Source organism: Helianthus annuus, chromosome 3, assembly GCF_002127325.2.
Source record: "Helianthus annuus cultivar XRQ/B chromosome 3, HanXRQr2.0-SUNRISE, whole genome shotgun sequence".
NCBI classification, from domain to species: Eukaryota; Viridiplantae; Streptophyta; class Magnoliopsida; order Asterales; family Asteraceae; genus Helianthus; species Helianthus annuus.
Window position 1 is genome coordinate 173,201,852 of NC_035435.2, and position 63,186 is coordinate 173,265,037.

The 63,186-nt window shown below is 36.9% G+C and overlaps 3 protein-coding genes across 5 annotated transcripts; 1 reads left to right on the forward strand and 2 right to left on the reverse strand.

Moving 5' to 3' along the window:
• Nucleotides 1-16,942: 16,942 nt before the first annotated feature.
• Nucleotides 16,943-24,248, reverse strand: LOC110930950 (1-aminocyclopropane-1-carboxylate oxidase homolog 3). Of its 2 annotated transcripts, XM_022174337.2 has the most exons (4): nucleotides 23,824-24,240; nucleotides 19,793-20,346; nucleotides 17,511-17,832; nucleotides 16,943-17,315 (listed from the first exon to the last, which is right to left on the reverse strand). In XM_022174337.2, the coding sequence occupies exons 2-4, from the start codon at nucleotides 20,320-20,322 to the stop codon at nucleotides 17,064-17,066; spliced, it is 1,104 nt and encodes a 367-aa protein (XP_022030029.1). In that variant the 5' UTR covers nucleotides 20,323-20,346; nucleotides 23,824-24,240; the 3' UTR covers nucleotides 16,943-17,063. The 2 variants fall into 2 exon arrangements, 1 of the variants encoding a protein (XP_022030029.1); XR_004888967.1 differs by lacking the exons at nucleotides 16,943-17,315; nucleotides 17,511-17,832; nucleotides 19,793-20,346 and adding an exon at nucleotides 21,871-22,614 and having other exon boundaries at nucleotides 23,824-24,248.
• A 9,202-nt stretch (nucleotides 24,249-33,450) lies between these two features.
• On the reverse strand, nucleotides 33,451-38,089 carry LOC110930952. 2 transcript variants are annotated; one of them, XM_022174338.2, is made up of 5 exons: nucleotides 37,835-38,089; nucleotides 35,978-36,092; nucleotides 34,888-34,977; nucleotides 34,194-34,292; nucleotides 33,451-33,715 (listed from the first exon to the last, which is right to left on the reverse strand). In XM_022174338.2, exons 1-5 carry the CDS (start codon nucleotides 37,900-37,902, stop codon nucleotides 33,614-33,616), a joined length of 474 nt encoding a protein of 157 aa, XP_022030030.1. In that variant the 5' UTR covers nucleotides 37,903-38,089; the 3' UTR covers nucleotides 33,451-33,613. The 2 variants fall into 2 exon arrangements, with proteins under 2 accessions (XP_022030030.1, XP_022030031.1); XM_022174339.2 differs by having other exon boundaries at nucleotides 33,581-33,757.
• A 3,883-nt stretch (nucleotides 38,090-41,972) lies between these two features.
• On the forward strand, nucleotides 41,973-43,034 carry LOC110930953 (enoyl-CoA delta isomerase 2, peroxisomal). The gene has a single exon (XM_022174340.2). It carries the CDS (start codon nucleotides 42,105-42,107, stop codon nucleotides 42,828-42,830), a length of 726 nt encoding a protein of 241 aa, XP_022030032.1. The 5' UTR covers nucleotides 41,973-42,104; the 3' UTR covers nucleotides 42,831-43,034.
• Nucleotides 43,035-63,186: the final 20,152 nt, after the last annotated feature.

Genomic DNA, 63,186 nt, shown 5'->3' on the forward strand with positions numbered 1-63,186 from the left:
AAGTATATAACATGGCAGATTTTTTTTCTTCTAAATGTATATTAAGTCTAAGTGGGGCTCTTTGGTGCCCCTTTAACTCCAAATGAACTGTATTGATTGGTTTATGGGCTGACACATGTAACTCGTATCTTTTCTTCCCTTTCACGCTCACCATTCTACTTATGAGAGTTCCTTTAGCACCCTCGGGGTGGTGTTAGGGGTGCTAACTAAACATATTCGTTAGTTAAATACAAAATTGACCAAAAAAGTTTAAAACGGTCCGTATTATATGTAAAATTTACATATAAGTACAAGTTAGAATGCATAGAGTATAACTTAAAAGAGCATGTAAAAAGAAAGTATATCAAATAATGACACCACACCACTAACCACTTTGCCTTGTGAATTATATGAAAGTGACAAATGTGTCAATATAATGGAATGATTAATTCGGGAGTAATTGACAGAAATCATTCCTTATTTTCTTTGTAATGAAGCTTAGATTAGGAAATGATCAGATATGATATGCCTACTCTCCATGACTTATTCATTACTCCTTTATGTCATCATCACCTACTCGTCGTCACTAGAATGGAATGATTACAAGCCTAATTCAGTATGAGCATTCAAATTTCTTCCATCAAATTACGTGAGAGTCTTCTTTACGTTATAAAAGGTGATTGTGACTGAAGTAGAGAAAATGTTACCACTCATCTGTATATTTGAGGGGACATTGTTCTCCCTCTATAATTTTTAATATATTTTGAAAGTGGTTGTAAGTGTATAGAAGTGAGAAAATGTAATAATAAATGTATAAAAATATTATTTAATTAAAACGAGAAAGAAAATATTGTTATTTTAATGTAATTATAGGGTAGAAATGGTCCACGTAGACCACTACACATTCTAATGAAAAAGCAAAATAATAAAAATTAAAGGAGTTAAATGCCTGGATAGTCCCTGTGTTTGCTATTTTTCACTTTTAGTCCTTAACTTTCTAAAATTACAGCTATAGTCCCAACTTTTCAATTTTCTTTCCCGAATAATCCCTAGGCCTAACATCAGTTAGTTTTCTCGGTTAAGAGGGTGTGAAATGACAAAAATACCATTTCCTTAAAACATTAAAAGAAATATATTATTTATTTATTTAATCAAGTGGGCCCACCATCCTTATTTTCATCAACCCACCCCACTCATTTCATCTTCCCCACTCTTCACCATCACCACCACCATCTCCACCTTTCACCACCATACCACGACCACTGATTAAATAAATAAATAATATATTTACAATTACCGGATCCAGCACTAAATGTTGACAAGTGTTACAAATGGTGGAAATTAGCAACCGAAGAACAGTTCGAAGAGTTCAGATGCAACCTAACTAACAATCCGTTTGTTTGTAACAAACTCCCAGGGACCACATGTGAAAAGCCTGCTGATATCAGCGTTGACTCGTCTCGAGTTTGGGTCTTGGACATGCCAAACATCCCCAAAATCCCAAAGGGTTTCAAGAGAATTGCTAGTCTTAGAAGTGACTACTATGGAATGGATGTGAACTATATGACACCTCAAAGGGAACAAGATACGCACTACTCCAGGATAGGGTTGTCCAAACTGCTCGATGATCGAGGATCGCTCGACGATCGCTCGAAAAATGCCCGAAAAATGCTCGTTCGATTCCCGCTCAATTTGTAAATGAGCCGCTCGGATCGATTCAATTCAAATTCAATCCACGCATGAGCAAAGGTCCGCTCGCTCGTCGATCGCTTGGTTTCGCTCGAATTATTTTTATTAAATAATTAATATCTATACAGGGTAGGGATCCTGTACATTAATCCAGAGGTCTGAGAAGTGTATTATAACACTATATAACACCATATAAACACCGTATAACATTATGTGACACCATATAACACTATGTAACACTATATAACAATATATAACACTATACATCTATCATAGACATGCTATCAGACAAAATATATTGTTATATTTGTTATATAGTATTATATAGTGTTACATAGTGTTATATGGTGTTATATGGTGTTACATAGTGTTACCCGGTGTTTATATGGTGTTATATAGTGTTATATATAGTGTTATAATACACTTCTCACACTTTTAGATTAATGTACATGATCCTCTATCTATATATATATATACATATTATAGATTTTAAAGATTTATATATATATATATATATATATATATATATATATATATATATATATATATATATATATATATAGGGTAGGGATCCTAAGAGAAGTCCACCCTATTTGAGAAACTTGAGAAGCAATCTGGACCACACATTTTCCATAAGCAAAAAATACAAAAAAAAGTGAAAAAAATACAATTTTTTTTTGGAAAAATTGCAGCTTTTTCTTTAAGGATTATTTTTTTTTTTGGGATTTATACATATGTGTATATTGTTAATTTTTAACTATACATATACGTATATTGACAATTATACATATATGTATATACATGTTTAAAATTGAAACAATATGTGTTATAAATCCTAAACCTTATACCATAAACACTAAAGCTAAACCTTAATGCTAAACCCTAAACCCTAAAGCTAAACCCTAATTCTAAACCCTAATGCTAAACCCTAAAGCTAAACCCTAATGCTAAACCCTAAAGCTAAAACTAAACCCTAAAGCTAAACTTTTAATGCTAAACCCTGATGCAAACCCTAAAGTTAAAGCTAAACCCTAATGCTAAACCCAAAAGCTAAACCCTAATGCTAAACCGTAATGCTAAACCCTAAATACTATTACTAAACCCTAATGCTAAACCCTAAAGCTAAACCCTAAACCATAAAGCTAAACCCTAAACCCTAATGCTAAACCCTAAATACTAATGCTAAACCCTAAATAACACTTATTTTTCAATTTTAAACATGTATATACATATATGTATAATTGACAATATACATATATGTATAGTTAAAAAGATTAACAATATACACATGTGTATAAATTCCAATTTTTTTTAAATAAAAAATTAAATTCTTAAAGAAAAACCTGCGATTTTTCAATAAAAAAAAATTGCATTTTTTTTACATTTTTTTTTGCATTTTTTTGCTTAAGGAAAATGTGTGGTCTAGAATGCTTCTCAAGTTTCTCAAATAGCCTACTACTTCTCACATGAACCTTATCCTATATATATATATATATTAAATGCCTAGCCCAACTTAATACCAAAATTAAAAGCTTAGCCCAACTTAATAACAAAATCTAACCATAAATCCGTAATTCCTAAAACAATCACATAAACTGATTGTTCGAATGTTCGATCTACATATCGCCGCCGCTGCCACACACCAAAATCTAACCCTAAATTCCTAATTCCTAAAACCATCACATAATCTGATTGTTCGATCTGCATATCGTCGCTGCCACATAACACAATCACATATCGCTGCCACGTTCATTCTCATATCGATCTGTTCCTGCCACGTTCTGGCTTAAAGAAGAAGTTTATGGCTTTGAGCTAAATGACAATTTGTATTTCGCACTTTATTTTGTGCTTCTAATATTGTTAAGAACATTTTTAGAATCATGATTTTAGTTATGTATTGCTTTTGTTAGTAAGGTGTTGGACATGTTCTAATTAAGTTAAGATTTGTTTTTGTTGAATGCAGCTTTATAAAAGTCTTGATTTCAGTTTTTTTTTTGTTTTACTACACATGTTTTAATTTCGGTGCTGAGAAAAACCGAGCGAAAATGATCCGCTCGATTCAAATTCAATCCGAGCATGAGCATCACTTTTGTAACACCCCGTGTTTTCCCAAAGGTCAAAGTCAAAGTCAAGAGTTGACTGTTATTGGAATTAAAGATCAATAAAGATTAATTTTATTTTAGTTTCATTTTGATTTTCATATTATGTGGAGCAAGTGTTGTATAATCAAACTAATCGGCCGATAATCGAACTGTGAATCAACGACCGACTGTGAATGATAGGAAGTAACAATGCAATAAAGCTAGTCAATCAATAATCAAGCTAATCAAATCAATCATCGAACTCAAGTGTGGATAATTTTAATGCTTTTATACGTGTGTGTGTGCCTTACGTGTTACTTGTGCATGTTACTTTTATGTTAAAGAGTGTGGTGAATCAATCAAATCAATCGAGACTCGAAGGATAATCAAACACAATCGAAACCGACTTTGAAAATAGGTGGTAAGGATGCTTGTATGTTAGATATAGTAGTTGGGACTGAAAGTAATTTGAATAGAAACTCTATCCTACTCTACTCCTCAATCTATCGAAATCGAAATATCAAAAATCGTCGCGAAACACTCAAAACCAGGCAAGCCGATCGGACAGGGCAATCTGATCGAACAGGCTAGCCGATCGAACAGGCTGTTCGATCGGGCAGCCGCTCGATCAGGGATGCTGTTCGATCAGCTAACCCCTTTCCACTTTTGGAAGCCTATAAATAGGGCTGTCCTTGTCAAGCTTTCCACTTTTGGAAAAGCTCTGACCGACCAGCCTTCTATTCTCGCCATTTCTCAGATTTCTCTCAAACCTGTAAGTATTTCACTCCAATCTTTGTACGTTTTTGATCCTTGATCGATTCTCCATCTTTCTATCTTTCAAAATCTGAATTCCAACCGTGAAATCACAAAGATCTAAGCATTCTTGGGTGATGTCATCATGGTGTTCTTGAAGAACACTAAGATTGACATCAATCCGACATGAATAGCTTGAATCTAACCGATTTCCACATAAACAACTTAAAATCTTCCAAAGATCTTAACATTTCACGGTGGAAAAGGATTGAAAGACGGGTTTTCACCAATCTTTCAACTCTTTTACACTCAAACCGGCGAAAACGAAGCTTGAACCGACCCATAAATCATTCTAAACAAACACATGGTTCAAGATTCGGACTTTACCCCGAGATTACCGATTACAAGTTAAACGTTAAACTTAGGTCCTTGAACGCTCCCTGACCGAGCTTGGGTGATTCCAGCCGAGTCAGTGAGTAAAGTAAAGGCTGAGGTTTTTGTGGTTCAACTTGTGGTCAAACTATCTTTAAAACATCAATAAAATAACGGGAAATAACCAAGTGCTAGGTGATGGACTAACCAGGTCAGGGGCTGGCCGAACGGTTAGGCTATTCGAACGAACAGCCCAACCGAACGACTACGCCAGCCGATCGACTAGGCTAATCGATCGACTAGCATCTGGGCCCACAAACTCATGAGGTGTAATATTGACAGGGTTCTGTTCGATCGATCGAGCCACTCGATTGTAAACATTACTCATCGAATCATGAGATACTACACTTCAACGCTAAACCTCTTCGAAACATTGGGATGTCACCCGATCGAGCATGCCACCCGATCGAGTGACAATTTACCAAGTGTGCAAAACTAACCGATCGGTTGGACCAACCGATCGAACGGACTGTTCGATCGGCCAACTTGAAAGGTAATGCTGCAAAAACTTCAAAAGTACAAACCATCATACACAAACACATCCTTCACATCAAAGGAAGAAACAATCCACTTGAAAGAACCAGCCGATCGAGCCAGCCGGCCGATCGAACGGGACGTTCGAACGGACTTTAACCCAATCGAACAGCCCACTCGATCGAACAGCCGTCCGATCGAATGGTCTATCCGATCCAGTTTCCACTGTTCACTTTTTCCGCATTACTCATTGTATTGTTATCGAACTATTCAGGCTAACCTATTCTCAGTGCTCCCTTCAACCCACAACCAACCACTGTGAGTATACTCGATCCCTTTTTGCTTTCAGCACTTTTGGGTGTTACATACGTAATCTATCAAATTCACAAACAACACAAACTATTTGAACGCTAACCTACTTGCATGTATTACTTGACTAAATGATTGCTGTTTATTATGTTTACACGTGGAGTGCTATCTGCCTGCTTTAGCAACGTAGTACTATAGTTTGGACTCAGCACCCGTTCACACGGGGGTTGCTAAGGACAATTACTCGCATGGATTACAGTGGTAATCATGTATTGCGAACTGTCTCGGACAGTCAACTCGAAGTCGTTGGTATCGATGGTCCCATGTTGATAATTTACATGCATCGTTTGCCCTTGTGTACGTGCTTGGTTATGCGTAAACTTTTCGAACTTTATATGCTATATCAAACTTGTGTACTCACCTTTACATTATATGTATTGACTTTTATTTTAACGTATGTGACAGGTGTTTAAGCTACTAGCGTGCTAGGGAAGCGAGGCAGTAATAAGCTTCTAGGAACCTGTGACCTTAGGACAGTGTCCACATACCTGCTCCAGGGCCATAGTTCTCTGTAGATCTTGTACTGGCACCTGTAGTCAGTAAGATCTACAGTTAGCCGTCTAGAAGTCTTAAAACAATATTTAATTCGGTCTGTAATAATTAAGAATCTGAGTTGTCGGAACAGTTCCCATATTGTTTAGTTGATTTCTATGATAACTTGTTATTATTTGGGACACGGTATGGGACGTGTTATATAACTGAATTGTATGATAGTTGTTGTGGAAACTTCTGAACAATCTGTTTCGCTCAGTGTCGCGCCCCGATGATTCCGCCATCGGTTGGGGTGTGACAGATTGGTATCAGAGCCATAACTATAGGGAATTAGGTTAGACACGATCTAGTCCGGATCGCTGTCTTAGAGACCTAGACTATAGCTAGGAACCAAGAGACCAAGTTTATGTGCTTATTTTATGTTGTTTCCTTCTATTCTATCATTACATCCGAACTCCGAGCCAAATTTCGTAATTTGGACAGGATTAGGAGTGAAACCCGCGAATTCCTGCCTAAATTACAAATTTTGCCAATTACTTTGTGCAAATTTCTATCAACAAACGGGGGAGAATTATACCAAATCAGGGCTGAAACCCGTAATTTGATGAAAACTTTCCTCTAAATATTCTTAAAAACAAGGAAGAAATTGCTGAGCTAGGGGTGAAACCCTAACCTTGGCAGTTATTCCAACTTTATTTTATCTCGCCAAGGCAATTGACGGACTCCAACGACCTGAACTCACGAGTATGGCCTAGAATGCGCATGCATAATGCCCAAGAATCGAGGCAGAAACATGTCCCCTAGAGTCGAAAGTGACGACAAGTCAACTGTGAATAGTTAAATTGCCATGGTTAGTCAAAGTCTAGTAGCCGCAGACAATCCATTTTCCGATTTTGAGTGTTGCTTCGTTGATTTTATATGATTTACCTGTTTACGTGTTTTAAGATTCGTTGATTACTCCATTTGTTATCAATCTGCGTGACTTTTGTTGCTATCCTATCTCGATTCAAATCCCTGTTGATGTGATCTAAACGAAACCAGTGTGCTATGCTACGCTATACGACTAAGTTAGACGATACAATGTGATGCTATCCGATATGCAAAACGAACGACACTCGACTTGTGGTTATAGGTTTCTGTTTTCTGACAGCCTCTGAGATAAAAGTGCGTACGTGTTTAGGAAATTAAGTGCTCTATTTGCTTAATTGCTTATGTGCTCTAATTGCTTCTGTGTTTATGTGCTTATGTGTTTATATGTGTTACGTGACGTGAGATGCGACGTGATTCTAAGCTTTAGTAAACTAAGACGAGTGAAATTCGAATTCGTTGTGTTGAGCCCTATGGCGATGTCTATTGCAGACCATGTCGTCATCATCAAGAACTCGCCAAAACCTTTCCCGTCAGGAAAAGAGAGACCGACGTCTCGCCAAGCTCATCTCAAGGTCTGTAGCGAAAGCTGTCAGTGAGGTGTACGAAAACACAAGCAAGTCGTCGGAAGAATCCCGAACCCTCACTGAGTCCAGCAAAGCCCCGTTCAGTTTCAAGCAATTTAAGGCGTGTGGACCGAAGGAGTTCACCGGTGAAGAGGGCCCTACAGGCTTATTTCACTGGTTTGACTCTGTGGAAGTTACCCTTCGTCAAAGCGGATGCCCGGATCATCTTCGAACTCTCAATGCTACCGGTGTCTTCCAGTCGCGGGCATTGGACTGGTGGACAGCCGAAAGGAATAAGCGCGGGAACGACGCTGCCTACGAGCTGACGTGGGAGGAACTGAAGGCTATCATGCTGGACGAGTTCTGTCCTCCCCACGAACGCCAAAAGTTGGAGGATGAGTTCTGGACCATCAAGCAGAAGGAGGGCGACAACGCTGGTCTCACCGCCCGTTTCAAACAACTAAGCATTATCTGTCCAGACCAGGTCAAGACTCCCGAGATGACCATCAAGAAATACATCCGTGCTCTTCCGGATTGTGTTGCAGACTTTGTGTTCGCCGCCAAACCCGCATCAATCGAGGAAACCTACCTACTCGCTGCCGAGATTAACGACAAGCGAGTTAAGGCTGGTGTCTGGGATAAGCCATCCAAGTCGTTGCATCAAGTTACTGCCGCATCAACCGACAACCCTACTGCTCAAGCCTCCAAGTCCTCGAGAAGAAGAAAGAAGAACAAGAGTTGCGCCGCCGCAACCAATGCTGCTCCTCTTCAGTCAGTACCGCCACAACAGCAACAACCACAGCGCACTGCGCCAGTGATCAATGCGCCGCCGGCTAAGCGTGCGTACACCGGCCCCCACCCACTCTGTGCTACATGTTCTTATCATCACCCGGTGGGTGTGGCCTGCCGTTTCTGTGCCCACTGCAACGTTTACGGGCATTTCACTGCGAGTTGCCGCTATGGTCCTCGTCAAACGCAAGCTCAAGCCGCTGTTAACCAAGCCCTGCTACCTGCTCCTCAAGCTCCTCAAGCTGCACAGGCCCCGGCAAACAATGTTCGGACCTGCTTTGCATGTGGTGACCCTAACCACTTCGCAAACCGGTGCCCGAACAGAGTGGTGAAACAAGAAGCCCAACAACCCCAGCAACAACAACAGCAGCCTCAACAACAAGCCGCTCACGCCAGAACTTTCAACATCAACGCACGCCAGGCTCAAGCTGACAACAACGTGGTCAATGGTACGTTCCTTGTGAATGGTATATATGCATCATGTTTGTTTGATACTGGAGCCGATAACTGCTTTGTGTCATTTGAATTTGAGAAGCTTCTTAGACGTAAGCGCTCTTATCTTTCGTCACCCTTCGAAGTAGAAGTCGCTACCGGAAGAACCATTGCTGTCAATTCTGTGCTCCGTGATTGTACTCTCGAGCTCAACAATCATATATTCCCGATTAATCTCATTCCAATGCAGCTCGGAAGTTTCGATGTCATAGTAGGCATGGACTTTCTTCGTGAAAACCATGCTGAAGTTGTGTGTTCCGATAAGATGATTCGTTTTGTGCTAGCTAGTGGTGATATTCTATGTGTTTATGGTGAAACTACTGCAAAAGATCTCAAGCTCATGTCATGTCTTCAAGCTCGCAAATATCTCCGCAAGGAATATCGAGCCTTCTTGGCCAACATTGTTGTAACAGAGACGGACAAGAAAAGGAAAGTTGAAGTCAAGGATGTTCCCGTTGTCCGAGAATTTCCTCAGGTGTTCCCTGATGATCTTCCTGGATTACCTCCAAGACGTGATATCGATTTTCGAATCGACCTTATTCCAGGAGCCAACCCAGTGGCCAAAGCTCCGTATCGACTCGCTCCATCTGAGATGCGAGAACTCTCAAACCAACTCCAAGAGTTACTTGAAAAAGGCTTCATTCGCCCGAGCACTTCTCCATGGGGCGCACCAGTCCTTTTCGTCAAAAAGAAGGACGGGTCGTTCCGAATGTGCATCGATTACCGGGAATTGAACAAGCTGACCATCAAGAACCGATACCCCTTACCAAGAATCGATGATCTGTTTGACCAATTACAAGGTGCTCAGTATTTCTCCAAGATTGATCTACGTTCAGGCTACCATCAGTTGCGGATTCAAGAGGAAGACATACCCAAAACCGCTTTTCGACCCGATACGGCCACTACGAATTTGTTGTCATGCCTTTTGGTTTGACCAACGCACCCGCGGTCTTCATGGATCTGATGAATCGCGTGTGTAAACCGTTCTTAGACCGTTTCGTCATTGTATTTATCGACGATGTCCTGGTCTATTCCAGATCGAGGGCCGAACATGCGCAGCATTTGCGATTGGTTCTCGAGTTGCTTCAGGGAAACCAACTCTACGCCAAGTTCTCCAAGTGTGAGTTCTGGTTGGAGGAGGTTCAATTTCTGGGTCACATTGTGAATAGTCGGGGTATACACGTTGATCCTGCAAAGATTGAGGCAGTCAAGGGATGGGTTACGCCAAAGAATCCGTCAGAAGTTCGCTCTTTTCTCGGATTAGCTGGTTACTACCGGCGATTCATCGAAGGATTCTCAAAGATTGCTGTACCGCTTACCTCCCTTACTCATAAAGACAAGCCTTTTGTGTGGGGAACCGCGCAGGAGACTGCTTTCCAAACCCTCAAACACATGCTGTGCCATGCACCAGTTCTTACACTGTCGGACGGAAGCGATGACTTCGTTGTCTATTGTGATGCTTCAAACCTTGGACTTGGCTGTGTTCTCATGCAACGAGACAAGGTTATAGCTTACGCATCTCGACAGCTCAAAATCCACGAGAAGAACTATACAACCCATGACCTTGAGCTAGGCGCAGTTGTCTTTGCCTTAAAGATTTGGCGACACTACCTGTATGGTACAAAGTGTACGATCTTCACCGATCACAAGAGCCTACAACATATCTTTAACCAGAGAGAACTCAATATGCGTCAACGCCGATGGGTAGAACTTCTCAACGATTACGACTGTGAGATCCGTTATCACCCAGGCAAGGCGAATGTAGTTGCAGACGCCCTCAGCAGAAAGAATTACGTGATAGGTGTTCGAAACATCCAGGCTCAGTATAACCTCGAAGCTCTCATCCGCGAAGCACAACACGCTTGCCTTAACGAGCGTACGTTGAAGAAAGAACGAATCTATCACGATGGAACTCAGCTCGTGAGCAAAGCCAACGGGATATTCTATTATCTGGACCGAATCTGGGTTCCGAGGAGGACAGATTTGCGAAAGATCATCATGAACGAAGCCCACAAATCCCGATATTCCATTCATCCCGGTGCAGACAAAATGTACCAGGACCTTCGCTACAAGTACTGGTGGCCTGGGATGAAAAGGGATATTGCTCTATATGTTGGTAGCTGTTTAACTTGTGCAAGAGTCAAGGCTGAACACCAAAGACCTTCAGGCTTACTCGAACAACCGCCGATACCCGTATGGAAGTGGGAAAGCATAACTATGGATTTCATAACTAAGCTTCCGACCACGCCATCAGGTCACGACAGTATTTGGGTTATAGTCGACCGTCTAACCAAATCAGCCCACTTTCTGCCAATACGAGAAGACTATAAGGTGGCCAAGTTAGCCCAAATCTACACCGACGAGATCATTAAGAATCATGGTACGCCTCGAGACATCATTTCTGATCGCGATGCTCGGTTTACATCGAGATTGTGGGAAACTTTTCAAGCAGCTCTTGGTACGACGCTGAATTTGAGTACCGCATTCCACCCGCAAACCGACGGGCAGACTGAAAGAACGATTCGTACTATTGAAGACATGCTCCGTGCGTGTGTTATCGATTTTGGTGGTAGTTGGAGCAAACACCTACCGTTGGTCGAATTTTCGTACAATAATAGCTATCACTCCAGCATCGAAATGGCACCTTTCGAAGCCTTGTATGGTAGGAGATGTCGCTCGCCTATTGTATGGCACGAGGTCGGTCATTCACAATTGACTGGGCCCGAGATTCTGCAAGAAACGACTGACAAGATCCACCAGATAAGGGAAAACTTGGTGAAGGCCCGGGACAGACAAAAGATGTACGCCGATAAACGACGCAAGCCCCGCGAATTTGCAGTTGGCGACTACGTACTCCTAAAGGTATCACCTTGGAAGGGAGTAGTCCGATTCGGCAAAAGAGGGAAACTTGCGCCTCGATTTGTTGGACCTTTTAAGATTCTGGAAAGGATCGGTAAAGTTGCCTACAAACTCGAATTACCGGAGGAACTCAGCAATGTCCACCCGACTTTCCATATTTCAAACCTTCGAAAATGCGTAGCCGACCACGACGCAATAATACCACTCGACGATCTTCAGGTCAATGAGACGCTACACTTCGTGGAAAAGCCTGTCGAAATCATGGACCGACAGACCAAGCAACTCAGACGCTCTCGCATTCCTATTGTAAAAGTACGATGGGAAGGCAAACGAGGCGCGGAGTTCACTTGGGAACTCGAAAGTGACACGAAGGCCAAGTACCCGCAGTTGTTCAGATAGATCTGAAGCATCAAATTGGTAAAAGCACACGGCGATGTACGGTTCTCGGCCTAATTTCGGGACGAAATTCCCTAAAGGAGGGGAGACTGTAACACCCCGTGTTTTCCCAAAGGTCAAAGTCAAAGTCAAGAGTTGACTGTTATTGGAATTAAAGATCAATAAAGATTAATTTTATTTTAGTTTCATTTTGATTTTCATATTATGTGGAGCAAGTGTTGTATAATCAAACTAATCGGCCGATAATCGAACTGTGAATCAACGACCGACTGTGAATGATAGGAAGTAACAATGCAATAAAGCTAGTCAATCAATAATCAAGCTAATCAAATCAATCATCGAACTCAAGTGTGGATAATTTTAATGCTTTTATACGTGTGTGTGTGCCTTACGTGTTACTTGTGCATGTTACTTTTATGTTAAAGAGTGTGGTGAATCAATCAAATCAATCGAGACTCGAAGGATAATCAAACACAATCGAAACCGACTTTGAAAATAGGTGGTAAGGATGCTTGTATGTTAGATATAGTAGTTGGGACTGAAAGTAATTTGAATAGAAACTCTATCCTACTCTACTCCTCAATCTATCGAAATCGAAATATCAAAAATCGTCGCGAAACACTCAAAACCAGGCAAGCCGATCGGACAGGGCAATCTGATCGAACAGGCTAGCCGATCGAACAGGCTGTTCGATCGGGCAGCCGCTCGATCAGGGATGCTGTTCGATCAGCTAACCCCTTTCCACTTTTGGAAGCCTATAAATAGGGCTGTCCTTGTCAAGCTTTCCACTTTTGGAAAAGCTCTGACCGACCAGCCTTCTATTCTCGCCATTTCTCAGATTTCTCTCAAACCTGTAAGTATTTCACTCCAATCTTTGTACGTTTTTGATCCTTGATCGATTCTCCATCTTTCTATCTTTCAAAATCTGAATTCCAACCGTGAAATCACAAAGATCTAAGCATTCTTGGGTGATGTCATCATGGTGTTCTTGAAGAACACTAAGATTGACATCAATCCGACATGAATAGCTTGAATCTAACCGATTTCCACATAAACAACTTAAAATCTTCCAAAGATCTTAACATTTCACGGTGGAAAAGGATTGAAAGACGGGTTTTCACCAATCTTTCAACTCTTTTACACTCAAACCGGCGAAAACGAAGCTTGAACCGACCCATAAATCATTCTAAACAAACACATGGTTCAAGATTCGGACTTTACCCCGAGATTACCGATTACAAGTTAAACGTTAAACTTAGGTCCTTGAACGCTCCCTGACCGAGCTTGGGTGATTCCAGCCGAGTCAGTGAGTAAAGTAAAGGCTGAGGTTTTTGTGGTTCAACTTGTGGTCAAACTATCTTTAAAACATCAATAAAATAACGGGAAATAACCAAGTGCTAGGTGATGGACTAACCAGGTCAGGGGCTGGCCGAACGGTTAGGCTATTCGAACGAACAGCCCAACCGAACGACTACGCCAGCCGATCGACTAGGCTAATCGATCGACTACCATCTGGGCCCACAAACTCATGAGGTGTAATATTGACAGGGTTCTGTTCGATCGATCGAGCCACTCGATTGTAAACATTACTCATCGAATCATGAGATACTACACTTCAACGCTAAACCTCTTCGAAACATTGGGATGTCACCCGATCGAGCATGCCACCCGATCGAGTGACAATTTACCAAGTGTGCAAAACTAACCGATCGGTTGGACCAACCGATCGAACGGACTGTTCGATCGGCCAACTTGAAAGGTAATGCTGCAAAAACTTCAAAAGTACAAACCATCATACACAAACACATCCTTCACATCAAAGGAAGAAACAATCCACTTGAAAGAACCAGCCGATCGAGCCAGCCGGCCGATCGAACGGGACGTTCGAACGGACTTTAACCCAATCGAACAGCCCACTCGATCGAACAGCCGTCCGATCGAATGGTCTATCCGATCCAGTTTCCACTGTTCACTTTTTCCGCATTACTCATTGTATTGTTATCGAACTATTCAGGCTAACCTATTCTCAGTGCTCCCTTCAACCCACAACCAACCACTGTGAGTATACTCGATCCCTTTTTGCTTTCAGCACTTTTGGGTGTTACATACGTAATCTATCAAATTCACAAACAACACAAACTATTTGAACGCTAACCTACTTGCATGTATTACTTGACTAAATGATTGCTGTTTATTATGTTTACACGTGGAGTGCTATCTGCCTGCTTTAGCAACGTAGTACTATAGTTTGGACTCAGCACCCGTTCACACGGGGGTTGCTAAGGACAATTACTTGCATGGATTACAGTGGTAATCATGTATTGCGAACTGTCTCGGACAGTCAACTCGAAGTCGTTGGTATCGATGGTCCCATGTTGATAATTTACATGCATCGTTTGCCCTTGTGTACGTGCTTGGTTATGCGTAAACTTTTCGAACTTTATATGCTATATCAAACTTGTGTACTCACCTTTACATTATATGTATTGACTTTTATTTTAACGTATGTGACAGGTGTTTAAGCTACTAGCGTGCTAGGGAAGCGAGGCAGTAATAAGCTTCTAGGAACCTGTGACCTTAGGACAGTGTCCACATACCTGCTCCAGGGCCATAGTTCTCTGTAGATCTTGTACTGGCACCTGTAGTCAGTAAGATCTACAGTTAGCCGTCTAGAAGTCTTAAAACAATATTTAATTCGGTCTGTAATAATTAAGAATCTGAGTTGTCGGAACAGTTCCCATATTGTTTAGTTGATTTCTATGATAACTTGTTATTATTTGGGACACGGTATGGGACGTGTTATATAACTGAATTGTATGATAGTTGTTGTGGAAACTTCTGAACAATCTGTTTCGCTCAGTGCCGCGCCCCGATGATTCCGCCATCGGTTGGGGTGTGACAACTTTTTTGCTCGGTTTTGCAAATTCGATCTGATCCGATCAGATCGGTTGTAATTCAGTCCGAGCACAAGTAGACCCTCTATCGGATCGGATCGGATCGGCTCATGAACACCCCTATTCCAGGAATCATGGATTACCTTCAAACCCACCTGGAAATGTAAAACAAGGTCTCCAAGCCCGAGTATTCTTCGAGTAGTCGCTACAAGGTAGGTTGCCGAGGCGACTTTCTTCAAGTCCGCCTGATTACTCGGAATCGATCAAAAGCGGTCAACCTCGACCAGAATCGGATCTAGTAAGTCAACTCGGGTCGAGTTTAACTTAAAAAAATAAAATATAATTTCTACGCCTATCATATTAAAGAATAAATATCATTTTCACGTATTTTGTTATAAATATTAGTAAATTTATGTTATTTGATATATATTTAATTTCGGAGAACTAATTTCTTTATAATTTAACATGTCCGAGTACTCACCGGGTACTCTCCACCTAGGCCGAGTACTCTCAACTTCCCGGTCGACCGACTAGAGAGCGCCTAGCGTCTTTTGCAACCATGCCTAGAATGTTGTCATATTTCACCATCTGATTTTTGCTACATATCCCCGAAAATAATGCGCGAAACGGTTCCTAAACATGTGGTAAAAAATCCAGCTAGTAGCATCAAGAAGAAGAAAAAGGTGAAGAGTATGAGTATGGGTGTGAGGGAATGTGGTTGATATCCAAATAACAGGGAATCCTTCATACCCATCTAATAAAATTACCTAAATGTCGTTCCTTTTGGAGGTAATATTAGATTATTAGACCTAATCTTGATGACTTGACTATATCCGAAGTATGAACTATGAATATGAGTGTAGCTAATATAGGTGAAGAGTGGGGAAGATGAAGTGGGTGGGGTGGGTTAGGTTGATGAAGATAAGGATTGTGGGCCCCACTTGATTAAATAAATAAATAATATATTTATTTTAATGTTTTAAGAAAAGGGTATTTATGTCATTTCACACCCTCTTAACTGAGAAAACTAACTGATGTTAGGCCCAGGGACTATACGGGAACAGAAATTGAAAAGTTGAGGACTATGACTGTAATTTTAGAAAGTTAGGGACTAAAGATGAAAAAGGAGCAAACTACAGAGAGACTATCCGGGCATTTAACTCAAATTAAAGAATTAGAGGGCTTGATGCCCCTAGAGACCAAGAAGAACCGTGCCTAATTTTATGTTTAATAATCTAGTAGCCCAATTTCGTATGGGCCTTTATGTTGGATCAAGTAGCGTGTAATGTAATGGGCTTGGACCAGATCGATTTCAGCAGCAATAATTAAACTCAAAGAAAAGGGGAAGAAAACGCATATTTTGTCATTTTGGTAAGAACAATGATCGACTATTTTTTTAGAGTTAAATGCCCAGATAGTTCATGTGGTTTGCGATTTTTAAGGAAAGGTATTTTAGTCATTTTATACCCTCTTAACTGAGAAAACTAACTGATATTAGGCACATGGACTATCCGGGAACGAAAATTGAAAAATTGGGGACTATAGCTGTAATTTTAGAAATTTAGGGACTAAAGGTGAAAAAGGGCAAACCACAAAGGCTATCCAGGCATTTAACTCATTTTTTATTTTAAAACAAAAATTGCGCTTGACAACTACAAAGGCACCATGGCCTATTACTGTAACACCCGCCTTTCAGAATGGGCTCTAAAGAGTGTTACACATCAGATATACAAAACACACACTAACCAAACGATAAAAACATGTGCAAAGATAGATTTTGTTGAACAACTAACGAAAATATTTTATTACCAAAAGGAGAGGCCAGCTAGGAGCTAGGCGCTCGAAGTCCCAAATAGTACATTGTTCCAAGATAGATTGAATTATATAAGATGAACATGGAGATATAGATCATGATTTCACTTCCAAACGAGTTAAATCTTAAAATGCAAAAGGGCAGGAGAGCCATCAAGTCCTTTTGCCCTAAAGTATTCTACATGTTCTTTCAGTGTTGCGTTTCTATATTTGGCCGGAGTATCTTCTGAAAGTAGCTCAGTGATTGGTCCATACACCTTTGATATCGGAATTGCACCCGTGGTGAAGAATGACGCCACTGATACTCTTGGCCCAACCTTGTTTGCCACCACTTTGTGTTGCGAACTCACAAACTTGTCGTTTGTAATCAACTGCAAAATTCCAATAGATTTATTTTAATACACTATGATTTTATCGTCTAAGTCTAAATCTTTGTTTCAAATATATTTGACTCCGATTAATAATTTTACGACAATCTTAGCAAGTTTGAGATGCCAAGTTTAAACTATAATAAACCACCAATAAAACGATAATGAATTAAGTTTCAAACTCTAAGATAGACATGCCTGTAGAAAATCGCCAGCATTCACTACAAGAGCACCCGTTATAGGAGGAACGTCAGTCCATTGATTCTCATAAAAGATCTTAAGGCCACCAATATGATCTTGTAAAAGAATTGTGATGAAATCGTTGTCTGTGTGCCCTTGGGTTCCGATTGTTAATTCAGGTTGCGGACAAGGAGGGTAGTAATGACCAAGAACAGCAAGCCCATCCGCACATCCCATGTTCAAAAGGTGATTGGGGTCAAGCCCAAGACCCTCAGATATCAACTCGAATAAAAAAGTCCCAAGTTCCATTACTTGTTCCGTGTACTCCAACAAAATATCTCTACAAATATAACAAAATTAAACAAAAATATCAATGATTAACCAGATAAACATACTTATAAGTTGTTATTGATGTAATCAGTTTGTTTCGGTTGTGGCCTTGGCATTCCTGTTTCGTCTTGTAACAGGTTTGCTGTAGGTTGTTGTGTGAATGAAATTGACTTTTCAAAAATAATAATAATAATAATAATAATAATAATAATAATAATAATAAACCGGCAACGGAAGTTTTGATTGATCCAACACAAACTCAATCACCATGTTCTTTGGGCCTTAACCAAAACCAACCAAAATTTATGGTTAAGGTATTTGGAAAATCGATCAGTTTTGGTTATTAGTGGTTACCTGATTTGATCGATTAACCATGGATTGAACCAGCGTAAACCAGTAAAATAAAAGCTAAAAAAATACAAACAACGTGAAACACACAAGGCCTTTTTTTTGTAAGGCAATCAATCATTTCAGGCTTACTTTCTCACTCGATGTGATTAGCATATCTTTTTAAAAAGTAGCTGATGCTATCAAGAGTTTTTATTATATTCTCTATGAAAATTTTAATTTTGTTTTTATAACGAAAATGTTACTTCTGCTCTATTTTGCGTAAATTATTATTTTAATTACTTAACTTTTCTAAGTTTAAATCTGACTTCACCCCTAAGAGACACATATCTCTACTGAATGGGCTACCCTGCAATGACTATAAAAATTTCGAATTTGACAAATATAAAAGAACTTGTGAGTACAGGCCACTAATAATGTGTGTATTTACAAATGTATGAAAATTAGTTTAAATCCCACGTGTTGTGATGGACAAAAAATTGATCGGTTTTGATACACTTGTTAAAAACAATTCCAAATGTTATTATATTAAAAAGTATGTAGTTAAAATTTAAGTTGTATAAAAAAATCTTTATGAAACATCAGTAACTTATAAAATTGAATTAGTAATACAAAACATACCCAAAACACGGTAGCCTATACTTACACATATTTCTTAAAATACAATATTTATTAAAAAACAGTTTAACCATCGGCATAAAAGAATGAACTAGTGAAAAGAAATCCTAAGTTTATTGATGAGAACAAAAATATTTTCACTGCACTACCAGGTCCAGATTACCATTTTTCTCTCATTTTTTTTTTCATTCATTATATTGCTTTCTAGTCTTAGTTTGTAGTATAAATAGTAAAAAAAAATACAAACTAAATAAAATATATAATTTTAAGATTTAAAAACTATAAAAAATATATTTTTCAAATTTAACTGACTATTCTTTAAATTTTAGAATAAAAACTGCGAACTAAGTGAACAAATTTTGGCCATTGATTTACACACGTGGATGACTAGGATTTCATCATCAAATCATAAAATACACTAGTGTATTTCATCATCAAATCCTGGCCATTGATCTACACACATGTATGGCCAGGATTAGTTCGCTCAGTTCGCAAACTATACTAGTGTTCACTCTTGAACCTAATCCTATATATATATATATATATATATATATATATATATATAGATTTAGGATCCTGTAAAAAAGACATTTTTCTTGAGAAGTGTGAGAAGACATAGAAATTGAGAAGTATATATCATGTCTTGGACTTAGGCATGATGTTTTGGGTTATTTTGGTAAGAAAAACATCAAAGATAACCATTTAAGACACGAAATAATTTTTCTTCGAAAAGTTGGGACCAAAATTCCTCTAAATATGTTAAACAAAGTATAAATTTTGTGATGTTAATAGTGTGTGTATATATATACACACATATATGATGATTAGAACTTGTAGCTTTGGTTATTATGCTGATCAGGTATGTGTTACATATGGATAGTTGGAAGAAGGATCTTGTGCTACAAAAGTTAATACAAAAGTTGTCACAAACTCAGCATGTAGCATGCAATAAATGATACTGTAACTAGTGAAAGAAAAATATTGAAGGGATTAAAAAGTAAAACCTGCATGGTGGTGGCAACTCGTGTGGTTGGGGTGGGTTAGGAGCCATGGTGCAGTAGAAGGTGTCTCGCCAGTTAGTCACCGGTGCAGCATACAAGTCAAAGTTGCTGTTGTACTCAACCCTAGTCTTATCCCTCATATCCCTTGCATACCACTTCTTCTTCACCTCTGTCTCTTGCTCATGAAAATCTCTCACCCCTTTCATCATCTCCTCCAGTACACTATTTGGGATTCCATGATTCACCACCTGAAAGAATCCCCAGCTCTCCAACGCACCCTTCACTTGCTCGATCACCTCCTTTCGTCGTATCAGATTATTATCGATTCCTTGGAGGTCGATGGTAGGAAGAGTTAGCTCGGGTTGTTGGGAGTTGAGGTTTTCGGGTGAAGGTAGATGGAATATTCTAGGGACTTCGGTTATTCCGGCATCAACGAGTCCTTTGACGCCGGTTTTGGTTTCGTCGAACGCCCTGAGCTCCGCTTTCCGGTCATAGTCCGGTTGGATTAATGCTGAGACACCATTGAGGGCCATCTTTGTTTTTTGGATGACAAAAACCTTAACTTATAAATAAATTGTGTCAATGTAGGATGAAGTGTGTAACGTTTATATAAATAGTATTACCGGTATAACAACTAGAAAAGTCCACTATATATATTTTGTTTAACACATGTGGATATATTCACCCTTTTAAAACTAAGATTATAATTATATAAAACAATATCTGTAAGTATCATCGGAGGTAACTTCTTTTAGCTGGCACTTAATTTTCTTAAAGTAATTTTAAAAGCACATTTGGTGCGGGTGAGAAATAATCGCTTACCAGCAAATCGTTTGCGATTTAACGTTCATGAATAATATACTTCATTTGTTTGAGTTGGGATTGGGAAGTTCATTCATCTGCATCTTCAATAATAGCTTTAACCACCATCGCTGCTGATAATAATAATTTCGCCCCATCGTCGGATGAGGATGACAAAACAAATTTATCATACGAATCGCTTGAACTTGAAGAATACATTTTATGGGTGGGGTTCCTCTACAAAGTGTAGGAAGTGATCTTGACCATTAGATGAGTGTGTTTGATGGTTGAGATTATCTTGATGGCATTTTGGTAATATATTTGTCTTAAAAGTAGGCTAATTTAATTGATTGGGGACAAATGTGCCATTTACTTTATTTTACATAGGGAATTAACTATCATACCATAACTTCCACACCATTTTCGCAAGTTTCTCTCTCTTTCTTTCTATCTTCTCTCCTCGGAATTACTGTGTTTTAAACCTCCACAGCTCCGAACCTGGTGTGTTTTATATTATGTATTTAAGACGCTGGTGTGTTTTATATTGTGTATTTAAGACACAAGTATGTCTACATTGAATCAAATATTGGTGTGTTTTATATTGTGTATTTCAGACACGGGTGTGTTTTATATAGACGTTGGTGTGTTTTATGTGTAATGGGTGTGTTTAATTATAAAAACTGATATAACACAATGTGAAGAGCCGCCTTATTTCAAAATAAGAAAAAATGATTTAACCACAATAACTGCCTCAATTACTATTTTTACCCAAGGCTTTGCTACTAGACGGCTCATCGGGATAGATGTAGATAAAAAAGAACCCCCCCTAGAACCGTATAAGAAGTTTTCGCATTTCACCGCTCCACCGGAAATTCCCTCTGCCCCTACCGTACTCCAGCTTGGTAGTTTCCACCGCCTGTCCAGTAACCTTCCCATGGCATATAAGCTACTAATACGTTTTTCCCCAAAGCGAGTTCGCCCGAAGTGAGAAGCAAAAATATTCTGATAAAGACGTTCCTCAGTAATATCATCATGACTCTCAAAGTCATGCGTCTTTTGTCGAAATGGAATGGCCTTTTTCTTTATTATTTATCGTAAATGAGTGAAGCTTTGAGGATCGACGAATCAAATGATATTTCTGTATGAAATAGATTAAGAAATATTTGAAAACAGATAAAAGATAACGTCTAGAAAATTATAGATGTGTTTTATGTTTCGAAACTAACGAGGGGATGTGAAAACTGATATAACACAGTATGAAAAACAAGAAACTGATAAAACACACCTTAAAGAAATAATGGAATGTGAATATGAATTTGCGATCATCATGATATAAAATATTATAGTCGATTTTGAAATCAATGGAGTCTGCACCAAAAAGAGGACGCGCAGGGGTTTTTTAATGAAAGATCTTCGAGAAAACAAACAGTTTGCAGACCCAACGTCTACGTGTAGTCTGCACGACGCAGACATAAGTGGCTAGGAAGCTCTTCTTTGAAAAAACAAACTACACCTTAGGACATGTGTAGTTGCCATCTGCGGAGGGGGGTGGTGCTATACCATCTGCGACTACGGAAGAACTTAACACAATCACGAGATTTAACAAAATATAAGACATTGAAGTTAATCATTGAAGTTGATGTTCACTGATAACCCAATTCTAACAAAAGAAACTTTTAAGTAGAGCTTCTTGATGACATTTAATTAGTTTTATTCGAGTTTTTAAGTCTCTAATTAAGTAACTAATTAAGTGAAATCTTTCAATAATCCTTAACTCTTGTATAATTAGTAGGCTATGTGCTTCTTTTTGTTACTACAAGAAAAAGACATAACCATAATACATGAAGAATACTTGAAGAATGATGAACACTTGAAGACCAAATAGAATAAGGAGTATTATCTACTCGTTTTCCACCACCATCACATCCTTATTTGTTCCATAAGTTCAAACACTACAATTACCCGGTGTAACCTCGGGTGCGTGAGCTATCTCCAGCAGTACATACTGCTTTGGCTGTTGTACCCTGGGAAACAGACGTGTCATCTTTAGTAAAGGCATGAAATATGTTTTAAGGGAAACGTATTGAACACGTGCCTCAGCCACAATCATCAACATCAGTTTGTTTATTTTTGCAGCCAAGAAGGATTGCACAAAGAGACGCGGTTCAAGTTCTCGTAACGGAAATTGTACAAGAAGACGCTTCTCAAGCTCTTGTCAAAGACAATGATTTGAATCGATTTATTTAAATATGTTGTATTTCATATTTAATTTTGTATGGATTTGTACACGGTACGAGTACTACAATTTCTCAAAATTATGTAAATAAAGTATCTTTACAATTTTTATATTTATTTATATAACTTTTATTATAATTGTGACCCATGTCCTACAAATTATTTGTACATTTGCCCGTGTTTTGAAATTTTTGGAGTTGCTTAATTACATACTTATCCGTAGCGGTATTAAGTCCACGTTTTTCTGTGGCACACACCATACAAGTATTCAAATATTATAACAATGTGGTTGACAAATATCTTTCAAAAGTTTGAAACAGCTCCTAATAGAGGAAGAGTCAATGATCATTTTAAATTAGTTAATGATCAAATGAGTACTAAAACAGAAAAAATTACAATGTTAGTTCTTGTGGTTTCTGTCAAATTTCAATGTCGGGTATTAATAGCTTTTTGTTGCAAAATCAGGTATTAACGTTTTAATTTATCACAATGTTGAGTACTAAGACCAAACCATGTCACAATGTTGAGTACTAAGACCAAACCATGTCACAATGTTGAGTACTAAGGCCAAACCTTGTTAAATTTTTTGGCAAGTCTTATTAAAATGACTAAAATGCCCTTTAGAGGGTCTAATTTTGTAATTAATTATATTTGATCACCAGGGCCATTATTGTAACTTATAAAATTCAAAATCTTATACTATATATAATATAATCAGATTTAAAATCAAAATGAATCGATGTGGCAGGGGACTCGAACCCGAGTCTTTGCAAAGTCCAAGTACACCCTTAGAGCTGCTTCATAGTTGTGAATAAAACGAATATAAATTATATTTAACATGTATCTATTTTTTAATCCTAATTCCCACACAGTTAATCATAAGAACCCTAATTCCATTATCGATAAAATTTAATAACTGTGACCTCTGATCAATGGAATTGATAGAGGGCTTCGGATCAAAATGCGAAAATAAATAAATTGAATGAATCAATTTTTACCTAATGACGAAGAGATGCAAGGAATCACGTTGCCGGAGTTCTACGAGTCTCCAACGATGCACAGACTCAAGCAAGAGTTTGCAGAGGCCGGGATATGAGTGTGTACAGAAAGGTCCGAATAATCTTTCAAAGAGTTTATTTATACGAATTTTTGTCAAAGTTGTTACCCGAGGCCGGGGAACAAGACGGTTACGTCGGATCATTTAGAAACGAATTATTAAGCGATGATGGAGTGTTGAATGGGTTCAGTTATAATCGAAGAAGCTTGAATTGTGGTTGTACGGGATTATTCAATATGAAATGGTTAACCGAAACCATTTTGGAGTCGTCGGAAAACATGCGTAACGTCCGGTGAATACGAGTTGGAGAACAACGTGAGGAGGCTTTTTAGGGTTTCCGAAAAGGAAGTTACAATCACCCCCTGGAAGTAGTTTCAACATATTTACCATATGGCCCTTGTGATCAAATATAACTAATTACAAAATAGACCATCTAGTTATCAAAGGGCATTTTAGTAAAGACTTCACAAAAAAAATTAACAAGGTTTAGCCTTAGTACTCAATATTGTAACAAATTAAAACATTAATACCTGATTTTGTAACAAAAAAATATTAATATCCGACATTGAAATTTTACAGTAACTACAAGAACCAACGATGTAATTTTTTCACTAAAAAATTAGTGAATCAAATAAGTACTAAAACTAAAACGTGGGAAAAAAGTGGGTCGAATCATAAATGAATTGGGCCGAATAAAATAAAAAAATATGAAAAAAATATGATAAAATAACATAGATGATGTAACATATTTAAATAATAATAGCTTATAAAAATGATAAATACAAATTTACAAATTTACAAATATACATTTACAAGTTGATGGCGTCATGCCTCGAATAGTATTCGAGAGTGGTTGGCCAAAAGTGACGGCCACTTTTGTTTTGTTTTTTTTTTCTTTTTTCATTTATAGGTCTTGCCAAATTACAATTTTATCCTAAGTGTAAAATTACGATTTTGCCCCCTATTTCAAAATAAAATTTTGCTTTTGCCCCTGTTTAAATTTACGATTTTGCCTTCAGTTAAAAAATACAATTTTGCCTCCAGTTCAAAATAAAATTATGGTTTTGCCCTCAGCTAGAGTCCTACCAAATTACGATTTGGTTCCCAGTTTAAAATTACGATTTTCCTCCAGCTAAAAATTACGATTTTGCCTGCATATAAAATATTACGATTTTGCCCCCAATTCAAAATAAAAAAATGGTTTTGCCCTCAGTTCAAAATATTATTTTACCTCCATTTTAAAATTACGATTTACCTCAGCTAAAAATTGCAATCTTGCCATCGTTGTTTTTCTTTGGCAAAACCATGGTAGTGTTTTATTTTATTTTGTTGACTCAATTTTGTTTTTATTCATGCCAAACAGCTGTCTAGCACTCGCTAATTTGTCCTGACAAGTTATTGTTTTGCCCCCAACTCTAAATTACACGCTTGTCATCGTTTTAGTTATTTTTTTTATCATAACTATGGTACTGCTTTTTTTAATTGGTTAACTTGATGTATCTTTTTTGATATCTTGTTATAGGTAGCATGTATAACTAACCGGCATAAAGGCGTACATGTTATTAAAGTAAGAAATACTCGGTTTAGCGCCGCGTAACGCGGGCAACACCTAACTCTAGTTAGGGCTGTAAACGAAGCGAACGAACACGAACAAGGCTTTGTTCGTGTTCGTTCGTTAAGGAAATAAATGTGTTTACGAACGGTTCATGAACACTTACCGAACGAGATTTTATGTTCGTATTCTTTCATTAAGGAAATTAGCGTGTTCACGAACGGTTCGCGAACACAAATAAATTTTGCGAACGCGACGAAGGATAAAGATAGATGGCCTAGAGAGTAGCACTCGAACTTGAATCCTTTATTGTGGAATGGAGGTCGATTGTATTTGCTGATGTAAATAGTGAGAAATGAAAGGGAAATGATGCATAAACAAAGTGAAAGTGAATTTCCTAGTTTAATTGTTAGGGTAATAAAATAAATAAAAGTTTAATAATATAAAAAGTACAAATAAAATATAAGAAAGTACAAAGATCTTCAATTAAAACACAAACATACGAACATAAACGAACGCAAATCAACGAATGTTCACGAACACCTTACCGAACGTTCACGAACACAATCGAACGAACGAGACCTCTGTTCATGTTCGTTCATTTAACTAATCGAACGAAATTTCTTGTTCATGTTCGTTCGTTTATTAAACGAACAAACATAAACGAACTTCCCGCTGAACGGTTCACGAATTGTTCGTTGAACGTTCGATTCATTTACAACCCTAACTCTAGTTACTTACATTTGCCCTCATCAATAATGCTATTAAGTCAACTAGTTTTTTTCCATCCGCGCGTTGCGACGGGGACCCAATGACTGCAAAATGTGTGTCAGTAACGGCAATCAGATACCGAATATCAAAACATAAATAAAATGTCGTGAAAAGAATAGTCACTCCGTCCTAAAAAAGCGATTTTAAATAACATAATATATAATAATAGGACCCACACGTCCTACACGTTGGAAATTCGGTTGTTTTAGTTCAGTTATTACGGTGCTAACACGTTAAAATATGGATGAGCTCGGTACCGGTAACGACACCGAAAGTACCGATCCGGAAAATCATCGAAATTAGGTACCGGCACCGAAAATGCTCGGTACGATACAGTATGGTATTTGAAGGTAAAAATAAATAAATACAGGTATAGTTAATTTACATGATTAACCATACCGGTTTGATTACATGATTTGATACGATTTGCTCATCAATAATCTAAATATCTAAGTTAATTTACAATTTATTTATTACAGAAAAAGACAAAAAATAAAGCAAAATAGTTGTTGTGTATATAAAACCTCATTCAAAAGAAATATAGTTTACTTACTGTGTATATGAAAAGTATTTTAAACAGTGCAATGACTTGCATTGCTACGTTGCTACATGATTTGATGAGCTCAGTACCAATCGGTACTGAAAATACCGTTACCAAAATCCCCAAAAGTGGGTACCGATACCGAATATACCTGGTACGGTACGGCTCGGTACCGGTCGGTACTGGTACGACACCAGTATTTGAGGGTAAAAACCGATGAATACCGGTGCCGAACCGGCACCAAAAATACACCTGGTTTGGTAAATTTGATAACAGTACCGATACCCAATATCATTTACTCATTCGTTAGTTGATTTTGTATTAAGGGTGGAGGGTATAGTCAATCACTCTAGGGTGTTTGAGTGAAATCCTACCAAATAATATTATGTCATGTCAACTCCCCATTCCACTCCCCATTTTGCACTCAATCAGGGGGTATAGTCAATCACCCTAGGGCGTTTGAGTTCTAAATTTTTTGATTGGTTCCTCTCTTCTCTCTCCTCTATCACCTTTCTCCACCTGCGGTGACTTTACACTGATTTTACACTCGCTCTCCTACTCAAACACTCTCACTCAATCAGGGGGTGTGGTCACCGGTCGGTGACACCCATTCAATCACCCACTTCTCGCACATTATACCCCTACCCTATTTCAATTATATTTTTATTAGTATATATATGTTACTGTTCATTCAGTTGAGTTTTTAATATATAGGTAATATATAGGTAATGTTTTTCTACGACACAAATCCTACAAGTATTCAAACAATCATAACCACGTGGTTGGCAAAGACATTTCAAAAATTGTCTTTAGCTCCTAATAAAAGAATAGTCAGTCAATAATCATTTTAAATTTGTAATCATATACAAAAGAATAGTCAATAATCATTTTAAATTTGTAATCATATAAGTACTACAACCATATATATATATCGAACCAATAGAAGATTTTTATTCTTTTTATTTTCTATTTCATCATTATAGTAAATAGAAAATAAAAAAAATACTTTAGTCATATTGGATTATGGTAGAAAATGGGTTCACTTTTATTAAAATAAATATTTAAAATATATAATAAAGAGACTCTTGTTATTCATAGAATATATGATAGTACAATCAGATTACAAAGTATATGAAAATTAAATATAAAATACAATTTTATATGTACCGAACGTGATTCAACCGTGTCTTTGGTGGGCATGTCAAACGCCATTCATCTAGTGTTCATTAATTTAGCATTCTCTGTTGTGTCGTCAACCATGCTCCTTGATTGCACCAATTAGCATACTAAAATATTAACGGTTTTTTTGTTGAGAATCGTGTTTGAGATGGGGCCCCTAAACAGATTCCACACATTCTCTAAGATGAACGTGTTTGTCTCTCAGGGTACAACAACCGGAACAGTATGTGTACTGACTAAGATGGCTCTCGCGTCCGAGATAGCACCGGGTATAATGGTGTTCTTATTTATATGGAAAAAGGAAAATTGGTTTTTAATAAACCAACCTTTGTCCCGTTGGTAAATAATAATCTTACCTACGTAATTCGTATACAATAATCCTACATGTCAACATGTTGGTACTCAATGAACTTCCGTTAATTTTTTTTAACTGAAGTTAGTTTTTAAGTTTTATTTATTACACAAACAGTCCCTGTAATTGTAATTTACTAGTTTTAACTATTTTAAAACTAGTAAATTACAGTCCCTTGAGGTTTTTTTGTTTTATAAAATAGTTAAAACTAGTAAATTACAACTACAGAGACTTTTTATGTAATAAATAAAACTTAAAAATTAACTTCAGTTAAAAAAAATTAACGGAAGTTCATTGACTACCAACATGTTGATAGGTAGGATTATTGTATACCAATTACGTAGGTAAGATTATTATTTACCAACGGGACAAAGGTTGGTTTATTAAAAACCATTTTTCCTATGGAAAAATAAAGATTAAGTTGATGTTTATCATCGCGGAACTCTAAAATTTGTTGTATGATACTAAACATAGGTTTTCTCAAATACCTCCTATTCCTACAATTTTAAATATTCATCTAGTATGTCGGAAGTAATGCCATATGCTAATTGTCTAATTCCTCATGCAACTTTTTGCAACGGGCTAAAACCAATATCACCACGCGCTTTGTATTTTTGTTGAAAATATTCGGGTTTTTTTTTTCAAAATCATTTACTATTCTTAGAAATAATTGTTGGCTCATACGAAACGTCGCCTAAAAGTATTATGATCATGAAAATATTCGTATTTTCTTTTTTAAAATCATTTACTATTCTTCAAAATAATCGTTGGCTCATACGAAAACGCCGCCTATAATAATTGCTATCATATAAGGGTTTGGATGAAAAATAATCATGAACCAACAATTCATGTGCGGCAAGTCGACCGCGAACTATAAATTTTCTCTTTTTGAGTTGTGAACTCCTGACAACTTCAACAATGTTTTATATGACTCTTGGAACCAATGATATTATCAACTCGGCTCCCTCTTCAGATGAAGATGATAAAACGAATTCAACCAATGAAAATGATGATGAACTTGATGATTGTATCTATTTAAGAGATGAAATTTTTGTGGTGATAGAATTTGGTGTTGTTAGTGTGGAGAATAGGTTTATATAAGAAAGTGATTTAAGAATATTTTTTAAATACACTAGCCTTTCAAAGACTATTTATTTTAGAATAAAAAAGAAGTTAACTCGGTCAAGGTTTGGTCAAAGGGGGCAACGCCCTCTAACATTCATGGCGGGATGGTGTTGGGGTGTGGACACCCCCCCCTGCCTTCCAGCCACCACACCATATAGTCTTATGGTGATTTTGCAGTTCTAAAAGAACAGAGAGATATAACAAACGCCGAACGTTACCCTGACAACTAACAAATGAAGCCGGATTTTTGTGTGGGCCATAATCCAGTGGCCCAAATTTGCATGGGCCTTTTATGTTGGATATATTGTACATCAAATTTCTTACTATTCAAGAAGTTTCGTTCGTGTTCCTTCGTTAAGGAAATGGACGTATTCGTGATCGTTTGTGTTCATTCGTTAATATTAGATAACAAACAAAAAGAAAACAACTCAACACAAATAAATATTCATGACACAACAGACAAGCATAAAAAAAACGAATACAAAAGAACATATATGAAGTATACAATACACTACTTATTGAATATTTTATTATTGGGAAGTTTGAAGTATTTAAATAAAATATAAAAATTGAAAACCCTAATTAACTATCAAACATAAATGAACACGTTATCGAACGTTTACGAATGTAAATGGGCGAATGTGACCCTTGTTATTTTGTTCATTGAACTAAATCAATGAAATTTCATTTTTTTATTTATTAAACGAACGAACACAACTAAATCAATGAAATTTCATTTGTTTATTTATTAAACGAACGAACACAAAATAACTTCCAAACAAACAGCTTCCATTGTTTGGGATTTGGTTAGTTGCATCTGTTTGATGCTATTTTTAATTTTATGTTACTTTTGTAGTTTTCCTAGTTAATGTATCATTACATGTTTAAAAATTTGATTCAGCTTATTTTCATATTTAATTTTGTATGATTATAAATTTATACACCAAATTTTGATATATTTAATTTTGTATGATTATAAATTTATACACCAAATTTTGATTAGTATATGTTTCACTAAAAATACAAAATTTAATATGTAAGGTCCCCTACGTTTTCTTACGATCTTCAACAACTCGAATCACGTGTTTACAAGATGTGCGGAATAAATCTAGTGAATGTGGGAACAGTAGTAATGAGAGATAACATGAACATGTAATGTAAATATAATCTGCCTTTTATTGATGTAAAACTATAGTTTCAAGCAATGTTTTAAAAACCGATTTTTAAATCATACCGGGATGGTCTTAAAAATAGTTCAACCGGTACAACCGGGTTGTACCGGGTGGTTCAACCGGATGAACTAGTTAACTCTATAATTTCATAGAGATACATACGTACATAAATTATATTGACATAACTATCTGTTTTAATATTTTTCATTAACATAATAAATTATAATATAACTATTATCATGTCCTTTTTCTTTTTCAAGTTTCAAAATACAATCTTTCACATAACATTGCTTTACCCGTATAGACATACATATATACATACATATGGAGAGTGAGAGATACATCGAATTGCTTCAAGTCTTTCACTTTTTGACCCACTTGTGGATCTATTTACTCTCAGATTATTTTATTGAAATAAGCAAAACTACCGATGAAGATGAAACTAGAAGCATGATAAAGATGGAGTGATGAACCGATGAAGATGGAGCTGAATCTTGTGGATGAAGTGATGAACCATAAGTGATGATGGTTTTGAATGTCGATCGATGGTATATGTATCTGATGAAACTCTAGAATACTAAAAACCCAAACCAAAATAACCATGGGCCGGTACCGGTATTACGGTTCAAACCGGTATACCGGATTTTACTGCCGGTACGAATCTTATGCCGTTTCACTTATTTACCGGGGTGTTTCGCACCGGAATTGCATCCGAAACCGGTAATACCGGTATTACCGGCCGGTATTTACCGGTTTTTAAAACACTGGTTTCAAGATACACAATTATGTTATATATTACATTATATTATATTATATTATACAAACACAAGATGGCCCGATGGGGAATGGCGTCAGACAGTTGTCTAGCACTTCCCTATTGGTCCAAGCAAATTACGATTTTGCCTCGTTTAAATTTACAGATTTGTCATTATTTTGTTTTTTTCTTCTCCTAGCCAAATTACGATTTTGCCATCAGCTCAAATTTATAGTTTTGCCATCCTTTTTTTTCCCTTTCAAATTATGATTTTGCCCCAAGTGTAAAATTCATTTCAGTGTTTTTTTTTTTTTTTTTTTTTTTTTTGACAAAACTATGGTAGTGTTTTGTTTTAATTGGTTGGCTCGATGTAATTATTATTCGTGCCAAGCGGTAGTTTTTCCATCGTTTTAGTTTTTTAGCAAAACTATGGTAGTGTTTTGTTTTAGTTTGTTGACTCAATGTAATTTATTTTTGAGATCGTGTTATGAGTAGTATGTACAAGTAACCGAAACACAGACGTACATGTTACGAGAGAAATACGGGCAGAGCATAAACTAGTTACATCAACAAAATGCCAAAAGTCTAAAACAACTAGCCTATAAAAACATATTTATAGACAAACCCGCTAAATCCTCAATCCATACTAAATACGGATTGACTGATTAAGTATGCAATTGCATACTTAATCAGTCCGCAGACTAAGTGAACAAACACACAATGGTTAGTAAGTCCGCAAACACATAGCACACTTACCAAGTCCGGAAACACTTAGAATTTTTATATAACAAGTTCTAAGTGTGTTAGACCCCCCGTAACGGGGCGTTTTTTTTAAAAAAATTTGCAAAAAAACGCCGGATAACGCCGGAACCCCCATTACATGGGGCGTTTCCGGGCGTTTTTTTTGAAAAAAAATGGTGGTGGCGTGGTTTTAAAAACGCTGAACAATGGTTTGAATGCCCAATCAATTGAGGACATGTGGGTTTAGAGAGAGAGATGGGGTTGTGGCCGGATTTTTTGGCCGGATTTTTGGCCGGATTTTTGGCCGGATTTTCTGGGTTTGCAGGGTTTGCAGAAGGGAAGAAGAATGGGAATGAAGAAGAAGAAAGGTTTTTTTTTAAAACTTTGATATTGACACTTAGGCCCCTATACTTTTAAACTTTATTATTTTCTGTATTTTTATTTTACTTTCTGTTTTTTATTTTCTGTATTTTTATTTTCTTTATTTTTAAGTTCTGTTTTTAATATTTTAGTATTGTATTTTTTTATGTTTTAAATTAAAAAAAATAATTAGGAAATGATTGCATGGGCATTATTTGAATAATGCCCCACTACACCATTTTATGGTATAATGCCCCTTGCTGACTGGGCTGCCACATGGCGCAAAACGCCCCATGGAGGGGGCATTATAATGTTTAACCATTACGCATGGTCTTACAAAAACACAAAACGCATTCTCCGAAGCATTTGTCACTGAATAGTGCACTTATATCATGAAGAAATATAGTTTATTTTTAAAAACAAAAATTTGCTTCTTGTTCAGACATGCAGGATAACATACAAATTTGATCTGTCTTGTACAAAAAGGTAGACATTTCTAAAGCTATTTATTATTATTTTGTTTCTTAGAAAAGATTTGTTTTATTACCAAGGAATAAAGATTTCAACACACTTCATGTATAACAGGCTTTCATATGGAAAACTTATAACTGTCGATATTTAAACCATTTTCCTCAAATTTAGTAAAGAGTTAATTACTGTTTTCGTCCCTGTGGTTTATTAGAAATCACTATTTCAGTCCATTAGTTTAAAAATTGCGATTTCAGTCCCTGTGGTTTCACTTTCGTAACCATTTCAGTCCACCTCGTAATCATTTCAGTCCCTGTACTTAACAGAGTAATGGATTATAATGGTTACGAAAGTGAAACCAAGGGGACTGAAATGGTTACAAAAGTGAAACCACAGGGACTGAAATCGCAATTTTTAAACTAATGGACTGAAATAGTGATTTTTGACAAACCACAGGGACGAAAACAGTAATTAACTCTTTAGTAAATTACATAATTTTGTTAACAACTCAACCATAAGCGATAGTTGTTAGCAGCTCGTTACAGACAACAACTAAACCGAAGAACACGTTTTTTTTATTAAACGAACATCTTCGCGTGTTACTTAAAACAAAAATACATCCCAAAATCGTTCTAGAAAGAAGCCGAACTCTCGAAGCACATTCTAGCAAAAAAGTAGTTATCATCCATCAAATAAAGAACATTTTCATAAGGAATCTAAGTTGTTTTAGCTTTTAAATGTCTCTTCTTGATTAACTTCCTTGGAAGCACAGTCTTCATTCCGAGAAAAAACAGAAGCGCGCCCAGCAGCGCTAGGCTCTGTAACGAACGTGGGTCCCGTTAATTCGTTAACGCTGCATGCTTTATACGCAATTTGCGATGAATTTAAAAAAATAAAGAGTTAATTTCCATTTTAGTCCTTGTGGTTTGGGTCATTTTGCCAGTTTAGTCCAAAGGTTTCATTTTTAACATCTGGATCCAAAAAGGTTTCATCGTTGCCATTTTGGTCCAACTGGCTTAACTCCATCCATATATGTTAAGTCTGCTAAGGGTATTTTAGTCATTTCATTTTTCTTTTTATTAACCCTTTATGGCTAAAATGACTAAAATGCCCTTGGCAGACTTAACAAATATGGATGGAGTTAAGTCAGTTGAACCAAAATGGCAACGATGAAACATTTTTGGATCCAGATGTTAAAAATGAAACCTTTGGACTAAACTGGCAAAATGGGCCAAACCACAGGGACTAAAATGGCAATTAACTCAAAAATAAATATATATAATGAAGAAAAGAAACCTGCACGAAATCTGTAAGATGAGGATGAAACGCTAGATCATCCATGTCATAGTCGTAGAAGTCATGTAGCAATGGCGTCATAAGTAGCAGGTAATATATCTGCATATGAAGATAAAGAATTCAAGATTTGGTCAAACTTCAATGGTACTTATTTAAATAAGTAAATTACAAAAATCGTCCTTTATGTATGTCACTTATTGCAAACTGTGTCCTTTATCTTCAACAATTACAGAAAACGTACTTGATGTTTGCAAACCTTTGCAAGTTATGTCCTTTAGCCCTAACTCAGTTATTTTTTTGTGGTTAAATCTGACCAAATGGACCCCACATGAGGGAATTTTGGTCATTTTACTCTCATGTGGAGTCCATTTGGTCAGATTTAACCACAAAAATACCCTCATGTGGGGTCCATTTGGTCATATTTAACCACAAAAATTAACTGAGTCAAGGCTAAGGACATAACTTGCAAGGGTTTGCAAACATCGAGTACGTTTTCTGTAATTGTTGAAGACAAAGGACACAGTTTGCAATAAGTGACATACATAAAGGACGATTTTTGTAATTTACTCTATTTAAATTAGCATTTTGTTGGTCCCTTCATAAACGATAATCTAATTGGATATGTTCCGGACAATAGCGTCAACTAGCGAAATTAAAATGTATGAAGTAAACTAAAAGACGGATGAACTGTTACCAGCAAATGGGCACCGGTGGTGCTGCCAAAGACGAATAAAATCCCGCCAACGCCTTTAAGAACCATTGAAGCCAAAACAACATGCTTAACCTGTATTAATTATTAGAAAAAAAAAGCCCCTCAAAATATGAAAACATAACCTAAAAGCATAGTTGTTAAGGGCGAATAGCGACAAGGTACCTATATGCTGCATAGCGAATAGTGATAAATAGAGGGCACTATTTTATAAATAGCGATACAATAGAAAAAAAAATATTTTTTTATACGTATATTATATCAAAATACCCTGTTATATACGCTATTTTACATGTATATTTAACAAAGATCCTAAAATCCAACTATTTTCTAGCTATATTTAATCGCTATGAATTAAAAAAAAAAAAAAGAAATCCCGCTATTTATGCCTACATACCCTGTAGCGACCTTCGACCTATACGCTACAATGTTCGCTATAGCGACTGCTATTGACAACTATGCCTAAGAGGGTGTTTGGGGTTGAGTTTTGAAGGAGTTTTTTAGATTATCGAGTTTCGAAATCGTATATAATCAATTTTGAGTGTTTGGGTAAAAAAAATTAAAAAATTTGATTATTTGCGTTTAGAAAGTTACAAAACACAGTTTTCCAAAAGCAGCCCCCCCCCCCCCCCCCTACTGCAACAAAATGCAGTTTTCCAAAAATTGATTATTTGCGTTTAGAAAAGGATTTTTCACTTGTTTATTTTTTTTAAATATATATTTGCCAAACACTCAAATAGTTGATTATCTGATTATTGTGATATCAAGCAACATAATGAAATCCAAACACTATCTTTCAACATCACGTTTTGTTACAGTTAATTATCTGATTCTGATTATTCAAAACGCATAATTTATTTTCAAAACTCAACCCCAAACACCCTCTAAAAGTAATTCAGTAATTAACTTCTCTAACCATTACACTAGACTTTTTTGTTGCATACAAAACAAAATTTCATGAAAACACACTACACTTCGCAAGATTTAGCCAATTGGACAAAAGGTGCCAGTTTTTACGTAGTGTAGCGTTACTTTTGCGTTTTGTCAATTTATTTGGTATAAAAAGGAACCTCACGTCAATTTTTGGCACGCCTTTTCCAAACTTGGAGGCAAGATATCTCTGAATAGAAACAATTTTCGGAGCTAGTTCCTTTGCAGCAGGGCCGCCATCATTGCCAAAATCATTGAACCTGATTAACAAACAGAAAAGAAATAAACGGGCCTTCAAACATCAGAACAAACATTATGCATTCAAGTGGCTCTATGTATCATATCGCCGCTAGTTTAATCATTAATGTATGTGTTAAAGATTGTTACAATGGTATCTAAAGTATTTGTCCTGATTGCTGAGTGTTTAATTGTTGAGGACGGTTAATCGTGCATCATGTGGTGGCGTTGATAGCTGAAAGACAAAAGGGTACATGCACTAATCGGTCTTTGTCCTGATTGCTGAGTGTTATGTGCCTTATGTCCAAGGCTTGATGCAAAACTACTATCGAGTCGGGGGTCTCACTGGAAGCAGCCTCTCTATTCCTATGGGGTAGAGGTAAGGTTGTCTACATTTTACCCTCCTCAGACCCTACCTTTGCATTGCTATTGGTGGAATTTACTGAGTATGATGATGATGTCAACCTGACAGTCTGGGACCCGTTTAACCCATGTTTTATAATTTTTTTAAATAATGTATTTTATTTTATAATTTAAACAGGTTGGGTATTTTACGCCAAAATTTAAAGGCTAAAAGAGAAATTGGCATGAGGTTTTATAGTTTAAAGTTTAAACATATACATCTTTATATTTTGGTTGTGCATTTTTAATTTTAGAGTATTAATATGCAGCAAATATATCAAAAATTTCAGGTTAAGTAGTCATGTTTGGGTTCATGCGTTTGACACGATTTTTGGGTTCGTGTTGGGTTCAACCCGTGAGCACCCGTCTAGCACGACTACATGAAACGAGCCAACCTAAAGATGATGTAATATCAAGCATGTTATAAATTGGAGACAAATACAACAATGTGGCCACTAGGGCTGCAAACGAATCGAACGAACCGAACGAACACGAACAAGACCGTCTTCATGTTCGTTTGTTAAGGAAATATATGTGTTCACGAACTGTTCATGAACACAAATGGAAACAAACGAACACAAACAAGCGTTCAGGAATAGAATATACAAAATACATTGATACTTATTAATTATTTTATTTGTCAGAATTTTTAAGTATTTAAAGAAAATATAAGAGCTAAAAACACTAATGAACTATCGAACATAAACGGACACGTTACCGAACATTCACGTTCACGAACATGAATGAACGAACGCGGCCTCTGTTCATGTCTGTTCACTTAACTAAACGAACGAAATTTCTTGTTCGTGTTCGTTTGTTTAATAAACGAACGAACTTCCCGCCAAACAATTCACGAACTGTTAGTTTCAACGTTAGGTTCATTTGCAGCACTGCATGCTATAATAATTCAGACAGATTATTTATAGTTACTTAGTAGTTACAAACTTTATTGCTCATTTAAATAGAAAATATATAATAGTTTCCAAGGTTTGGATAAAGCAGTATTAATGCACAAATTCACAAATAAATAATAAAAAAAAAAAAAAGTAGTAAAGTGACAGATTCTTGCTTCAATTTAAGGGACATTCAAAAAGCATATTATTAAAATCGAAAATAAATCATCCAAGAGTCAATCATACATTCCAATATCAATTCAAAAGCTTAACCAAACAATCCCTAAATGAAATGAAATGAAAAGAAAAGAATAACATGAATGAACAGGTTAAAATAAGATCAAATTATGTCGAAAATAGAAAAATAATAATAAAGGTAGATCTATCTAAAGATGGGATGATGCTAGAAATTAATAATAATGAATTAATTGAGGTGAAAGAAGATGAAAAGGTGGATCTGGAAAACGTACATTTGCCAAGCGGAGAGGATGAAAAGAGAGGCAAAAAGGAGCCTCCCGAGGAAGGAGACGAACCCCATTTCACGGCGTTTGTGTGTTCAAATCCGCCGTTGTCGGGTGGTCGGAAGGAACTCGATTATATATATTTATGAGTTGTAGACACTGGTCTGGTTTAATCTACTTGGATTTGGTTTGGGTGGTTAATTACATAAATGCACCTTCCTGCTACCCTGCGTCAAACTATCAACACATCTTATTTGTCTATCTGTCCACCCTCTACCTCGCATAGGTCTATATACGGGGTGTATAGTGTTACATCAAACTCAGTGTCTGACTCATATCAGTTCTGGTTTGGCTGCTCTTATACGCCGCGTACAGACCTATACGTGACGTATAGGACCCCTCGTATAGGTCTCGTACATGACTCATGCCCCATATATGTCACGTATAGGCCAATATGGGACGTATATAAGTTTGTTTTACAAGAATTTTATACAAATTAATTGTTTTAGCAAACATTTATAAAAAAAAATAAGTTTTATATTTTAAATAAATAAACGAGTAAATTGGCAAAATCGTCCCTGAGGTTTGGGTATGTTTGTAAGTTTCATCTAAAACAACTTTTTTTGTACTAAATAGTCCTTCACTTTTGAGATTTTTTTTGTCGTTTTCATCTAAAAGTCTAATTTGCTTTATTTTTCTGTTAAATATTTAGATGGAAATGACAAAAAATCTCAAGGACGATTTTGGCAAAAACGTTAGACGTTTGGATGAAAATGGCAAAAAAATCTCAAAAATGAAGGACAATATGGTACAAAAAAGTTGTTTTGGTTGAAATTGTCAAATATGCCCAAATCTCAGGGACGATTTTGGCAATTTACTCTAAATAAAAATAATAATTATATGATATGATACAACATCTGTATAGGCCTATACGAGACTTATATTATAAACTATATGATATGATACGATACAACATCCGTATAGGCCTATAGGTGTGGTATAGGTCCCGTATAGGACTATAGTTGTGATTTATGTTTCGTATAGTCCTATATAGGACCTATACTACACCTATATGCCTATACGAGTGTTGTATCTTATCTTATAATCTCGTATCGTATCGTATTGTATAATATCGTATAGTATAGTATAGGTCTTGTATAGGCATTGTATGGGCCTTTGGATGTAGTATGGTATCATATAGTGGAGTATAAGTCTCGTATAGGTCCCCTATAGGTGTTGTATAGGCCTATACGGGACCTAAACTACACCTATTATAATTAATATCATTTTTGTATAATCTCAATTAGTGTTATTATAATTAATATGATTTTTGTATACTTAATATTACGGTTATTATAATTAATATGAGTTTTTTTATAATTAATATTAACTAGGATTAAGCCCTCTAAGCAGTGTTGTAGAGATCACTAGGCGCCAGTCGGGCGGTGGAGTACTGACTAGGGATTAATCGGGATTAATCGGGTCGGAATTTATATATATAATTTTTAAATTTATATATATACACATACATTAAAATCAATATAATACTTAAAAATAATTCAAAATCCAAACAACTAAGTTTAAAACATAGCAAATCAAGTATTTAAACATTCAATACACACATTAATATCAATATAATACTTAAAAATAGTTCAAAATTTAAACAATGAAGTTTAAAACATAGCAATTTAAGTATTTAAACATTCAAACATTAATATATGAGTCATGGCATCATGGAATATGTTTTAATGGGTTAAAAACATGTTTTTTTATGGGCCAGGTTGGAACTAAACAACTTTGGCGATGTATTTAATGGTTAAAAACATTTCTTTGGGCCAGATTTAAACTAAAAAGAGTGGGCCGACTAGAAACGATTTGGCCGACTTGGGCCGATTTGGGTCGCCTTGCACCGACTAGGACCGACTTGGACCGACTACCGACTAATGGTCCAACTAGCTCAAAATTAATCAGTCAACGCCCGACTAGCGCCTAGACGCCGATTAATTCCGATTTTTACAACATTGCCTCTAAGTTGCGGCGGGGGTTGGCGTAAACAACCATCGTCACATCAACAAACGTGACCATCATAAAACACATCCATCACCTTTCATTCGTTTCAACAATAGTCATGTTGTACTTCATATCGTTAGTTTTGACTAAATGTTATGATCCTATTGGTTAAAGAAAACAAACACTCTCTTTTATCCCTGTATATAAAGATGTGTGTTTATTCTGGGTCTATTGAACAAAATTCATTGTTAAACTTGGGGAAAGCAAAGCCAACAAACTAACATATCATTCGTCATGTGAACCTCATATCTTATGGTCCTAATGGACGCTTTAAGTAGATGGGCCCATGTGTTGATTATTATCAACTAGAAAAGAGGCATTAATTTAGGGGTGTAAACGAGCCGGGCCGAGCCCGAGCTTGACCAGGCTCGAGCCCGGCTCGTTAGGTTTATATGAAGCTCGAGCTCGGCTCGGTTCGAGCCTACTTTTTTGAGCTCGAGCTCGGCTCGCGAGTAAAACCCAAAGCTCGACTCGGCTCGAACTATTTTGAGAACAACCTTAAACGAGCTAAAAGCTCGGCTCAAGCTCACTTCAACATCACTTAAATGAGCCAAAGCTCGGCTCTAGCTCGGCTCATCAATGTTATCATCATTATTAATATATTATATATAAAAAAAATTAAAATTTTGTATGAGCTCGTTTAGGCTCGCGAGCCTAAACAAGCTTTGTATTTCAGGCTCGAGCTCGATAACAAAACGAGCTCTATTTTAGGCTCGGGCTCGTTAAGGCTCGGCTCGTTCGAGCCATTAACCGAGCCGATCACAAGTAGCTCTCGAGCCTCTGGGCTTGTTTACACCCCTAGGCATTATAATCAACGAAAATAATGCGACTTGTGTCACACAAATGAAATATTCATATATCGTCATATATAATAAAATTTAAGCAAATATATTCATGAACGCTACAAAATATATCATTCATGAAGCATAATCCCAACTTTGAGATTAGTCATGTACAAAATATGTAATTATTCAAGGACGTCAACACTCAACAAGAGGGGGCCAACTATTAATTTCTTTAATGGTTTTTAATAAGGTGGTAATTAAAATTCAGCCATAATTTAAAACATTGTCATCTAAGGGTACGTTTAGGGGTATAAACGAGTTAAGTCATCTTGAGGCATGAGCTACTTTAGATCAGTTTGTTAAAAACTCGAATTCAGTTGAGCTTAAACAAGTTGGGTTATGAGGCACATTTAATATACGAGCCCGGGCTTCATGCATCAAGCTTCACGCATTTAATATACAAGCCCGACCTTCACATATCAAGCTAGACCGGCTCACAAGCCTAAACTAGCGTTTTATATTTAGAAATTTTTTAACTAATATATTAAATGTATATTTATATAGTTATTATTATTACTGTATATAAAATTACGAAGAAAACAGTTAAGTAATTCTTACTATAGTATATAAAAAATGTGATAGCTATACATATATACGTTAACAATTATAAAAATATATAGATAAAATAATCATCAAATAAATAATACATAACAAGCAAACTAAGCCTCATGTCACATGCCAAATATTTGAAGATCGTAATGTTATGGGTTGTGCTTGAACGTTTGAGTCATTGGCTAGTCCTGGACTTTATCAGGGTACGGAGTCAGTGTCAAATTGTCAATGAAGAGGTGTACGTGCCTAGTCATGCAAACGACGAACACATCACTGGTCGAGAGCTGGCGCTGCTCTCCTGATGAGTCAAAGCCAGTGACCCACACAAAGAAGCGGGAAGGATTGGCTTGTCCTCGGGGACTTGGGGATGCCACACAGAGGTCGAAAACTAACCCCGTGACACTGAGCTAAACTCAAGCCTTAGAAATATATTTTAAAACAAGACTAATCCCTTTAAATCTAAACGAGCCAACTCAAACTTAAACAAGTTTAGACTCGGCTTGTTTACACAGTTATCTCTATCCAGGTGTCTTAACTAGGGATGAGCTTATTATCAATACCGAAATCATCGGTACCTAAGATCGTCAAATATAGGTACCAGTATCGAAAATGTTCGGTAAAATACAGTAAATTACCAGTACCATAACGTAACGGAGTAGGATAAAGACAAATAGATGACCAGTTTGTCAACCATTTAACTTAATTAACTCCTTATTTTCCCCCTATTTCTTGACTTCTTCTTTCAGCAACTTTCCCCCAATCTCGGTTCATCCTCCCTTTCTCCCCAAAAACCCTATCCAAATTCCGGCAACATGTGCACTCTCCAAAAACGCAACAACCTCTTCATCCTAACCCTAACCGGATCCGACCAACACCGTCTCAACCCCACTTTAATCGCCACCATCCGCTCACTTCTCTCCGAAGTCAAATCCCAGTCAACGCCGGGAACCGCCCTAATCACCGTCGCAGAAGGCAACTTCTTCTCCAACGGCTTCGATCTCGCTTGGGCATCCTCCCAATCCAACGGCTCACCATCCGAAGCGGTCAACCTCTTACGTCACATGGTCAAACTCTTCAAACCCTTAGTCGCCGACTTAATCTCGCTCCCCATGCCGACAATCGCCGCCGTCACCGGCCACGCCGCCGCTGCCGGACTGTTGTTAGCCATGAGTCATGATTACGTCATGATGAGGCGAGATCGGGGGGTGTTGTATATGAGTGAAGTGGATTTGGGGATGACGTTGCCGGATTATTTTACGGTGGTGATGAGGGAGAAGGTTGCGAGGGCGGAGGTCCGGCGAGATGTGTTGTTGCGTGGGGTGAAGGTTAAGGCGGATGAGGCGGTGGTTAAGGGGTTGGTTGATTCGGCGTATGATAGTGCGGAGGAGACGGTTGGGGGTGCGGTTAAGTTAGGTGAAGAGTTGGTTAAACGGAAGTGGGACGGTGAGGTTTACGGGGAGATACGGAAGGCGTTGTATCCGGAGATGTGTAATGTGTTGGGGTTAACGGCGAAATCGGTTGTGAAAGCTCGGCTTTAGAAGGTTGAAGGGGTGTTATTGTTACTTTTGTATGTGTAAGGGTGTTATTGTTACTTTTTGAAATTATAATCTAATCCAATAAAAAACGTTGTTGGGGAATATTTGATGATGTATGGTGTTTTCAAGGTGAAAATTTTGTTTTATACGGAAGTGTTGCACCTTTTTTTTAGTTGTGGATAATAATAAAAATAATTTTCCATCGTATGTGTAATTGTTGAAATGGGAAAGTTTATATTTATGCATTAGAATATTAGATTTAAATGATTCTTACTTTTACCGACTCTATGATAAATTGATAACCCTTCCAACTTTTGATTTATTCCACATTACTTTCAATTTATTGGCGAATAATATTCAAAATCTAACTCAGTTTGCTAAAATCAGCTGTCAAGTCATCAAACTAGTGTTACATCAGCTGTCACGTTATCAAAAAGGTTATGTCAGCGGCCACCTCAACTGTCATGTCATCAAAAAATTTCATGTCAGATGCCACATCAACACACAAGTGCCACATCAGCGAAAAACTAACTGGGTTAGGGTTCCGTTAGTTTGGGAGTGCTATCGGCCAATAAATTGAAAGTTGAGAGTAATGTGGAATAAATCGAAAGTTGAAAGTGCTATCAAACAATTGGTGAAAGTTAAGGTTATTTAAATCCAATATCCGTTATGTTGCATTTGATGAAATTATTAGATACTTAGGTAACTTAAGGGCTGCTTAACCTTTGGGAGGCCCCAAAACAAATTCAAATTTCAGGATCATTTTTATAAAACAATCTTTGGGATATGAGATTGGCAATAATAAACTTAAAGACGCTTGAAACTGTAACTGAAACCTTAAAACTAAAACAATATAGACCGTATAGTACAAATCTAATTTCTAAAACTATTTCACCAAGTGTAGTTTAGAAACTAATGATAGGTTGACTTTTAAGAAGTCAACAAAGAGTGGGAATGGTAGTTAGTAAGCTCTAAAGGCAAACGTGTATCCAGGGCCGGCCCAAGCCCAAGTATTTTGAGGCTTGGGCTTTGGGCCTCTATTTTATAAGGGCCTCCATTTTTAAAAAATTCCAGGGTTTTTGGATGTTTGTGGTTACAAGAATAATTGTTCCATGAAGGTAGAGAATTCATGACAGAAGTGTAAGTGTAGAATTTGTTGACGTATTCAACTCACTAACGGGTAAACTCATTGATAAAAACTCTTAATTCACAGAGACCCACCTTGTCAAAACAAATACAAATATGAAAACACAGCACTTGACTTGCAACTTCTTTCATTTTCATTATTAATATGGGAAAATGCCACTAAAATGTAACTAAGTTTGTCAAGTGTCTTAATTAAGTCATCCAACCTTTTTTTGTCTCTCTAAAGTCACTAAACTTTAATTTTGTGTTCTAATACTATGTAATTACCAGGTCATCAGGTTACCATGTTTTTCTTTTATTTTTTATTTTCTTTTTAATGTTTATTTGGATATTATTTGTGTTAGGTGGAATTATAAAATAAAAAAATATTAAAACCTTTGATGATCGTTATTTTGCAAAACAAATCTTCATAATTAACACAAGTTTTTTTTTATTTTCTATTCATAAAAAGCAAAAAAAAGTGTTTTCTTTTGTCATTCAAAAAAGTACAATTTTTTTGCTTTAAAAATATTCAACCGTAACATAACAGTATATATTTTATTAATTTATTTATTTAGAATAAAAAATGATTTTCAATTTTTTTATAAAAAAAATCCATGTCATTAATTTTATTTTCTACGTCATATTAAAAATTAACAAAAAATAATAAAACCTGACACATCATCATTACTAACCTGGTAACCTGATAATTACATAGTATTAGAACATCAAATGAAACTTGAGTTATTTCATAGAGACAAAAAAAGTTTCAATGACTTAATTGGAACACTTGTCAAAGTTGGTTACATTTCTACGAAGTTACCCCTTATTGAAAAGGTCAAATGTTTACACTAGATGGATCCACAATTGACTTTAATCAACTCCTGTTGCAGCAGGTCTGCTAACTGGCTTTGAAATCTTAGACCGTGATGACATGTGATTAAATTAAACTCGCCATCTCCTTAGGGTATACGGGGTGCCTTCGGCAACCCCCTTCGGTGGTTCAAAATACGGAGCGGTAAGACACCGCCAACATATCGGTGACCAAGAGAGAGGGGACGAAACCGGTGGCGGCTCACCGAAGAGAGAGAGGGGCGGTCCAATCAATGCTTTTTTTTTTTTTTTTTAATAAAAACCAAGTCACCTAATAGGGGAGTGCCGCCATCAATTTAGGGTGTTAGGGGAGTTTAAAAGGGGAGTTGACGTGGCACACAAGGATTGGTTGGGCGTAAGAGAGGGGACTCACCTCTTAGGTGAGCACACCCCTTACACCCTTATGACTAATATCTTTATTATTCATCACCAATCAACATGAGTGCTGCTTTTAAAATTTCTTACATCGCTTCCTTCTAGCTCACCTTTTGCTTATTTCCATATTCAATTGGAGGATTGTCCTCGGTTGAGGTGTTAGATATTAGATTTGTACTATACGGTCTATTTCGCTTGATATTAGTTGAGGGATAGGTCGTTGCCTACTCCTCAATTGATATTAGATTTTGACAAACTAGCTAAACTGAAGTACCTAAATGGAGTAGGCAACGACCTATTCCTAAGACCGCGCCTTGCCAACTGGGTTCCCTCTTTCCAGTTGCAGTTGTTGTATTTAAGTTCGTGGAACTTAGACCACCCGTAGTGGGGCGTGATTTTTAAAAACAATTGCAAAAAAACGCCCGGTAACGCCCACACCCCCATTACGGCCGGCGTTTTCCGGCGTTATTTTTGAAAAAAAAAATAGGTTTGGCGTTATTTAAAAAACGCCGGAACTTCATTTGGTTGTCCAATGAAAGCTTGCCATGTGTGTATAATATTTGTGTGTGTTTATAATTAGTTTTATTTAAAAAAACAAAAGAAAAGGAAGAAGAGAATGGTTTTTTTTTTGAAGTTGCAGGTGGTGGGGAAGAAGAAAGGAAGAAGAAGAAGAAGAAGAGGTAAAGCAGTGGGACCTTTGGTGGGGAAAAAAACAAAAGGTAATTTTCTTGTTTTTTTTTAACAAAAGGACCTTTGAAGTTACACCGAATTATTCTTGTTTTTTTTTAACATTATTTTTTTTTAGGTTTTTTAATTTTCTGTTTTTTATTTCGGTTTTTTTTTCAAGTAGTGTAATTTTTATTTTAAATTAATAAAGTTTTTATGTTTTAAATTAAAAAAAATAATTGGGAAATGATTGCATGGGCGTTATTGGAATAATGCCCCACTACACCACTTTATGCTATAATGCCCCATGCTGACTGGGATGACACGTGTCGCAAAACGCCCCATGGTGGGGGCATTATATTGATTTACCACTACACATGGTCTTAGAGCCTCAATTTCCATTGTGGTTGCAGTTGCAGAGGGATTTATTTAGTAGAATTGGAAATTAACAATACAAGGATTTCAACAATGATTCCCGAGGCATTTTGGAGATCATCGCCAAATTTACAATATCTAAATATGTCACGAAATCAAATTCAAGGAAGCTTGTTTGGCATCGCTTCAAGTGCTTGACTTTAGTTCTAACAAACTTAGCGGGCAATTGCCCCAACTCTCTGATGATAATTCACAGACAAAAATCTTGGGAAATAATCCCACTGAGCACCCAACTTCAGAGCTTCAACGAGTCATGCTTCTCAGGCAACAAACTTTGTGGAGATCCACTCGCTGAAAGTTGCGCAATTGATCAGGCACCCAAGAGATACCAAGAAGATGACGATGAGTCACATGGAGCAGATCGGGATTTGATTATTAGCATAACGTGTGGATTCCTTGCTGGTGTTAGCTCCGTTGATAGTTAACACCACATGGACAACTGCACATTTCCGTTTCTGAGATGTATATTTTGTAATGCTATATATTCATAAGTAGTGTGTGTGGTAATCTTCTTAAATGCCCTTCTCCAGCTATGTGAGCTTTTGCTGCTGACCCGGTTTCTTGAGCCGTTGGTTTCACAACAGTTGTACTTCGAAAATAGCTACTACTTTTAAATAATGACGTGTTAGTTTTTGGTTGGGAGGGTGGGAAACATGCTTGTGTCGATCTCACAGGAGTATCCCCACTAGCCGGGTTCCGGGAAAAAGGGTTTGTGGCGGGGCAAGCGGTACTGAAAGCAGAGTCAAAGAAGGTGGAAAAGCACGCGAAAGCTTGTGAGGATAATCAACATGCCTTTGTCCCCCTGGCGTTTGACACGTTCGGCTCCTTGGCGCCGGAGGCAGTTCGGTTCTTGTCTAGAGTGCAGCGTGTGGTCCATAGCAACTTTTCGACCCCTCAGGGGCGGGGATTTTTTTAGTAGATTGGGGTTTTCTATTCAGAAAGGGATGGCGGCGCAGTTTGTTGCTCGTCTACCTGCTATCCTTATGTAATTTGCCCTGATGATTGGAATGAAATAAAAATGCTAATTTAATAAAAAAAAAATATTTATAGTCTTAATCCGACCATCACTTTCTTCCAAATCCCTTGCCATCCAGTAGTACTATACTATTTTTTATGCCTCTAATCTCCCTGTTAACCATCGGAGTGTCTTCAAACCAATCTTTAAGCTGTTTCAACAATGATCAGGTCCTAACAAGAGTTGAACTTGATCGTATCCAATACTTCTGCACTATGTTGTCAAAAGTCCTTCGGACGCACCCTTCGCCTTGAGGGCGCTTTGACAACCATTCTTCTGGATGTTAACTCAAATATAGAGATACCAAACACTAAAGTGCTTCTTCCTTAAGTGATCAACTTGGTTTTTTTTTACTGACATTATCTGCTTTTGTAACAGTGGTTGATCTTTCTTGTTCACCGTCAAAACACCAGAACCCGGTGCAACATCTGCAATTTTGCAGGTACCCACAGACACCGACCCCTAGCCCCGTCCCCGTCTTCCCCAAGACGTTCTTGCCGTGCCTCCTCTCCGCACACACACATATATGTGCAGTGACAGAACCAGAACGATTTAGTTAGGGGTCATCATAAGCTTATATTCTATACTGGTTCAAATTAAGGGGTCCATTTCTAAGTTTGTTCTTCAAAAACTCAAAATTTATAAATAAAAATTCAAAAAGTTTTGGTGACCGGAGGGTCAATGGACCCTCTTGACCCCCCTCTGGTTCCGCCCTTGTTTTTTTTTTTGAACGGCCAACAGAATCAATCCCGAGCACTCTCGGGGCACCCACTGGACAAACGGAGTACTCCGAGAGTAACCCGTAGACACGACAGTGAAATTACCGGTAAAACTCGTTTGGCTCAAGGATCTAATCCAGGTTTCCCTGGATCTCCTATCATTGCCCACCAGTGCCTCACTCTGCACCAAGTGGGAGTTGAACCTGCATCTCTCAAGAGAAATGCAAACTCTCCACCACTTGATCTAAAGATCATTGACTCTGGTTCCGCCCTTGTATATGTGTGTGTGCAACATTTGTGAATGAGATGGAAGAGATTGGTGGTACTAAAGCATTTTACATTTACGGATGATATTGAAGAAGGAAATATACCAGTCGAATTTATGCATACCGGGATGAACTTCAACAATTGCTTTCTAATCAACTTCTGGACTAGGATCACTGAAAAGTGCTATCAAAACGCAGCAAAAATAGAAGCCGTTAAAGTTAGCTCAAGAGTGCAAAAACCGCCACGTACGAGTTCAACTAATTCTGGTTCCATTTTTTGACCTCATGCGCGCTCGCGGGTAGGAGTGTGGTAAAACATGACATATAGATATATTAGTGAGGTAAACCTTATACCTTATAAATAATCTATCATTTTGTTCCACACCTATGTGGGATAAGGAGTTTTACCAATTGAGACATTCATTCACACACCCAATTTTCAACAAGATATATGTTGGTAAAAATTGGATCAGTTCATTTTTGAGTACATGAATTTTTGAGTTCGGGCAAGAATAGTGTCAGGCAGCTGCCTGGCACTTACCTATTGGTCCAACTAAATTACGATTTTGCACAGTTTAAATTATACTCTTATACAATTAGCAACTTAGGGTATGTCCCATTTGTTTAAAAGTCACAACCTTTAGTTTATTTTACTCACTTCATTATATACTTAGGTTATTTCTTATTTGTTTAAAAGTCACATCCTTTAGTTCATTTTACCCACACCCTTTCATTTGTTCATTATATAACACCCCTTCGAAAAGGCACATCCCTTCGAAAAGTCACAATACTTTAAACTAAATTTAAATATACTACACCCCTTATCAAAAGTCACAACCCTTCATATATTATATGTACATACAAAAAAAACATAATCTCCTATGAAATGAGGGGCTAGGTATATTGTACCAAGCCTTCGTTTAAAGTCCCGTTGGTTAATTTGCATATCCTTATTGTTATAATTACAACGGTTCATTAAAAGCATCCTACAAACTATATGTGATTAAACATGTGAAGCAATATCAATTCAATGATCCTGTTATTTACTATATTTGATGATTATTATTATATTATTTGAAAGACTGGATTAAGTTTTGAATTGGATCCATATATAAAAATCCTAAACAGAAGTGAAAAAAAAAAATCCAACAGCAAAAAAGTCTCAGAAATTACCGGTTTAATAATCATGTTATTGCAGACCAACCTAATGGTACAAAGCAATCTTCTTTCATATTATTATGTGTCCCATTTTTGCTTCATCTCTTTCAAGGTATCTATCGTCCTTTTCTCTATATTTTGTGCTTTATTAAATGTGTTTTTGTTTGTTTTTTTTAATTCGATCTATTTAAATGTGAGATTGTGTGATTGAATCTGTACGTAACCATATAATGACATAATAACAAAGAGGCGGCGGTTACATCGCCAGAGATGAAGAGTTGACGGTTATAAATCGCTGGAATTGTTCTTGATTAAATGTGTTTTTGCTTGATTTTTGTTTAATTTGATCTATTTGATCTATTCTGGTTTAGTATTTTTAGATGTATAATTGATTCATATAATCCTATGAGTATTTGTTTCTGGCCATTTGTAGTTTTCTACGAGTTGTTAGTTTTTATTTATTTATTAATTATTAATTTAGATGTGAAATAGTGTGATTGATAGTAACGAAGAAATGATTTAGATGTATAATTGATTTGAATAATCCTATGAGTGATCGTTTTCAGTCAGATGGATGTGTGTTTACAACGAGTGATAATTGTAGGTTTATACAAGTTGTTATTGGATCGTTTGATTATTAAAAGAAAACTTCCTCCTTCGTTCACAACCTTCAGAAACTACATTGATGCAGTTTTTTTAATCGAAAGTCAAAGGAATAAATTCATAGTGCTAGAGTTGCGCCGTTTATGTGTGTTAGTATAGATTGCCAATCATTTCGTCGATTCTCAAGTTTACCGTTTTTTCATATGAATCTGCATATACAGAGTGACGTTGCCCCGTGGTTTTAAACAAAGATACAAAGTGGCCCTCAACCGAATCCATGTGACTACGCCACTGCGGACCAGAAAGGAAATTGCCAGCGTGAACCAGAAACGGTCGTAGGTAAATGAGATCTTGCCGGCGACGAACCAATAACGATCGAAGTGTACGAACCCAGGTCGGAGTATGAACTGGATTTCATTATTTTGTGTCAATCGGAATCCACGACCACCGGTGTTGATTTGGTTTTGGGGTTTCTATTGAGGAGAGAGAAAGAAAGGGTTAGGATAAAGGAGAGGAGAGAGAAAAGGATGGTGTCATTGGTTGACGGTGGGGGCGTGACGGTGGCTCCGACGATCAGTGGGTCGAGAGAGAGAGAGGGGGAGACCCTGTGGTGGTGCCAGTGGAGTAAATATAAAATGAAAGGAGCCATTAATGAAGGTTATTTGCTTTTCTCAGTGGTATTGCTTTTCTCATCGTCTATTCCACTCAACGTAAATCATTTGATTTTTTTTACCTTTTTTTGTTCTTGATGTAAGCAAAATTTTGATCGTTTACTTGAATATTTGAATATTAGAGTTATTTTGTATTAGTGATATGGTTAAATGTAAATCGGTGAAAAAATTTAAAACTTTTAAAATTTTAAACAACTAATTACTTTTTTTACTAAATTAAGTTATTTTAATTAATTAGTTTCCAAACAACTTAACTAAACTTTGTTGTAAACACTTTATTAGATTGATTCGTGTGAACTTTGCTGTAAACGCTTTATTAAACCGATTCGTGTGGACTTGAGTGTAGGAAATGTAAGCTAGATTAGATGATGGGTCACACATGGTAGCCCGAATCTTCGTGAAAGGGGACTTACTGACTGGTATGTGGTAGTCTTAATTGTTTGTTTTTAGAGATTGACGTGTGGTATTAATATTTTAAAAAATATTTATTTAATTTTTATTTTATTCATGAGTAACAACCTCTGCCACCGCTTCTACCACCGTCTTTCGAACCAAAACGCCCAAAAACGTGTAACATACCATGAGAAGGCTTTAAACAGGCACATTCATTGTGACATCACCTAAGAGAGGAGAGCCACGTCAAAACACAACACGTTAATGATTATTTAGTTAACATTATTGGTTATTTGGTTAATAGTAAGGAAACATTACTTCATGAAATACCTTTTATAAACCAAATTTAAAAGTTTCTCTTAGAATAGCAAATTTTATAACAAAATAATACACACTATAATAACATATTACTAAACTAACCAAGTTTTGCATCATATATAGTGATACTAATGACTTTAATAATAAACATCCCGCCTCAACGCGCGGGTAACGCCAACTCGTTATTTACATATATAAAACGAAGAAATTTTTCTTGAGCCCCTAAAAATTTTGCTCCCTGTTCAGTGGCACACCTTGCACACTCTATGGGTCGGGCCTGGGTTCGGTTATGGTGGTTATGGATCAATAGAAAACCATAACCGACTCATGTATATCAGTTTTCAGGAAATCATTAACCAACCCATCAATTTTCTCATCGGTTTGGTTTTTTTGGTTATGTGTCAGTTAATTCGGTTTTATGCACACACTAATGTAAAAGCATGAGTGAGAGTGTTGGTGAGTAAATGAATTGAGTATACAAATTACCTTTTTTTTTAAAAGAAATAATATTTATACACGAAGAATCACCTTTTTATATAATTTTCTCCATACATATTTTCTAAATAAAAAACCTAGAAACAAAATACTTGTTTAATCTTGCACGTACGTAGAACATGGTTACCAATTTGAGGGATGAAGTTTTTAATATATGGATGGGCAGAGAGCACGTGTCCCATGTAACAAACGGTAACATGAGAACCAACATCTTACTGGTGCCACGTGGATGGTGTATGGTTTATAAGCTACAGTGACCGTAGATTGATGATATGGTCAAAGATCTAAAGAATATATTTACCATAACTAGGGATCTTATCCTGGACTCGAATATGCCTTAGCTTTGTTATATATAACTTATTTGGGATCTTATCTTCCACTCAACTCTATGCATTGGCTTGGCTTGGTTTGCCTTGATCTGGCTCAGTTAGGTTTGGCTTGGCTTAGCCTGATCTGGCTCGGCTAGGCTTGGCTTAGGATTTATGTAATCTTAGATGCATTTTGGTTAGGGAAATGATATGGCATGCCTAAAAGTCAGGGCGTTTTTGAGAATTATAAAAAACTTTTGGGTCTTGTGTGAAATAAAAAATTGGGTCTCCTTATAATTTAAACTTATCAATTATATATATCTAAAAACGACAATACTGCGATATTTTAATTGTTATAAAATAAATAATAATACAATAATAGTGTAGCACAATAATCGAACTTACTTAAGTAAACCGTGAGGCTCTCCTAACGTTATTAGAATAATTTATCTACTTAAAAAGACATTATATAAGACCCTTGAAATTTTAGAAAAAGAACATAAACAATTTATTAAGAACAACATATTTAATTTAGTGATTGTTTAAAAAACATATAGAAGTGAAACATAGTTGCTTAAGTGACAATTGGGTTTTAAAAAAAAAAAAAAACCATATGCTTCACCCACGCTTTGGAACCAGAACATAACCAGGCGAGACAGCCACTATACTTGTTTTCCATAACTAATTTATAAGGTTGAGATCCTGTACAAACAGTGCTAATTATAAGAACCGTAAGAACAGATCTGAACCATTGTTAATTTAAATCAAGGGTTGATATTGATTATAAATAAAACTCTTATAATTAAAAATTACTACTAACAAATTAGGGGTAATTTTGTAAAATTGCTAGTCATTTGACCATTTTCTATTAAATACAAATTCCACCAAGGTTTTTTAAACTAAAATAACTTTTATATACTTCATTATTTTTTTTTAAAATATATACCATAAAATCAAGTATTTTTTTATCTTTAATATGAGTACCATATTGCTATACCTTTTTGTATTTATAAAAGTGTTTTTTAAAAAAAGTTAACAAAAGGTGTTTTATATTTGTGCTAATAAGGTGCTGATTATGTGTTAATTACAAAATAATACAAACAAACACCAAAAGTAGATATAATCAGCACATCTGGTGTGCTGATAATGGAGAACGATTGAAGATGTTGTGCTAATGTCGTTTATGTTGATAATGGAGAACGATTCGAGGACGATGTGCTGATAATGAAGAACGATTAATGATGTTGTGCTAATTATATAGTGTTGTGCTGATTATATTTTTTGTAATTATTTTTAATTAGTTATAAATAAATATGGTCAAAAAGTCTAAATTACCCCTAAACTAATTTTTTATTGATGGACACTTGTCAATTATGTATTGGTTCTTATGGTTCTTACAAACTTAAGTGTTTGTATTTGATCCCATTCCTAATTTGTAATATTATATATATGTATTTTTTTTAAATACATCGGCCCTTTGACAATTTGGGCCTCGTACCATCGCCCGACTTGCACAAGCCCAAAACCGAACCTGCTAAAAATTAACTATGAAAATTTGAATAGATGAATAAATATAAAAAAAATTAAATGCATTTGTAACAAAAAAAAAAAAAGTTAAATACATGGCGTGAAATAAATGTGGGTAGTCTAATTTAGATCTGGAGTGCCGAGTCGGTTGAGATCTAAAGTGACAAACCAATTGAGATCTGCATTGCCAGAGCAGTGTAGTAATTATTAAATTAAAGGTGAAATTTATGCCGGGTTTACAGGTTTAGGGTTGATGAGTTGAGTTAATGAACCCGAACGCTACTCAAAAATTTGATAGTGTCAAAGGCATTAACTCTAATCGGGATATACATAAAATCATGAAACCTGAATATAACCCGTGTAAGTCATTTATGTAAACGAGTTAAACAGGTTGAAAAGATGGAATCATATTGTAGATAGTTAAACGAGTCATAAACGTATTGGTGGGTCATAATAACGAGCTAAGCATGTTGACACGCTGATACAGTATGAGCAAATCTATAAAACATATTTATTTGCAAGGAAAAAGTTAATTTGGCAAGAAAAAATTTAGTAAAATGTCTTGAACCTGATGGCTAATACTTTGTGGATCAAGTAATTTAGTATTTGTTAGAAACGTTTAGTTGAAAAGCATGATTATTACTAACTTTAGATAAATAATTATATTGATGTATTAGATGTGTAATTAATAAATTACAGGTTTGTGGTTGCACTGATAAGAGAACCAAAACGAGCTAGAGAGAGTTGAAGTGTGTTCGGGTAAGCAATGTGTTTTTGATTTGTTTTCAACCAAGACCTCTCCTTGGTTTTATAGTAAAACTTGAGTCAAAACAGTCCCACGTAATTAAAAACGGAAAAATAAATTGCATTGAGCCAGTGAACGTCTTGAATGCTTTTTAGTGCATTTTTGAATTATGTTTCAAATTGACTGATCTGATTCAATTTACAGACTTGAAACTTTGAAATTGTGGTTGAACCTGCTCATCCGCATTATTTGCTAAGGCAATAAAAACTACAAAGGCAGCCCTCAAGCGACTCGTGGTGATGCGAAGGGCACCATCAAAGTACCTACACCACTCGTGTGTGCACAAGTACAAGTTTAGGGTTCTTCGCACCCTTTGTGAACCCATTGATGTGAGGTTCTAGGAAACTATAAGGAAATGGGGCTTCTATATATATGTCATTCTATTTTTCTTTCCTACTCCTGTTTGGGACAAATTCCCACTTTTCGCACTCTTTTCCATTCCCTTTTTCTCAGTTTTCCTATTTTTAAGTTCCAACTTGGAGAATCGATATCTCATATATCTTAGCTCTGATTTGAACGTGCTTTAATTTGTTATAAAACCCATACAACATAGAACACAAACCAACAAAAATACTACTTATATTAACAAAGGTATAATATAAATATATATTTTCCAAAGTTTGAGAAATATACACATTTACACTTAATGAAAATACATCCGTTTTCACCCATTTTTCCAACAACAATGAACTGACATCAAAAGCTAAGATTGCGGAGAACAAGTCCAACACGCTTATATGGATAAAGAACAAGGTGAAAATTTGGTCTTTCAAGTGGTCTTTCTAGACTTCTAGTGTAATTATAATTTCCTAAATTTCCAAATGTAAATTTAACAACGTCATTTACAGGGTGGGGGTTTAGGTCAAATTGGTAAAACTATTGAAGTTAAGGTGTTACTCTCCTTAAGGTCAGGGGTTCAAGCCCCGCCGAAGGCGGGTTTGGTATCATTTAAACCGTTAAAAAAACGTCATTTAGAAAAAGAAATTTTGGATTTAGATAACCCCAACTTTTATCAATTGGCCGATAACACTCTTTACTTTCTATTTGTATCACACGCTCCCAATTTTCAACTTATTTTCCTACATCACTCCCAAACTAACCCAACACTAATCCAATTGCCTGACGCCAGCTGACACGTCACCAAACCAGTGCCACATCAAAAAAGCCAAATCAAATGCCACATCAGCTGCAACGTCATCGAAAAAGCCAAAATCAGATGTCATGTTAACTGTCACGTCATAAAAAACACTACGTCAAATGGCACGTCAGCAAAAAAATAAAATAAAATAAAAACTAACTAGGTTAGTGTACAGTTAGTTTGGGAGTGATGTAGGAAAATAAGTTGAAAGTTGGAAGTGGTGTGGTTCAAATCGAAAGTTGAGAATGTTATCGACCAATTGATGAAAGTTGAGGTTATTTAAATCCAATATCCCTTTAGAGAAATGAACTTTTCGGCTGTGGTTTTGAGACATCTAATCTAAATCTAATCTAAATATTAATAAAAGACTACAATTAATGCCACGTGACAATTTCTCCTTCAACTTCACAGTTATATTTTATTTTTATTTAAAAATAATTTGTTATCCTTATCCTTATTATTATTATTATTTTATTATTATTATTATTATTATTTTATTATTATTATTATTATTATTATTATTATTATTATTATTATCTATAAATCTCTTAATTTCAATTTTAATATTATATATAAAAAATATTTTGTTATCCTCCTCCTCCTTATTATTATTATTATTATTATTATTATTATTAAATCTCTCAATTTTAATTTTAATAACATACGGAGGAATATTATATTTTTTTTTGTGTTTTTGTCTTCTTGTTTTTCTTTTCTTTTTTTTTTTTGGCATTATGATTTTTCCTTTAGTAACAACACTTTAGCTTTTATAATTTGTGTCACAAAGGTTAAATAATTTTAGTTTTTTTATTAGTTTTTGTTTTACGTTTTTCTCAGATTTGTTCGCCGTTCGTTGCTATTTAGCACAGTGTTTGATAGTTACATTTGGCCCCTCAGGGTTTTTTTTTCATTCTAATTTGGTGGTCACATTTGATCTTTTAAGTTTGTTTTACCCCCTTCACTTTCTAATACGCATCGTTGTAAATTCGACTCCTTCTACGTTTTACGTCATGTAAGTCACTTTGTGTTGGAAATTCGTGTTTTTTTACGCTTTACCCGGTTTTGGTTTTCGTTCGATGCTCCTTAGCATGGTTTTACGTCCCCATCTCCTCAACGTTGGTAGTACGTTTTTATGCCCACTAGCCCGCGACGCGGGTAGCTTAAGACTAGTTTGTTAACAAAAAAAAAATATCCTAAATAAGAGACATGAGTGACTTGTTATAACTCGAAATTTAGTAAAAAGGGTTTCTAAACATAGTCACATTTCATAAATCACCGGAATAATATAAGTAGATTGTTTGATGTAAAAACCACATTTTCTGTTCTCTTAAGTTATCTATTTTGAGAATTATAAGTAGATTGTATGATGTAAAAACCACTTTTTCTGTTCTTTTTAGTTATGTACTCTGATATTTGCTATCAATTTTTTTGTTAATAACACATTTTATTAACAAATAAATATCTGAAATATTGCGAATCAAACATATACTTTATCGATTAACAAATAAATATCTGAAATATTGCGAATCAAACATATACTTTATCGAAGTGGGGTGACAAGTTCCCAAGTTGGTTTCCCACAAAACCTGGAGTGGGTTTTTCTTTTTGACAAGGTGAGGTTCTATTGTGCTTGTTCCTTTTTTCTTTTCTTTTTTTACTTTTTTGCATTTTGTTTATGGGTCATAGTTTGTACTTTCTGGGTTTTTAATTTCTTTTATTGATACTTTTTTCTTCTTATTTTGATTTATAAAAGTAAAAGACGATAAATATAAAGAAGTTTAGAACAGTCAACAAAACATATTGTCTAAAGTACATCACGAGATTTGAAACAATTAAAACTACATGTTAAATGTTTAACACAAATTTAGTTTAACAGCAGACATATCTAGAAACTTCTAAAATCTTAATTAGTATAACGCTTACAACTAATTGAAATGGTTCAAGAGTGAACACTAGTGTAGCTTGCGAACTGAGTGAACTAATACTGGCCATACATGTGTGTAGATCAATGGCAGGATTTGATGTTGAAATACACTAGTGTATTTTACGATTTGATGATGAGATCCTGACCATACACGTGTATAGATCAATGGCCAGGATTTGTTCACTCAGTTCGCAGATACACTAGTGTTCACTCTAGAACCCCACCCTTGAAATAAAAGTCTAAACATCTTAAATAAATTCAACTAGCAAGTTTGATTTGGTATTTTAACTAAAATATTTAACTAGAATGTATAAAGTTAAATGTAATGAGTTAGTTAAAAGTATAAAAGTTCTTGTAACACAGACAAATAAACTGTAACTAAACTACATTCTTATAAGTGTGTAGTAGTTTAACTAAAAACTAAATACATGAAAAAAAAAGTGATTAGTTAATAGCTTGTGGGCCCCATGTCTCATCTCCTTCACACCTGTTAAAGTCGTGGCACCCCGTTTTGATGCAAACATTTCGGTTTTTGGCGTCGAGAAGTGACTTCACTATGTATAGTCTAAAACCAATGCATAAAGTTTTAAAAACTTAATAAAATGTATTGAATTTTTATTAACTTAGGGTGGGTTGGGTATTCACTGATAACCCAAGCAAAAGATGAGTGCCACATCTTCACTCCACCATCTACTCGAGACACAAGCCTTCAACAGGGTAGAAGCCATTCAATAACCACTCATACAACTCCCCTCCTCTCTACAACACACAACTCTCCTCTCTTTGATCACCACTCACCAATTTCATTCACTGAATTGCTTACCCAATGAGCCAACACCGGTATTACCAAATCGACAACACTACCCACCAGTGTTTTCAGACCCGGACCGGACGGGCCGGTCGGACAGGGAACTGGAGGTTGAGCCGGTCCGGGTCATGGTATCAGGCCGGAAATGCATTGAACCGGAGTTGAACCGGCGACCCGGCGGTTGGACCGAGAAACCGACCGGTCGGACGGGTTTTTGGAAGAGTTAGGCCGGTTTTTTATATATTTTTTTAGATTTAACCGTATTAATTTTTATAATATTTACGATACCTTCCGGTTCTTACATCCGGTCAGACCATTGAACCAATAAAAAGATCGATTCGACGTCCGGCCCGCTTTCTAAAAACCTTTCATTCTTGCTCCCAAAAGTTCCACAACTATCTCACCTTCAGTCTCTCTCTCTAGATCTTTCTCTCTCTAAATCTTTCTCTATCGCCATTACCGTTTCAAAATTTTCTGCATTTGTTCAGGTAACTTAATCATAGCTTCAACATTTTCTAAGTGGTTTTGGTATTATACTTTTGATTTTAATTCGTTTTCAGAAGTTTAGATAAAGCAAGCGTTAAATGAAAACACAGTATTAGGATTGTTGTATGAACTTGCATCAGTAAGTTTTTGGATCAACGAAAATTCTAGAATATATTTTTTGAAACTTTGTTTTTCAGCGATTTCCGTGTTTGTTTAGCTTCAGATTAGTGGAAGGTCTGTTTTTCATAAATTTTGTCATTAATATGTGAAAACAATGAAACACAAAGTTTTAGCTCTCTTCTATCGGTTTTGTTCTTGCATCTAACATCTTTTTGTGATCCAAAATTTGTTTAGCTTCATATTAATTAATGGAAGCTCTGTTTTTCAAAAATTTTGTTTTTGACCAGAGATTAGCCCGGGATTTAATTGATAATCAAACCCCTATCTGCCCCCTTCTAGAACATTTTTTACTTTTAGGTTGTGTGCGCCATAACTGGGACCGAGGGGACAAGGAATGGCCGGTGATAAACAGGAAGGGTGAGGGTAAGTGATCCGGCTTGTTTCTTCTCTTCGGTACCTTATACTTTGTTGTTTTTTCTCATGTTTTTCCTTTTTTGATGACAAAAAACATTATGTCGCTGATGGACGCTCTGAAGGTCCCTAATTTTGCGGACTTGGATTTCGATATTGTTGAAGACATCGGAGATGGAGAGTCGTTCATAAAGCAGATAGCTTCTGGGGCTTATGCCATTCGACCCCCGGTTGATCTGGTAGTGCTTGTTCCTAATACATTCATATCCGAATCCAGAGCTGAAGCAGGAGGATCTGGTGTTCAAGCTGTTGTAGATATTCCGGGGATAAATGAGGACAGTGATCCGGAAATCCGGGAGTTGGACCGAGAGCTAAAAGGCCCCTCCCAAACCGCGACTTCATCCGATAAGGGGAAAGGTACTTCCTCCGGGGCGGATACCAAAGGTCTTGTCCATCGGAAGAGGAGAGCCGGAGCTCATCAGATTAATCTAAAGGATGAGCTTCCACTTCCAAAGGGTTTAAAGAAAGCTAAGAATGCCCTTCCTCTTATTCCGACCAAGTTTTGACCAACTTGTCTGAGCATCTTTCCGGTGGGAGATCATCCCGGGAGGAGGCTGCCAAAGCTCGGTCAGCTCCGACAATTGCTTATTCTGGGTTCCTTCCGGTCGATGATGTGGAGGAGATTGAGACGGAGGATCCGGGGTTACAAGTAAAGGTGAAGGGAAAGTTGTAAGCTTTACAGGTACTCTTCTTGGTTCTTCCTTGGGTCCGGACTGCTTTTTGGAGGACGATGAGGATCCAGTTTCCTATCTTCCTTCATCTTGGTTCGAGCCTGAGGTAATGACCTTTTTCCGGTATACAGATGTTTTTTCAGATGAGATGGAGGTGGATCCGGCGACAGCCGAGGATAAGTTTGTTCCGGACTGGCAGGTGAAGAATAAAGACTCAGTGATAGATGCTCTTACCACAAAGATGTTCTTATTTGGGATCAATACCCCAGTTGACCACTCCCGGAGCTGAAGGATGAAAAGCCAGGAGTTGGCCTTAGCGGTTTTGGCCAATCAGGCCCAGTCGAATGTTCATGTCGTTGAACTGTACCGCAGGTGGGTGAAAGCTGAATCGGTGAGGGAGAATGTGGAACGGGAGCTTCTCTCCGTAAAAAAAATTACAGCGGACTCCGGATATTGATATGAAAGTTGCTCAGCTTTCCAAAGATTTAATTGTTCATCAGGTAAAGATCAAATCTCTGTCCGCCCAAAACCAATCGGCTCAAGCCGCAGCCGCCTCGGCTACCGAAGAGAGGGATAAGATCGCAGTCGAGCTTGCCGGTTTTGTGGCCACAATGAAGGAGAATGATGAAGCTCATAAAGAGGTTTTGGCAAAGACGGATGAGTCACTGACTCAGCTTCGTAGTGCTTACGATCGGATGCTTAAAGGTTCATCCTTTTTCTTATTTTCGTTTTTTCCTTGTCTGTTTGGGATTTTTTCTAAGATGTTTCATAGGGAGGGATTTGTATAAATAAGGTGAGGCCGATCTAAAGGTTAAAATGGAGGTTATGGAGAAAGATCACAGAGCTGAGGTTAAAGACTTGAAACTGGAGATTGTTTATTTAAACAAAAGGATGAACGAGCTTCGGTCGACGAAGGTTTGGCTTCTGATCGAGGGCACTCAGCTTCTTGCAAAGCATGTTCACAAAGGGCCGGAGATGACCCAAGATGTAGCTACAGTCAACAATGCTATGAGCGTAGTTGAGTTAAATCTCGGGGTTCATGTGGGAGTACGTACACGCTTTAAAGAAGAAAACCCCTTATGGTGAAGTCCCCCTTTTGAACATAAACGCAGAAGCCGAACTGAACATGCCCGTAGCTTGTTTTGATACCCTCGGTTTTTCCTTGGTTAATGATCTTGCGAGCTTGATTGACGAGCCTCTTCCTCGGATTCAAGAGACTTTGGTTTTTAAGGAAAAAAACTTCTGAAGATAAGTAGTTTTGAGGTGGACATGCTCGACTCCTTGGGGTATGCACCTTTGGTGTTTTTAAGACTTTTTGTTAATGATTACCGATTGTACATGTTCGTCTTATTATCCTTGTAAACAATGATGTAATATCCGGCTCTTTTTTTTAGTCCGGTTATATTTTAATGCAAGCTTATATTTTGTTAAATTCATGCGTCCATGCTTTATTTTGATTGCATTTTATTTTCTAAAACGTTCATTTCTTCATGCCGAATTCCGTCTTAATTTACAACTTAGGATAATTTTTGGTATCTCTTTTTTGAAAATAAAGGATCGAGTCTTTATTTTTTAAGGTTTGAATCCCTTGGTTAATCGACAAGGGTGTCCCTATTGGCACACCCAATTGCCTATCTACACACCTTAAAAGATGTTTTTTGTCCTTATATGCACACCCTGCAGTGTCGAACTGTGGCCAACACGCGGCGTTTTGGTCCGGTTAACGTAACAAAGACTGACGGGTCTGTTGACCGGACCAAAACGCCGAGCTTTGGCCGCGTTTTGGTCCTGTCAACCAGACAAAAGACTAGACAAAAGACTGACACCCAGTTTGGTTGACAGGACCAAAACGCGGCCAAAGCTCGGCGTTTTGGTCCGGTCAACAGACCCGTCAGACACCCGTCAGTCTTTATCTGGTTAACCGGACCAAAACGCCGCGTTTTGGCCACAGTTCGACACTACAGGGTGTGCACATAAGGACAAAAAAACACATTTTTGATGTGACTATCTACACACCACTTGGTGTAGATAGTTTGGGCCATCGACAAACAAGAAAGGATGTTCACCATAGCACATGACTCATTAAATCAATAACCAATAATTGTAAGAAACCCCGTACGGGATTGGTTGAGTTGTCTACATCACACACACATCTGACTCTAAGGCCGTGGGGTATGGTGGGGCGGGGGTTGGAATTTGGGTTGGGCATTTGGTAACACGTGTCCGCGGAGCCAGCCCACTGCCGGGTTACGTGTCCGCGGGGTATGGTGGGGCGTGGGTTGGGCTTGGGTTGGGTGAACCGCGTGGCATATAAATGGTTTTAAAAAAAAATACAAAAAATTTATAAAAATTCACACAACATTTATAAAAAACCTACAACTTTATTAAAATTTTAAAAATTACATAATCCTAAAAATTACATAATTTCTAAAAATTACAAAATAAAAAAAACTAAAGCGTTAAAAAAATTCAAAAAGGTCGATCTTGTCGAACGCCTTGTTTTCCTTGTCTCGAAACTCTATGTTCGCCACCGCCACCCGGTCCTCGTGGCTTAACTCGCCACCGGGAACCGCATCGTAGTAAGCCTTGAAACGCTCGAGCTTGGGCTGTAGCTCGCGCCATTTATGTTGGCACGCGTTGAGGTTTTGGCGGTCGTTACCGACGTTTTGTCGGTAGGCCGCAAACGCTTCCGCCCAATATTTTGTTTGGCCGGGTGGCCGCCCCTTCATAGCGTCGACGACGCTAGTTACGAGTGCCATCTCTTCTTGACGGGTCCAGGATGCCATTTCTTCTTCGGTTCGTGGGATGGGGGGACCAGCGGGGTAGCGGGTTACCGACAGTGGGTGTTTGGTTCGTGGGATGGGGGACCGGTGGGGTTGGGGTTGCAATATATAGGGCCTTTGGGTGACCCGGGTGGCGGTTATAGAATATGGGGGGATGGGGGGACCAATTTGAATTTTAAATTTCAAAATTTAAAACACCTGCCTGA

Bases quoted from the DNA above. Each gene is read 5' to 3' on its own strand.
- LOC110930950 (XM_022174337.2), bottom strand. From the start codon at position 20,322: ATGGCCCTCAATGGTGTCTCAGCATTAATCCAACCGGACTATGACCGG. The intron at 17,833-19,792 runs GTTTTACTTTTT...TTATATTTGTAG, and splicing joins GAGTTGCCACCACCATGCAG to AGATATTTTGTTGGAGTACA. The intron at 17,316-17,510 runs GCATGTCTATCT...GGAATTTTGCAG, and splicing joins ATGCTGGCGATTTTCTACAG to TTGATTACAAACGACAAGTT.
- LOC110930952 (XM_022174338.2), bottom strand. From the start codon at position 37,902: ATGGGGTTCGTCTCCTTCCTCGGGAGGCTCCTTTTTGCCTCTCTTTTC. The intron at 34,293-34,887 runs GTAACAGTTCAT...CTTCATATGCAG, and splicing joins CCACCGGTGCCCATTTGCTG to ATATATTACCTGCTACTTAT. The intron at 33,716-34,193 runs GTTTCTTTTCTT...CGTTCGTTACAG, and splicing joins ATCTTACAGATTTCGTGCAG to AGCCTAGCGCTGCTGGGCGC.
- LOC110930953 (XM_022174340.2), top strand. From the start codon at position 42,105: ATGTGCACTCTCCAAAAACGCAACAACCTCTTCATCCTAACCCTAACC.